This window comes from Urtica dioica, chromosome 11, assembly GCF_054948205.1.
Source record: "Urtica dioica subsp. dioica isolate 48M chromosome 11, U.dioica_male_clone48M_v1_H2, whole genome shotgun sequence".
In the NCBI taxonomy this organism is placed as follows: domain Eukaryota; kingdom Viridiplantae; phylum Streptophyta; class Magnoliopsida; order Rosales; family Urticaceae; genus Urtica; species Urtica dioica.
The window spans coordinates 9,259,782-9,329,427 of NC_142766.1; the positions used below are offsets into that span (position 1 = coordinate 9,259,782).

Consider the following 69,646-nt stretch of genomic DNA (forward strand, 5'->3'; position numbering starts at 1 on the left):
CTTAAAATGAGTAGAATAGCCAATCAGAAACATAGAATTGTCAAAATAGCCAATATTTGGTTTATTTTGTGGGATAGCCAATAAACCATATTAACCTACCTAATGAGACTCTTATACCCTCCATTAAATGGGTATAGCTGATTTTTTTTAAAAGGGGTATAGCTGACGAGATATTGAATTCAATATCTCAAATTAAAATCTTTCAAATTACGCGCGTTGAAATTATGCTCATGCACCTGCAATAAATGTGAAATAGGGAAATAAAATCATCATTACAAAACAGAATTCTCGAAAATAGAGCAAACTAAAATTCACAATTCAATTTGAAATCTCCTGAAAACTCATTTACGCGTAATTAACATAAATTTACCGACATTAACATAAAATATACACAAATATGTCGAAATTAATACAAATTTACACAAATAAACATACATAAACACAACAATAATAAAAAACAAATATGTTAAAAATTAACACAAATTTACACAAATAAATAGACATAAATACAACAATAATAAGAACAATAAGAAAAAAATCAAGCACACAAGATTCACCAGCTGAGGGGGTTTCTATGACGAAAGTTGAGGCCAGAGAGTTGTCATGGCCCACTTGCATTTCACCCTCGCCGCCGCGAACGAAGCCGATCAAACTCTGTTGTCGCAAACAATATTTTGCGACGGAGATCCGACCATGCCGTTAATTTCAATTGGGCTCGAACCATCGGATACACCCCACCAGGAGGATACGGTGGCGTTGTCACTATGGCAGTCGCCGGGCTCCGCATCAAGACTCTCCGACAACCTCAATGACCTCGGTGGGCTTGGTGCCTGTGTGTACATGAATCCTTCGACGGAGGCAGCGCCGAAGGGGACGGCGATCTTGGGAGGTGAAGCCGGCATACGTGTCGATGACGTTGACTGCGTGGCGAACGAAGGAAGCCTCGCGCGTGCAGCCGATATCGAAGACGGATGACAGTTAAAATCATTTTTGAACTGATGACAGAGAGAAAGAGAGTAAATGAGTTTAAATGTATAATATGAACACAATATTTCATTAATGATTTACTTCAAATAAACATTTAAACAAATGGGCGAAATTGGAAGAAAAAATTGGTTTGATTGTCACATCATCAAAATTGGTTATTTAAATAAAAATTTGAAACGTTGACTAATTTGCAATTCCAACGCTTGATGTTGGCTAGTCCGTGTAATTTTCCATCTTAAATAGTATTACTTAGATAGCACTTTAAAACTATCTAAATTCATATAGCAAAAAAAAAAAAAAAAAGACTTAACTATAAAATCAAATATAGAATCACGTAGATTTCATAATTGCAGAGCTAAAATTTTGACGAGATTTTTTACGTTAAAATTCTAGCTTAATTATATCATGACAAAAAAATAGCTAAAACAAAAACAAATTAATGCACCATATTATGTGATAATTGATATTTGAATAATTTGTTAAAACGTAGATTGAGGGTAACTATTAACTATAGGATATAATTTAAAAAAAAAAATCGAGCAGACAATTTTACAGAAAAACTAAACCGTATGTGAGAAAATTAAAAATTTGATATTTTACAACCGGCTTAGTTTGATATGGCTTATCTAGTGCGGATTCTCTTAAAAATGTGCATAAAATTGTATTTGATATTTACTAATCATTTTAAGAATAAACGGGATTTTGTATTCCTACATAAAGGAAAAATTATGCATAGCATTTAGTATTTACGATGTTATTGAGATTCTTCCAAGAAAATTGAAAATATATACTTAATACCAATTTTTTTTTAATATTTACGAATGATCTTTTTTTCTTATACGACATGTCATAAGCGTTGCTCAGTTTTTAATCCGGTCCATTTATATAAAAATAATCCATTTTTTTTTAATATTTCTGATTTTAAAAAGAGCTAGAGAGAAAAGGTTGAAAGAGTGTGCGAGAGAGCTCCACACGTTGGTCACTCTCTCTCCCTATCCATCCATGGCAGCTCTTTCTTGTTACTCTCCGCGACTTCAACCACTCTCTTCTTCGACATCGACATCGTCATCAACGCAGAGCTCTCTCATCACCACTCACTCACCACCAACGCTCTCTCGCTGCTCGCCGATTTCCCTCAGACCCAAACTCGGGCAACAAACTAATAAGCTGTTCGTCAGCCCAGCTCTGGTGTTTCTTAGTAGTAATGGCTTCGAAGCGTCGGTGGACACGCAGACTTTCATCGCCACAATCAGCGTCCTCGTCACCATTGCTCTCTCGCTCTTTCTCGGCCTCAAGGTTATCACGACCAAACACTTCCTCTTTTCTGTTTATTTCCTTTCTCGTTTCTCGGGAAGTTATCCTCTATTTTTTTTTCTTTTCCTCGTAGGGAGATCCAGTGCCTTGTGAACGCTGCGCTGGAAATGGTGAGTTTTTTTAGTATAAAATTATTTTTATATATTTGTCAAAGCAAAAGTAGAGAGTTGAGACGAAATGTCAGTTCTTGCCTTTTACATATTGAATTATGTATAGCTTTGCCTCTTTCGTTGTTCATTGTCGAAATCAGTTGGGGGTTTAGGGTTACTTTAAGTTAAATACCAGAGCTTTGACTGATCACTGTAGAATTTTGATCGTGAACTCAATAGCCAACCACATAGTTTGAAGAAGTGTGCGAACACAAAATACTTCTAAAAAAGATTTCATTGAAGAAAGATTCCGACTTGAAGCATTAGTGATCTTGCAAGCAAAATCCCAGGCTTTGCATTTAGGATTATCATGAAACTTCAAGGCTTCAAAATAAAACATTCGTCTTTCGTTCTGAAATCAGTCTTCGAAATGTAAGATAACCGGCTTCACTTGTCTTTTGAAATATAGTGGAAGTAGGCACACAAAACACTTTTGGGGAGAAAATGCTTCAAAGCCTGCAATGGAATTTTTCGCTGGTGTTCGTCTTAGTTAGCTATATAGTAGTGTGAAGTACGCTAACGTTGTATATATCTCGAGAGGTTTTCCAATCCTTTCCTTATAAGAAACACTCCAGATTTTAGCGTGAAGTCCGTTTCAAACTAATATACATGGTGGTTTAGAGCTTTCAAGGAAGTTGCTTGAGCTTCAAGGAAGTAAATGGACATTTTTGTTGTTGGCAAAAGCTGTTTAGTCTGTACTTTCAAGGAGTTAAATATTTTATTTTTAAGATTTTAATATGTTATCTCTGTTTTTCAGGCGGAACAAAGTGCGTGTTTTGCAACGATGGTAAGATGAAGAAAGAGACGGGTTTTGTCGACTGTAAGGTGTGCAAAGGCGCAGGTACTACCCGTTGTATCTATGTCGCATTTTCTTTTCCCATTACACTATTCGCTCTTTAGAACGGTTGTTTAGCCGTTAAGAGTATTATTTTAATTGCAGATTAATAATTTATAATCTCTTTACATCATTTTTTAGTTTACATTCTGTAGGATTGGTGTTCTGCAAGAAATGTGCGGGATCTGGGTATTCTCGTCGAATATGAACTTGTTGCTTGATCTGATCCCTCAGAAAATTGCAGTCTGTATGTATGATAACAAAAATTCTTTATTTGTTCTCAAGAAAAGGAAAATTACATATTTATTTTCTTTCTACTTGTAAAACTTTTTTTTTTTTTTTTTTGCATTTTAAAAACTATTTCATAATAGTATAATTAGATCATCAGTCTCATCTTTTTAATACATATATATACTTCTTGCCAACGTGGCTTTGAATTGATTGGCTAATTTTACTTGGACTCTTAATTATGTTTTTGACATTCGAGTATTCAACTTTTTTTTTTAGTTTGCATCAGAGAACTTTGATCAAGAAGGCTCTGAAGAACTATCAAACATAATAGGGAAACTTGGCTAAACATAAACCTGAGCTTCTAGTTCTCAGGGGCGACTTACACATTCTATCAACAAAATCGTTCAAATGCCTAGCGATCCAGCTACAGTTAAAAAGTCTACAAAAGCTGAAAAACTAGACAAAATATGAGTCCAGAAGTTTGAGTCCCTCTCCGGAATTTAGAGTTCCCACAACATCTTCCAAACCAGCTTTTTCCTTCAATTAGCCACTGCTCAATGGGGACCAGATCAGTTTATCTCTGAGTGGTGCTGAGCAAAGGTGAATACGAGATACGTCTCTGGTCCCATTTTCCTCGGAAAATAATTTTCCAGTCTCGACCCATGAGACTATTCCCCGCCTCTGGACGCAGATCGTGCCACTCATATTGTCCCCAACTGGTGTGCCGTCTCTTTGGATGGATCACTGATTGTCTTAAAGTTATTTATAATAAAAAACAAACTTATAGCTTTGGGATCTTGATATGTGCCCGGGCTTTGGAACGTGTAACAGGAGCCGTGTTGGAAACTCGCCGCTATCGAAGATCCTCCTTGGTATTGGCTCCGTCAAACCTGTGTGAGAGAGAGATAATCTTTCTTTAACTCTAATCTCTATTGAGATTTAAGTTAATTGGGCAAAAGATCCTTTCCTTGATAAAAACAGACCTATTCATAGGTAGGTCTAAAATATCCAAATAAGGGAAATTACATGAATTAAAAATCGCTGAAATTAAAAACTGCAACTTAATTTAAAAGCACATAAAAAACTTAGTTTGCAAAATACTAAAGCGATTAAAACTTTCTGTCGTTTATCCTCTTCTTGCGTCGTCGATACGTTTTGAGTGACGTATCAGACCGCTCTAAACCGCAATTTCAAATTGTGAAACTGGGTCAGACCGTTTAGGCCCACCGGTATACAAAGTAAGCCGGATCAGTCGTACGAAAAATCGTATGAAACTGGATTGACAGTTTAAAAAACTGATGGTCCCGGTCTAGTATGTGGATTTCTGATTTTTTTTTGCATACCTTAATATTTTAGTGACATTATAGAAACTTGACTATTATCGAGATAAGTGTCTTGTCTCAATAAAATTATAAAAGTTGTATCATCCATCTAGTCTCTATAAGGTGTCTCGTCAGTTCACACATTTAATTAACAATGCTAGCAAATTAGTTTGAGAAATTGGACAAAACTATGACTAATCTAAACTCACTTTGCTCAAATTATAAATTTCCCGATTCTATATGTTTGACTATTATTTTAAGCAGAGTAAAAACTTGAATATCTTTGCATAATAGCCATTTTCTTTCTCCCATTTATCTAATCTCTCGCTCAAACTTGGCTCAGAGTTAAAAAAAAAAAGGTAAAAAAATTAGCCATTTTAGTTGAAGAGGAGATAACCATAATCAAAGTATTAGAACCATAATAAAAGTAATGATCAATTCATTAACCTTACTGAACTGTTATAAGTTAGTGTTCGGTCTTGTAGTATGTGACCTTGGAGCACTTGTTAACTCTTTGTTCTTATTTGAAACAATACTGTTTTAACCATCTACCTTTCGAAAGCGAGTCTGTGTATATGTCTTCATTTGTGACATTCTCACACAAATTTGCCTCTAACCACCTTTTGATGTAGGACTCCGTCCTCCTTCAATTATCTTTGAAAATGGGCTTGCGATAAGGAAAAAAAACCCCAACATCGACAAGAACGGATTGACTCGAGAACAAGATTAATTGGGCCAGCCCAATTCAAGAATGTTAATGTTATCAAAATAAATGTTATCAATGTGAGATGAACGTCAAAATTATAAGCAATCACGACCAATTGTTGTATAAATACGTGCTGGTAAGACTGAAAAGGCCTTTAGATTATTTTTACGCCAACCACTTACACTTAAATACATTGTAAATGAGCTCGATCTATGAAACCAATATGCTTGTTGTTGCGTTCTTCTAATATCTTTTCGGTTCATTTTCCATCGGTTCATAAGTGTTGTTTTTCACTTCAAACTATCGGCATCTTCGGCTTTCCATTGGACAAGAAGCTCCCAGTTATCGCCGCCATCCGACAACGCAACGACTAGCCCAAGTTTTCGCTTCATGGGTATTCCCAACTCCTCGACGAAGCTCGTCTTTATAAAATTATGCATAATCCCCGTGTCAAGGAGCACCCACCATGTGCCTTTCGCGATAGAGGCGCGCACTTGGAAAGTCCTCGACGTTTGTTTCCCAGTACTGGCATTAAGGAGATCCCTGGAAGTTCGTTTTCGACGGGTAGGTCCTCATGGTCCTCGCCACCAAGACGAGCTTGGTGTAAAAGAGTATCGGTTTACATACGTGGCCTGGTGTAAACAAGTTTTCACAATTGAAACAAAGGCCCTTCGCACGCCGTTGCCCCATCTCCACGTTGATGAGCCATTTCCACACTTTCTTATCTTGTGCTAGTTTTTCGCTACCTTGGCTGCCCCGCTGTCCAGCCCCGTGATTCGCCGCTACCGGAGTAAACCCGTTCCTCGTCGATGCTGCGTTTCTCGACACAATGGGTGCTAAGAAGCCACCGAAGGTCTTCGGCCCTTTTTCGTCCGCCACCTTAAACTCATTGTTCCTCACTAGTCTCATGGCGATATACAAATCTCATGGCCGCTCGTACTCAACAGATCGCCAGATGGCATCGGATAACCCAACGCAAAATTGCCACAATTGTTGCTCTACCGTTATTTGGTGTTTCTTGCCAAGGAAATCTTCAAATCGCTTGCAATACTCACGTACGAAGCCCGTTTGCTTCAAATATGCAACTTCTCCAATTAGGTTCACAGTGTCTGGTTCTCCAAAATGATCGACGTAAATTATTAAACCACTTGTACGCAACTCCGGATAGTGCATCCCATTCTAATCGCACCCTCTCGTCATCATCGTCCACGCGGTTATCATAAAAATTATCCTCGCTTTTTTGGATCCTGTCATGCGGATCTGTCTCCCCATTAAACTCTGGAAGGTCATTGCAGACGGCCTTCCCGTGCCTCCATCGTCAGTCACCGCTATCCTGGTGGTTTGATCAAGTCCCGAGCACCCTGTTGAACGGGTGTTTGTCGTTCCTGCCTCATCGCTCGTTCCAATTGGGTGCGTCGGCCAATCACCCCCATTGTCTGCTCCAATGCAGCCCCGGCCCTTTATCTCTTCTAGTGGTGGCCAGAAAGCAGCGTCAGCCAAAATCGCCACTCTCTTCCCTCTTTCCGCTGCTACTAGGGGATCATAAGTACTTACATCCTCGATACTCATCTGGGTGACCCCCGAATTTTTTTACTTCCCCCTGCTCGCTTCCTGGTTTTCCTCCATCGCGCTCATCTTCGCTTCTCTATCGTTAGTCGCCCCGTTCGCTTTCTTCTTCGTCAAACTCGCGCTCCCCCTGCACGGGTTGTTGGGGCTCGATGAACGCGATTCCTGGCGCTCTTCAAGAGCCGCAATCGCTGTCTTCTGTCCTCGCAACTCCTCCATCATCACTTCATGCTGTGTGTTCGAAGCCACCATAAACTCTTGGAACTTCGCCATGAAATCCCCAGAAGGCTCCACCCATCCCGTTTGGCTCTGATACCAAATTGAGATGTGCTCGAACTTTGGAACGGGTAATGAGAGCCATGTTGGAAACTCGCTGCCATCGAAGATCCTCCTTGATATTGGCTCCGTCAAACCTGTGTGAAAGAGAGAAATAATTTTTCTCTAACCCTAATCTCTATCAAGATTTAAGTTAACTGGGCAAAAGATCATTTAAAAGCCCATAAAAATTGCTGAAATTAAAAACTACAACTTAAGTTAGAGATAATTGAGAATGGGCTTGCGTTAAGGAAAAAACCCCAACATGAATATCTTGGTTTATTGTTTAGACTCTTTGAATTGCTCTTTCAATGATCATTGAGAATGGGCTTGCGATAAGGAAAAAACCCAACATCGACAAGAACGGATTGACTCAAGAACAAGATTAATTGGGTCGGCCCAATTCAAGAATGTTAATGTTATCAAAATCAATGTTTTCAATGCGAGATGAACGTCAATATCCATATAAGCGATCACGACCAATTATTGTATAAATATGTGCCAATAAAACGGAAAAGGCCATTAGATTATTTTTACGCCAACCACTTGTACTCAAATACACTGCAATTGAGCTCGATCTATGAAATCAGTATGCTTGTTGTTGCGTTCTTCTTATTTCTTTTCAGTTCATTTTCCATTGGTTCATTAGTGTTGTTTTTCACTTCAAACTATATAATTGTTGTCTATGTATTAAATCGAGAACTCAAATACATGAATTTAGACCCCCAAACATAAATTAAACTATAATTTCTATTGTGATTGGTGGTCGTTGACCGAGAACAATCTCACGTTAACACTTACTTAAATATGTTTTATTCTATTTGCCAATACTATGAGAAATGACTTGTTCAAAGGGAAAAAAAAAACTTTAGAAATGACTTTGGTTGTGTTTGGTAGTTAACTCAAACTATTTTTTGTTTTCTGTTTTTAAATTTTTGTAGTTGTACTGAAAAACTGTTTTGTAGTTGTTTTCAAAAAGCTGTTTGATACAGTTTTCATTTTTGTTTTTGAGAAATTGAAAAAATTGGAAAAACCGTTTGGTACACTTTTCACTTTTTTTTTTTGAAAAAATGAAAAGTGAAAACTGTTTGGTACATGAAACAATTTCTCAACTCAAATTTTTTTTTAAACATAAATTCAACTACACAAAATATAAATATGACATTGTTGTTTAGATTGAATACAAATTTTTTTTTGTCATCATAAATATGAATCATGCATAATTATTCCACATAGCTTGAGCAATACATTCTCTAAACTCGAAATGTGCACGTCGAGCTTGTGTACGACGGTCCACCAACTTCTGACGCACCTTGACCTCCGACTCTTTCAGAACTTTCGCCTTCAATATCCTCCAGAGGAACATCTTGATTCCATGTTGTAAACTCAATCCGAAAAAAACTCAATCCAACTTAAAACTCAAATCCAAATAAAACTCAATCCGAAATAAAACTAAAAGCAAATAAAATCTCAATCCAAGCAAAAACTAAAAGCAAATAAAACTCAATCCACATAAAACTCAATCCGAAAAAAATTCAATCCGAAATAAAACTCGATCAAACTTAAAACTCAAATCCAAATAAAACACAAATCCGAAATAAAACTAAAAGCAAATAAAATCTCAATCCACCAAAGTTTCTAATCATCACTTAAGCCTTGGAGAAATGGTAACGTCACTGCGTCCGGGATTGTCATGAAAGCAATGCACCGGTGGCTGACTTACCAGCGAATATGTCCTTTAGTTTATCGTAGTGCGCCAATCCCTTTTCGACTCGGGATATTTCTGCACAAAACAGAGTATACAAAACTATGTTAATTAACCATTATACTGTTATTGTGTGATCACTTGCAAATTCAAAAATTTTTCTTTGATTTGTGTTTTTTTTCGTGTACCCCAAATTTGACCGTATAGTAAGTCAATGTACTACTGTCAAGATATAAATCAAATTGACATATGCTTAGTTTTCAAGAAATATTTTTCCTATGTGATATCGTATGATGTATTCTTTGGACAAAAATCTTGACAAATCTCAACCTTCGTCAAGATTTTGAACTGCGAATCAGAGGTTACGTATAATGGCCATAAACATTAAAAAAATAAACACAGTCACTCAATTAGGAACCGCTCTGTCACACTCCATAAACTAGTTGCCCTTTGCAGCTCAAGCCGACTAATCAGTATCCAAACTACTACTCGACCGACCTCCGAACCTAATGTATCACCGAAGGAATTTCCCACAAAACAAGAGCAGCCAAACCATGATAGCAAACATAAGACAACACACATTTTTTCTTCCCATAAATGGACATCAAATATATGCATACCGTGTGGACTGGAGTCCAACGCTCACTGGCAAGCTCGGATTTCTGGAATGTCACTGCTCTAAATTACCATTTTCAAAAATTCATATCTCCCTCAATTCTAACCCAATTTACACGTTCTTATACATTTTAGAAACCTCATGAAGTCTATTATCCAGGAAAAATGATAGAAAAAATAATATCAGACTGCCTAGAGCTGACGACGTCGGTTTTGTATGCCTGTGAAACTCAAAATCAAACCAAATATTGAGCAAGACCTTGAAATCAATTCTAGCACCCAAATTCAACCAAACTCAATCACAAACGAACCATAATCCATGGATATTCAGAGAATTCACAAACAAGAATAAAAGCCCCAAATGAAAACCCTGATTTTTGGGCTGAACAGAGAGAGAGAGAGAGAGAGAGAGAGAGAGATTTGTTGCCATTTACCTTGTTCAAACTCAGAGTAGCTTTCCCTTGTCCTCAAAACCACGGCCAGAACCCTTCACGAAAACCAAATCCAAATACGAGCTCAGACCGAGACCATGAAGAAAAAGAAAATAGGCGGACGAAGAAGAAGAGAAGAAAAGGAAAGACGACGGAGACTCACCGAACAACCACGAGCTTCCTTGCTCTTCACTCCAGCCGTCTCTCTCTCTCTGCTGGGAAGACGGTTGTTTGAGACCATTCTTTGTTTTGTTTTCTTTTTGTTGATGATGAGGAAGAAGAGAAATGTCGAGCAAAAGAGGGAGAGAGAAATAGAAAAGAGAGTTGAAAAGTAAAAAACAGCTTTAATCACTTTTTTGTTTTCTTTGTTACATTTAAAAAACAACTCCAAATTTTTTTAAAAAAACAAACGTCAAATACCTGACCAAACAGCTTTTGCCTTTATGTTTTCTAATTTTTTAATTTGGAAAGTCAAAAACTCTTTTCAAGAGGGTAACCAAACAGGGAATTTGTAAGCCACATTGGAGATGAATAATAGGGTGAAGTTTAAGTTGAGAGAGAGAGAGAGAGAGAGAGAGAGAGAGTACGCAATAAAATAAATAGGATATTCAAGTATATTTTGATAAAAATGTAACAAATTTTAAAAATTTAGACAGAAACATCAGCTGTCTAACAATTTCAAACTGTTAAGTTAATGTTTGATCAGATTATTATTTTTATTAAAAAAATCAGATTATTATTTAGAGCATTTATTTAATTAATCTAAACTTAAAAAAAAAAAATTACCTACAAGAGGCAGTTTCTACTATTTTACCTTGATTGGTAATGGGCTTAGTTAAATTTGGGCTTTTTTAAAAGTTTCAAACCCACAAACTCTGGAAGTTTAGAGAGAGAAGTGATGTACAAGAATCTTCTGGAACCAAAGGTGTTTGTCTCAACGCTCAACTTTAAAACTAATAGCATAAAAAAGCTAAACCCTAACAATACCCTTGTTTCTCTCTCATCGCTCTCTCTATACATCACGCTCTGCCTTATCTTCTTCACACAACACAAAGCTCATTTCTCTTACACTTCTCTTCTCACTTGCTTAGCTTCACATCTCTCCCCTCTCGCCTCTGCAATGGCGTCGACCAACGCCCTCACCTCGGCGTCCATCTTCTGCTCTCCCAAGAAGGTACGTCAGCTTATTATTTTTCTGCGAGCGTGTCGTTTTTATGATCTGACTGGTGTCGTTTCGTCGGCAGAGCTTGAGGAGGAGCGTCGAGCAACACCAGAGTAACAGGCTGAACTACAGGCAAGCTAGTCGTCGTTTTGTGGTGAGGGCAAACGCGAAGGAGATTGCTTTCGACCAGAAATCCAGGGCTGCTCTTCAGGCCGGTATCGACAAGCTCGCCGACGCAGTTGGCCTCACTCTCGGCCCTAGAGGTAAATTCACCATCTCAATTTTACTCGCAATCAACGTTTTTATTTATTTATTTATGCTGGATTGCGATTGATTCTGTTCGTTTTGGAGCTTTGAAGGAAGAAATGTTGTGTTGGACGAGTACGGTAGCCCTAAGGTCGTCAACGACGGAGTGACAATCGCCCGGGCGATTGAGCTTCCCGACGCCATGGAAAACGCCGGTGCAGCTCTCATCCGTGAGGTCGGTCTAGCTTTTCACGATACCCATTTTATTTTACTGGTTTATCTGAAATTTGGCATATTTTGATGATGATGTGTTTTGTTTTCATTTCTTAATTGTGGGATCAAGGTTGCTAGTAAGACAAACGACTCTGCCGGCGACGGAACTACGACCGCTTCGATTCTGGCTAGGGAAATTATCAAGTTGGGTCTCTTGAGTGTCACTTCCGGCGCGAATCCGGTGTCGCTCAAGAGAGGCATAGACAAGACCGTTGTTGGTTTGGTCGAGGAGTTGGAGAAGATGTCCAGGCCTGTCAAGGGTGGTGAAGACATCAGAGGTAGTGTTTAACTTCTATATGTGTATATATATATACTTACTTTTTGGGTTTAGAGTTTGGTTGATTAATTTTGAATCTTGATGTCGCAGCTGTTGCTTCCATTTCGGCTGGAAATGACGAACTCATCGGCACTATGATTGCCGATGCGATTGACAAGGTCGGTCCCGACGGTGTTTTGTCCATCGAGTCCTCGTCCTCTTTCGAGACCACCGTGGAGGTCGAAGAGGGAATGGAGGTGCGTTTTTTTTTTCTCCACCCGAGAATCACAGCAAATTCCTTTTCTTTTTTTAGTAATTTATAAATGTTTTTCTTTTGTTGTTTTTGCAGATTGACAGAGGTTACATCTCTCCGCAATTCGTCACCAACATGGAAAAAATGATAGTGGAGTTCGAGAACGCTCGAGTCCTGGTCACGGACCAGAAGATCTCGGCCATCAAGGACATAATCCCATTGCTCGAGAAGACCACCCAGCTGCGATCCCCATTGCTGATCGTGGCCGAGGACATCACCGGCGAGGCTTTGGCCACACTCGTCGTGAACAAGCTGCGAGGCATTCTCAACGTGGCTGCCATCAAGGCACCCGGCTTCGGCGAGAGGAGAAAGGCTCTTCTCCAAGATATCGCCATTATGACAGGTCCAATTTTTTTTCCCTTTTTTAATTCGAACAATGTACTATTTCATGTTTGAACAAGTTCATTAAAATAATATATATATATTTTTTGTGTGGGGTGCTCAGGAGCGGAGTTCCAAGCGAGCGATCTGGGTCTGCTTGTAGAGAACACCTCGGTGGAGCAGCTGGGTGTGGCTAGAAAGGTGACGATCAGCAAGGACTCGACCACGATGATCGCTGACGCGGCGTCCAAAGACGAGTTGCAGACTCGGATCGCCCAGCTGAAGAAGGAGCTGGCCGAGACCGACTCCGTCTACGACTCCGAGAAGTTGGCGGAGAGGATCGCCAAGCTGTCGGGCGGAGTCGCGGTCATCAAGGTCGGAGCCGCGACCGAGTCCGAGCTCGAGGACCGCAAGCTCCGCATCGAGGACGCCAAGAACGCAACTTTTGCCGCCATCGAGGAAGGGATCGTTCCCGGGGGCGGGGCTGCTTTGGTGCACCTATCCACCGTTGTCCCGGCAATCAAGGAAACCATCGAGGACCCCGATGAGCGCCTCGGTGCTGACATAGTGCAAAAGGTACGATTGCCTCTGCATTATCCGTTGATAATGCAATCCTTTTTAATCAAATAGTTATCAATTAGATACTGAGTTCTGGAAGGAAAAATTGACAGGCTCATTAGTAAAGACCCAGACGTTATGAACAAACTTCTGGTTTATTTTCTTAACCTGATAATTTCTTAGTTTTTAATCAAATTTGTTTATTAAAATTAAAATTTAGGGTAAATTGAGGTTAACTGAAAATAGTTCAATTTAAAATTCCACTTTTCTATGTAAATTTTGGGTTAATATATTAAAAATCAAAAGATTTAATGTGAACGTTAAGTAGTCAGTTTTCTTTTGTAAGAAATGACCAAAGCATTGGTTAAACAAGCAACTTTATTTAAACGAGCGACTGTGGGTACAGGCATTGGTGTCGCCAGCGGCGTTGATAGCACAAAACGCGGGGATCGAAGGGGAAGTAGTTGTGGAGAAGATAAAGTCTCGGGAATGGGAGTTTGGTTACAACGCGATGACAGACAAGTACGAGAACTTGGTCGAGGCGGGAGTGATCGACCCCGCGAAGGTCACCCGATGCGCTCTCCAGAACGCGGCCTCCGTGGCCGGGATGGTGTTGACCACTCAGGCCATTGTCGTCGAGAAGGCCAAGCCCAAGGCTCCGTCCGCCGCTGCCCCCCAGGGCCTCACCGTCTGAGCACCGTGTCGTCGCTTTTGTAGGCTTGTTAGACTCTCCCCAATTTTGTAGGCGCGTTTGGGTCTGCCTGTATGGACTTTTGATAAATGAGACGTCATAAATTAATCGATTGTTGTTTTTACATGATTATATGCATATATAAAAAAAAACCATTCGGTTTTGAGTTTGATTTTAAATGGCTTTGAATATGATTACATCACGCTGTTAAAATCTTGGGGTGAAAGAATGAGAAGATAAGAAATAAGTCGATTTGTGGGTCTGAACTCTGAAGTCTTAGCGTTGTTGTTCACCTAGATATGACGTCTTGGCTTGTTGTAGTGACGTCACAGCAAAATGCAAATACTTCATTCCTACTATTCCGGCTGTGTGCTACGTATGAAGTTTTTTTTTTTTTTTTTGGCTCACGCATATTCTGTTCTCCTCAATGGGTAACGCTTGCGTTTACTCATTAACTAAACACCCTTTTATTAATTTATTTTTGTGTTACAATCCCCACTTCATTTTGAATACAAAAAAAAAGAGCTGAAAAAAATGATCCCAGTGGTGGATCTGAGCGACCCGGATGAGCAAGCCCTAGTGAAGTCAATCTCGAAGGCGGGGCGGGAGTGGGGGATCTTCGAGGTGGTGAACCACGGGATCCCCGCGGCGGTCGTGTCGGAAATGCAGGCCGTGGGGTCCGCCTTCTTCCGTCTCCCAAAGGCACAAAAGGAGGCGTATTCCAACTCACCCGAGGGCTACGGGGCGGGCCTACGCGGGGGCTGGGCCGAGCACATCTTCCACCGGATCAGCCCGACCTGCCAACCCGACCCGACTCTCTGGCCCAGCGAACCGCCCGGATACCGGGCCGCGACCGAGGATTATGTCCGGCACGTGAGCGCGGCTGCGGATGAGATCCTTTGGCGGCTCTCGGCCGGGCTCGGGCTCGAGGGTCACGTGCTCAAGGAGGCTGCCGCGGGAGGTGACTCTGTCGAGTGCTTGTTCAAGGTCAATTATTACCCGCCTTGTCCCTCCACGGTGGTGGTAGAAAATGAGAATAGTCACGCGCCGAAATTCGGAGTTCAAGCTCATACCGATCTCAGCGCTCTTACCATTCTCGTCCCAAATCAAGTCCCCGGGCTTCAGGTTCTGACCCGCGACGATGGCCGTTGGATCGACGTGGACTACGTTCCCAACGCCCTCATTGTCCATATTGGTGATCAGATTGAGGTACGTGTACGTATACGTGTTCAATTCAAATTTGTAACTTCTGACGTTTTTATGCTGGTAATGGTGGTGAGAGTTTTTAATGCTGGTAATGGTGGTGAGAGTTTTTAATAAACTAAAAGCTTCATAATTGTAGTGTTAGTGTAACTTGAGTCTTGAACTATTTTGGCGACGATGTTGATATCTTTAGAGAAATTAATGTTTTTATTGGCATTTAGTTTTTTTTATTTATTTATTCAAAGATGTTTTTAATGTCGCATTTATTAAAACTCGTTAATAAGTTGACATTCGTATTTAATTAAAAAAAGAAAAGCTGGCAATTGATAGTTTCTTTTAGTTGTCTGATAATGAAAGTGGTTGTGATTTTGATTTTGTCTAGCGTTTTTACTTTCTTCTTATTATTATTCCTAGTACTACTATTATCGAGTAACATTTTTTTTTTCTTTATTATATGAAGAAAATGTTGTAGAGTAATGTTATTTGGAGGCAGCATGAGTTGTTTATTTTAGTTTTTGGTCGAGAAAATTTAACAAGTTATACGTATGTGTACACCAACGTATGAGTTCTTGTGAATTTTTTTGACTGATAATTTTATTTTGTGAAAGTCGTGGTAGATAAAGGAAATGTGAATAAAATTATTAGGAGCTAAATAAATTACTTGCTTTTCGTCCGGAGATATTAATGGGAAAGCTAAATTCTTTGCCCAAAATGCCAAGTTCAATCCTTAATCGATATACACCATGCTATTTCATAAGCATAATTTCTCGAGACTCAAGTATGCATTTTTTGGATATGACGTGGCAGGTAGCAAGTAATGGGTTCTACAAGAGCGTGGTGCACCGGAGTGTAGTGGATAAAGAGAGAACAAGGATGTCGTGGCCGGTATTCTTCGAACCCCCACCCGACTTCGTGGTGGGACCAATTCCCCAACTTCTAAACAAAGAAAATCCTCCGAAATACAGCTCCAACATGTTCAAAGACTATGCCCACAACAAATTCAGTCGCCGTGTTTCCTATTAGTGTCACCACGAGTCATCATATTATAATAAGTTTAATTCACATATGTATTATGATACGATACGGATTTATTAATCATATATTACGTAAAAATAAAACACAAACTTCATTCTCGCCTCAACTATTTTAGAACTGCTCGTACGAACAGTTTATTTTATTTGGTTTACAAAGAGAAATTTAAAAAAGATCACATTAACATACATAAATTAAATTACATGTAGAGATGAAGACCACCGGAGCAAATATCATTTGCCGAATATGGCTCTTTGAAGAACATTGCAAGATATTTCTCAATGTAACTCTTCGTTAATATTTGGAATGATTTTATGATGAAAGCTGAAGTTTAAAGGGAAATGAAAAGAGAAATTTCATTTTCTAGACCTAGTAGTTATGAAAATATCTCAATTAGACCCACTAGATTAAAAATATCCAAAATTGGACTTTTGTACGAATTTCGGACGGAAATACCTTGCAAGACCATATAACCTCTTTTGACAAAAGTTCATTCACTATGGAAATCCGACCAAATCTGATAAAATTCGATGAAATCCGACCGAATCCGATGATGTTCATAAAAAATTTCCAGAATTTTTAAGAACTCTAAAACCTATTTTTTTGGTCCAAATCTCATTCAAATCAACCTAAAATCACTAATAAGCACTAAATCATGTATCATATCAATCCTACACTAATCAAACCATGAAAAAAAAATCTAACATTTTTTTGTCATTTTCAGTTATGGCACTTTGAGAGCTTGACAACCACCAACGCCGGAAGGAGACGGTCGATTTGGAAGGTGGGTCGGTCGGATTTTGATGGAGAAGGTCGGATTTTTCTTGTCTCGGTCGGATTTGGGTTTGTCCGGTCGGATTTGGGGAGAGAAAGAGAGAAAAAGTGAGAAATTGACAGTGAAAGAGATGAAGTATGAGAGAGAGAGGTTATATTTGAACTGATAGTATTTTTGTCCGAAATTGGTACAAAAGTCCAATTTTTGATATTTCTTAACTGGTGGGTCTAATTGAGATATTTTTTATTACTTTAGGGTCTAGAAAATGAAATTTCTCAATGAAAATGTGATAGAAATATAAGAAAACAAATCAAATTTATCTATCGTACTATTGTATTTGGAAGTTAGGGAAAATTAAGAGAAATGATATAAATAAGAGAAAAACATGTGTTACATTTATACATGCATAATAAAAGAGACTAGTTTTTTCAAGAAAAATAAAATTCAAATACACTAGATTCTCAATTGTTTCTCCCTTAGATTTTTCAGATTGATAAACAAAAATGCTACATGAAGAGCCCACTGTACCGACCACAATATGTTAGTCAAAGTTCTAGGCAAGGTTGTCTCTTATTACAGACGAATATACTAAAAAGAGATAATGAAATATTGTTTGACGGTGCGCTATGTAATAAGGAAGAGTTTGGCGAGTTCAAGATTGTGATTGAGAGAGTCTTTTTCCCATTCAATACTTTTGCCTTTTATAGTCGATGTTTTCTAAGGTTTGCGGATTAACTAGTCCCTAAATTTCTAGTTATTTCTTAATATTTAGCACGAAGTACATGTTCTGTGACGGTTCCTAAGTTTCAACTGCCGAGTCTTATTACTATACCGAATTCTTCTTATTTTTAGGTTCTACTCACTGTGTTGCGTCCGTATCTTAGTAACTTATAGAACGAGCATTTCTCTCGAATATTTTAGTCATCGAGCCTATATTTGCTCAGACCTTTGTGGCTGCTGATCATTTCGATCATATATTATACAATATATAATAACCCTTCAATTTCTACCATAATTTAGAAATGGGGAACATAATATTTATGCCTTTAGTGTATCCAAGGTACCTTTTTTTTTTGCTATGTGTTTGGCTCATGGACTCACCCGGTATTCTTACGATAAAATGAATTGACATTTTCACTTAAATCTCTTGGTGATAAAATCCGAGTATATGTTCATAAGTCGCGTTTTAGATTTCTATTATTAATTATAGATGTTGACCGACACAGCTGATAAGCGCGTTATAAACGTGTTTGTTTGTACTTTCGCAACTGAAAAGAAGTTAGTTTGAGAGCATTTTCATGTTGGAGTGTTTTTCTTAATTTTCAGAGTTTGGAAGTTCAAAATGACAAATAGAGCATCCGAGGACGACGGGGCAATCTCAAGGAGTTCAGAACATCTTTCGGATCTCAATTCCGACACCCGGAGCTCAAGATAGGTGGTTCAAGGTGAACCAAGCAATGCACAAACTTCCAGAGTCCTGTGCGTTTGCCCTGTGCGTTGGGTGTGCGGTGCACAGGCTGTCTAGAAGACCTGTGCGGTGCACAGGAAGGGGTGTGCGGTACAGAGGCCCCGATTCCAACTTATTTGTCACGCGTTTTAAGTGTAATCCAAGCCGTTTGATGCGATCCGACGACCCATATGAGCTCCGAAAAACCTAGGAAACCTACAAAAACACTTTAGTTTATTTAGAAACATATCTTTGCTTTTTCTTTAAGTTTGTTTTCTCATTCGGTCGCAAAATTCCCGGGAGAGAAGAAGCGTTCAGAGAGGATCATCGTCGCCACAATCTCGTGTTAACCATTCACAGTTTTTATCTCTATTCTCTGAATCTTTGGAATTCCCGTTTTTATTGATATAATTAAGTTTTTAGTCATGATTGCTTTATATTCATCTCCGTTTATTTTCCGTTCAATCATGTACTAAATTCATTAAGGGCTATGGTGTAGCGAGTTAGGAATATGGTTATGGATTCAATCATGTCAAATTAATATTCATATGTTCTATCATGTTTGTTTATTTTAATTCTGTGTGTAATGCTTGAATTCGATTAGCTACCGTGTTCATCATATTAGGATTGCTTAGTGCTCGGAAGAGATTAGGTTAGTCGTGCACAAGGATTAATTTACCGGGATACATTCCTAGGCTAGACATAGCTAGGCTGTTTCGGAGTCGTGTGAACGTTCTTGTTTTTAATGCTAGCCGTTATTTTTAGGGGTTGAGATCGAGAGAAGATATCCCGACATAGGTTTAGATTCTTAGATGTTCGAGAGAAATCTTAGATTACCATTATCGTGAGCGTGATTATCAAACATAAGAATGTGTGTTTTGTGCTTAATTCCCGAATCCAAACCATAGGAATAACTTGTGAAGCCATAGTTCTTGCTTTCTCATCATCGTAATCTATCGTTTTTTTAATTGTTTTTAATTTTCATTCGTTTTGACAATCATCAAATCATTGGGTTCAATTCGTGCTAGTAATCTTGTCAATTTAATTAAACATTTTCCTCGTGGGATCGACTCGTACTTACGAACTTTACTACTTGAGCGACTACGTGCTACTTGAACCATTGCCGGGGAAATTTTGTTTTAATTAAGATTAGATCAACTAGTTTACTATTTGAACTTCTTTTATTTCTTTTGTATTCATCTAGTTTTGTGTTCTCTTTTGCTTTTGTGAAGGTGCATGCGAAAGGACAGTGAATCAAGTCTTCTTCCAATCGACCCTGAAATCGAGAAAACCTACAAAAAGAATCGACGAGAAAAGAAGACGCAATCAACGATGGCAGAACCTGGACCCGAACAACCACTCATGGAATATGTGCAACCCACGGTCCAAGGGTATCGTTCGGCGATCAAGAATCCATCGGTTGAAGGGAATCGAAGATTCGAGATCAAATTGGGGATGATTAACATGGTTCAACAGAATCAATTCTCGGGAGCCCCCAATGAAGATCCGAATGAGCACATCGCAAATTTCAATGAATTATGTGATACTTTCCAGATCCATAATATCAGTACTGATGTCATTCGTCTTCGATTATTCCCTTTCTCTCTACGCGATCGAGCAAAGTCTTGGCTCAAGTCGCTACCTGCCGACTCCATTGAATCATGGGAAGACCTCTGTAATGTCTTCTTCGCTAAGTTCTTCCCGTTCGAGAAGACATCCCGACTATGAAACGAGATCCATAGTTTCGGACAATGGGAATGCGAATCTCTACACGAAGCATGGGCTCGCTTCAAAGAGATGCTGAGAAAGTGCCCACATCACGGAGTCACCCTTCCGATCCAGCTTCAGATATTCTACTACGGGTTGCTCTCATCCACAAAAACTTTGGTGAACACCGCGGCAGGAGGCACGGTTCTAACTAAGACACCCACAGAGTTCCAGGAACTCCTGAACGAGCTGGCACGAGGCAATGACCAATGCCCGGTGGAGAAACGAATCATGAAGCCACCCCCAGCATCCGCGAATGCCACGACATCCACACTTGATGTGAAAGCAATTAGAGCAATGACGGCTGAATTGGCGGAACTAAAGAAGCAGTTGAAGAAGATGCAAGCCACATCCCATGTGATGCACTCAGCACCAGAGCCATGCTTCTGGTGTAACGGCCCTCACTTCACCGACGACTGCCCGAACGCAAACGAGTGTCAAGCCGTGAATGTAAATTTCGTGGGGAACTACAATCGTCCAACGTTCCAGAACTCCAACAACTACTATACCGGAGCACGGAACAACCACCCAAACATCAACATCAACAGGGGTTCCTGAATCAAGGATCGCCCCGGGGGTTCCAAAATCAACAACAAGGGCAGCGGCAACACCAATAAGGGTTCTAGCCACAACAACAAAATCAGCCCGCTCCTAAGGATGAAATGAAGGAGATGTTCACAGCATTCATGTCCCGAACGCAGACGTATATGCAGAATCAAGATGCGGTGATGCGCAACCTCGAAGCACATATGGGACATATGGCTGCTTCATTCAACACAAGGCCCCAAGGTACACTTCCAAGCACCTCCGAAGTAAATCCAAGGGAGCATTGCAACACCATCTCACATCAATGCGCTGCAATCATCAAGGGCCCAAAGAAAGAAGAAGAAGAGACTGCCTCTGTCATCGAAGCTCCTAAGCTGCCATCGTCGATCCATACTTATGAGCCGCCAATTCCATTCCCGCAAAGGCTCACAGTGGCGCTTTCAGCCAAAAGTAGCACGCTTCTACAACAAGAGCTCCCGCCAAAGTTGAAGGACCCATGCCAATTCACGCTGCCGTGCACCATAGGAGATGTCTTCATCGACAACGCCTTGTGCGATCTAGGTTCGGGCATCAACCTCATGCCCATGACCGTATTCAACAAACTCGGGATGGGTGAATTAAAGTCCACGCGTACCACTCTCAAACTGGCAGATCGGACCATAAGGCACCCGAGCGGCTTTGTGGAAGACCTCATCGTCAAAGTCAGAGAATTTACTTTTCCGGCCGATTTTTACATCATCGACATGGACGAAAACCGCGAGATTCCCATACTCTTGGGAAGGGCTTTCTTAGCCACATGTGGTGCTCGCATCGACGTGCAAAAAGGCGAGTTGACGACGCACATGAAGAACGAGGAAGAGACATTTAGGATCGACAAAGCCCAAAAGCGCGAAAAGGAGACAGAAGAAGTCTATGTCCTTAAGACTATTGAAGTCCAGCCTCTGATGCCTCCGGCGCCTCCGTCACCTCCACCACCAACACGTGCTCCTCCGGACAAATCAACAAAAGGTAGAACAAGGGTGCAAAGCCAAATTCTACATTCAAGACATGGCGATGACACTGGCCAAAACCGTTCAAAGAGGTTTGGAGAAAAAAAGAGCGCATAAAAGAAGATCCACCGCCGCCTGAGCGCGACCGCAACGAGTAGGGGAGTTCGACCACCCCCGCAAGATAAGTTTTCTTCCCATTTGTGCTCATTAAACTACATTGGGGACAATGTAGATTTTAAGTTTGGGGGGGTTCTTGTTTTGTGGATTTGTATAAATTAGGATAATTTATTTGTTTTTGAGGTTTTTAGGTAGAAATTAGTGTGAATTGTCTCGATTGATTGTTATATTGCTTGCCGATGATATTGTAATGCCTTAGCTTTAGAGGTGAGTTTTGTTCACGAACTACTAGGTGATAAAGAATTTGTCGAGCTCTAGAGTTTTGATGCATATCTCGTCCCTTTAGGTAACCTTGGATAGTAACTTGACCGATCACTTGATTGAAAACACCCACAACACACTAGAACCTTCTCTAATTCCTAATCGAGGCGAAATAAATTACACACTAATCTAAGTCGAAATGAAGTAATCATTAGGATGAGCCACGTGGACCTAAAAAGCCGACCCGATCATGGATATCCATTAGAACCTTTTTTAGAAAAAGCCAAACACGACCCATCTCGTTATAAGTCACTAAGAAGACATTCCCACAAAAACCCGTTAAGCTAACTAGGACTTCATCGCTTATTCACCTCTATATGACTTGTTCGTAGAACGATCTTCCGAGTCACAAAAAAAATGTCAAAAGCTCGTTAAATACCGTCGTTGTTTTTATTTACGCACTATGTAAAAAAAAAAGAGAGAAAAAAAATGCAATGAAGAACGCTCATCTTTAGCGTTTTGTATATTATGTTTATTTGTTTTGATTTTGTTGACGGTGTTTAACGGAGTAGTTTTGACTTGGAGGAGAGTTTGAGTGAGTCTAAGGAGGTGATTAGTGACCCTAGTTAGCTTAGCCATGAGCCGTGAAAATATCCATATCTACCCGTGACCTAAGCCTAACATTACAAGCCTTAAAGACTTACCGATTGACTAGAAATTATGTATCGATTGCGGTCGTAACGCTACGAGATATCCCATCTCTGTTACAATTTTTTTGGAATCATAGAAAATTCAACATTCGCAACCCAAGATCGATACACTTTACAAGTTTGACCGTCACTTGAATAAGATATATAATAGAATCATGTATCCTTCTCTTTCTAATACATTTCAATTCACGTAATGCATACTCCCTTTGTATGAGCTTTAATCTTTTCCACTAGTTTGTTCAACCAAATAATTATTATCTCCACCTTTGGCATTTTTTCTCAAGTTTTTGATAAGTTTTTGTCTTTGGAAATATTTTACATTTTTCAATGTTGTTTTCTTCGTATATTTTAAGTCTAGGAAGTTTAATTTAATTTATCTAGTTTCTCGCTTTGGATATTGTTCTATTGGATAATTATTGTAGAAGTGAGATTAAATCCCCAACTAAATTGGCTTTGTTGGGCGCGTAAAATAGCTATGAGCCTCTTTCGAAGTAAGGCTGGCGTGCTCGTTCCGGGTTGGTAGAAAAGCCTTATTTGGGCGAAAGCAGGCCCAACAAGAAAGGAAGAATAACAAGTCAAATCTAGCACAGAAGCTCGGTCAAATCCAAAGCCGTGATCACAACCGCGAGAAGAGAGGATTACATGGAGCGAATAGAAGAATGGATGCAATAATGGCTACGGACACATCATCATCCCCGTCTTTTCGGATCTAGAAATTTAAATCTTTTTTATTTGTTTATAAATAGTATGTATCAAGAGAGATTTGTACGTTTCTCATTTTTTTTTATCTACCTTCAACACATAATACAATCTTTTTATTCTTTTCGCAAATTGCTTCTTTTCAATTCTTGTGCTTTATTTTATTTTGGAAAAATGGTATGAAATAGCCAATTTAAATTATGACTTTTGCAAAATAGCTATAGTTTCATTAGGTATAGCAAAATAACCAATTGAGAGTACTACGACTTTTAATCCTGCCTCGATTAATTTTAATCCAGCCTTCATAAAGCTTACATTCTGTCTTTATAGTTCGTAGGATTAAATTTAATCCAACCTAGATTAATCTTACTTTGACTAATTTTCTTATAGTTTACAAACTATGGCTATTTTGCAAAAGTTTAAGTTCTATTTGGCTATATAGCCGCTTGACCTTTTTATTTTTAGTTTTCAGTTCTTGAATCCAAACATCATCAACGTGAATTTGAGGCTCATTAATTACAATAGATCGATCTTCTCGTGACTGTTTTGATCTTGGTTTTTACGACTTCAACAATTTGGTGCCGCCTCTGGGTTATATTTTTATAACATTATCATTATCTAGTTTTGCAAACAAAGATAAACCTAGTTTTGAAATTATAACATTATCTAGTATATTTTTATATTTTGATAAAACAACACGGGGACAAATACGCCGAGCGGGGACATAAGTGTAACTTCGTTTGAAAATGTTGGCTCTCCTATCAAAATTTTGAATTCCAGACCTCAAACGTTCGAAAAGCTTTTGAAACCCATCTGGACCGTCCATCCAGACCACTCTCTACCATCCGATCTGGAATCTTCTCTCCCTTAACAGTCTCCTAAAGTCTGAATCAAACGCGCAAATTCAAATTCATTTCTCTCTCTCTCTCTCTCTCCTTACACCAATGCCGTTCATATCAGACGCCGCGAGCGCGATCAAGAGCCGATTCGGTTTCCACGACCGCGCCTCCGGCTTTGGCGACGCGCTCCCGGCGGTCAGGAGCTCTCCGAATCTCTCGAAGTCGGCGTCAGCGGAGAATCTCGCTCAGGCATCGGCCGTCCGAAGCATCCGAGGCTGCTTCGACGATGGTGACTGTTCTGCAGAAGCTGCGACTCTGCCGGCCCAGAGCTTCGAGCTCTGCGAAGATCCCGCTTTCTGGAAGGATCACAACGTCCAGGTATGGTTCGTTGTTGTATTGTTCGTTGTAATGCTGATCAAACAATGATAATATCTCAGTGATCTGTTTTCGAGCCTTGAGATATGGCTAAGATTTGGTGTTGGCTAAAATTGACGACAAAATCTCGCTTGGAATTTCTGAATTAGTCACTACGGGATTCCTGGGGCTTTGCAGTGGTCACTCCTTAAAGTTCCAGTTCTTTGTGTGGTTAAGCTTATATAATATTTATATCAAGATGATAAGGAAGATATGTTATTTCAGATTTTCGGAGCATAATTTTTCCTTTCATTATCGAGTTTGGTTTGAACAATTTTTATTTAGTATTGAGTACTCTGATTGCTATTTTTTAAGGGGGTTAAATTAGCAGATATGATGATATGATAGGATAAACCACACTACTTCAATAAGGCCGAGAGAGATTCACGTTTTCTGATATCCTTGTGTGTGGGGGAGAAATTGTTTTGGTTGTTTAACCATTTGAGCTAATTGATATCTTGCACGAACTGGGATGTAGGTCATAATTAGGATTCGTCCACTTAATAGCTCCGAGTTGTCTCTCCAAGGCTATGGAAAATGTGTTCGTCAGGAAAGCTGCCAGACAGTCACTTGGTTAGGACCTCCCGAGTCGCGTTTTACGTTCGATCATGTTGCAGATGAGAATGTTACCCAGGTAAGGTTTCAGCTGTATACTTTTCCCTTTAGTGGCGGCCGTTTTGAATACATCAGCAATTACAATAAATGTGGTTGGCGTGAAATACAGGAGAAACTATTTAAAGTGGCCGGAGTTCCCATGGTAGACAACTGCATGGGTGGCTACAATAGTTGCATGTTTGCTTATGGTCAAGTGAGTTTTCAACATTATCCTCGGTATATTATGGCTAGTAATGTGGACATAGTAATCAGCAGAATCCAAGCAATTTACTCTTTTTCTTAAACTGAATTTAGACTGGAAGTGGAAAGACTCACACCATGCTTGGAGACATCGAAGGAGGTACTCGAAGACACAGTGTTAACTGTGGGATGACTCCTAGAGTCTTTGAATATTTATTCTCAAGAGTTCAAAAGGTTTGTGGCTTTCATTTCATAGATAGGTCTACTGCATTATGTTACTAGTATCATTTTGCCGAAACTTATTTCTAATAGGAACATTTAGGCTATAAGTGTTTTCTAAAATGCGTACAATTATTAAACAAGGTTTCTTTATTTGCCGAGTTATTTCCTATGAAGGAAAATCTCTGTTGAGCTGGAGTTCTGGATTTTATATTCTGTCAGAATGAATTCCAAGGGAAGACAACTGAATTGAAACTATATGCAATCTTTAGCACTTCTCAACTCTAAAAATTAGGTGCTGGTATCTTTTGACCTGTATCATTTTGGATACATTGCTTTGTGTTGTTGTTTATAGAAGTAGTAACTGCTCACAGCATGCGCTTATCTATAAAATTCTTGCATGATTTTTCCTTACTAGCATAAACGTAGGAGAGATAGTTTTGTTATTGTTTACTTGGGTACGTGGAAGCATTTAGTTTTTACTTCTAATTAGCTATGACATTGCAATTACAGGATATAGTTGACACTGCTGCTTATATTATATTCTTAGAATTTTTTGTGGAACCCTTATCTTATGAGCAGGAAAAAGAATTGCGAAGAGAAGAAAAGATAAAATTTACTTGTAGATGTTCATTCCTGGAGATATACAATGAACAAATTCTTGATCTACTGGACCCCTCAGCTATCAACTTACAGGTATAGACCTTGACTAAAGAAAAAAATTATTTTTTCGTTTCTATGGAATACTGTGATTTTTATTTTACTTGGATTAAACCCTGAATTTTTTCTGTTGTTTCTAAAAAAAAACCTGAAGAATTTTATGTAAATACTACAGCTGAGAGAAGATGTCAAGAAAGGAGTTTATGTTGAAGGTCTCAAGGAAATAGAGGTTTCAAGTGCACGAGATGTAATGCAACAACTTATTGAAGTATGTACCTACACATATGTCGATAAAACTATTGTTAAAATTTTAGTTCATACTGTGAAGTTCCTACATCAACCAACACATTTCTTTTTCTTTCTTCTTTTGTTGTTTAAATTGTATCCTCCAGGGGGCTGCAAATAGAAAGGTGGCTGCCACGAATATGAATCGAGCTAGTAGCAGGTCACACAGTGTGTTTACGTGTGTAATCGAAAGCAAGGTGGTAGACACTGCGGTTTTATGGAATAGTTTTCTTTTATTTGTCCTTAACTTACTTTTCTTAATGTTTTATGGAATATTCTTTTCAGTGGGAATCTCAAGGTGTGACTCACCATCGATTTTCACGTCTTAATCTTGTTGATTTGGCTGGGTCTGAAAGGTATATGATGTATATGACTAGTTACTTTGCTATATATGTTTAAGAGGATCCATTTGATTTAGAGGAACATATGTAAGTATTTTATGTATGTTTTTTTTAAACAAGAGGAGAGAGGTGTGCAAAGAGCAGTGGTTGTATAAAATTATCATGGTTTCACTTTTATCTAGATAGCTAAAAAGAACTGAAAATTTACTATATTGTGAATTATAAGGCTGAAGCTTGGTCATAGGAAAGGTCTGCCGTAACCATAAGTAAATTATTGTCCAAGTATTCTGAAAAACAAACTAGCTGCATCTCCATTGACCTTACATATAAGTTATATTATAGTTGTACATAACGACTGAGCTCTAATTTCGTGTTTGCTCGATATTTGTTGACCATAGGCAGAAGAGTTCTGGTGCTGAGGGTGAACGTCTGAAGGAAGCCACTAATATTAACAAGTCCCTTTCAACATTAGGGTACGTACTTTGTTTGATCTATATCTTTTTGAAATTTTTTAAGTGACCGTATCTCATTGTTGATAATCTCTCGCATTTGCAGGCTTGTGATTATGAACCTGATAAATGTATCAAATGGGAAATCACTCCATGTACCTTACCGTGACTCCAAACTCACATTTTTGCTTCAGGTAGTTCTCGACATTATTTGAAATAAGTAATGCCTATTTTTGTAATATATATGTGTTGTAAGTCGAAAGCGCAACTATGATTCATTATTTGCGTGTTGCAATGTAATTTGGAATTTCTAGATTGTAGCATTCCTAAACTCGCTGGGGGAATGATTAAACATATTTCTATTAATATTCTGGGTGTGGGATTTTTTTTTCCCTTCGAAAATGTATGATACATTCGATTGCTTTGCAGGATTCTTTAGGCGGAAATTCAAAAACAATTATAATTTCAAACATCAGTCCTTCTACCAGGTAATAAACTGTTATTTTTATAATATATTTCTTACTTTTATTATTATAAAAAAATTACTCTTACTTTCCATGTATCTGTTCTGAACTCTGCACTGAATAAGTTTGCAACATTAGAATAGTGAAGTTGTATTTTATAAATGTCCGATTGTATCTTGCCTCTGTATATCTCTTGTTCAATTTTAATCGAACTTAAGTTTTCCTTCTAATTTTTTTTTAATCTTTCTGGGTGTTTTGTTTATTTATTCCAGTTGTTCATTGGAGACGCTAAGCACTTTGAAGTTTGCTCAACGTGCAAAATTTATCAAGAATAATGTATGCTACTTATGCAGTCTGTTATTATTTTAAATTAAGTTTTCCTTTAAGGCTTCATGTCTTTTGTTATCATACGTCACTATGCCATTTGAACGCTAGCATCTTATCTTTCTGTAGGCAATGATAAATGAGGACGCGTCTGGAGATGTCATTGCCATGCGGATACAAATTCAACAGCTCAAGGTGTTTTGTCTATAATTTACATTTTCTTAAACCATCTCATAAATTCCAGTTTTGTGCTTATCTGCAAGGGTATGCACTCAATATGGCAGTTAAATATTAAATTAGAAAATATACATTTGGATTCATGTTTTGCTTCGTTGCTCGCCTGGTTAACCTCAAATTCTAAAATTATGATATCTCTATTCTACTACTCTCACATTCACTGGTATTTGCTACATATACAGTCCTTCTATTCACAGTATCTGACTAGAGACTGTCTAATGGATTTGGTCCCAAGTTTCTTGTTGATGAATCTTTACTGTTTGTTAATCGGTTTATTTTTTTCTTTGTACAGAGAGAAGTATCTCGCTTGCAAGGATTAGCCAGTGGACCACCTGAAAGCTCTGATAACGACGCATTGGCAGTAACGTTTCCAGGATCTCCTGGATCCTTCCAATGGGAAGGAGCCAATAATGGATTACTCAGTCCCCTTACTACTGGGAAAAGGATGCCCCAGGTACACCGCAATTTTACACGGGATTAGAACTGATTATGGTTCTATAGTTTTGATTAATAATTTGGTGTCATGTTTTCTCAGAAAAAAGGGTATGAAGTTGATCTTGTCGGGGCTTTTAGGAGGGAAAAGGATAAAGAGATTGCACTACAGGCATTAGCTGCTGAGAATCAAGCAGCTATGCAGCTGGTATGTGTTGGTTTTCGTAATTTCGGTCTCTCCTCTGTAATGTAGTTTACTTACTTGGTTTCTTAGCTGACTGTGTATAAATTTATCGAAAAAGCTATGGAGTAACTATACATTCTTCTTAATTTATTTCAAAATAAACTTCGCAGTGCTATTTTATAAGTTGATTTATAATTTTTGATTTATTTTTTTCTGAGCAGGGTAAGCAAAGAGAGGATGAAATACAGGGTCTTCGAATGAGGTTACGGTTTCGAGAAGCGGCAATAAAGAGGCTGGAAGCTGTTGTCTCTGGAAAGATCTCGGCAGAGACTCACTTGCTGAAAGAAAAGGAAGAGTACTTGAAGGAGATTGATGTCCTTCAGACACAGGTCAAACGGAACCAAGAAGTAACAAAATTTGCTATGGAAAATCTTAGGCTAAAGGAAGAAATCAGAAGGCAAGGCTTCTTTATCATACTTAGTTCTATTCGTGCATTAATTTAGTGGTTTTCTTTCTTTTTGGCCATTTCTGCATAACATTAATTAAAATATCCTCTTCATGATCTTAAAGAAATTCGAGTATGAAGATTTGCTAATCTGAGGTACAAATTTTAACCAATGTATATTTTCACATAGTGAGTCTTTTTCTGAAAAAACAAAACAAATGTGTACGTCTATGATCCTCATCGTGTGTGCACCCGCATAACCAATGTATATTTTCACATAGCGTGTCTTTTTCTATGATCTTCATCGTGTGTGCACCTGCATAATAGAATTACCAAAGTATATTTTCACATAGCGTGTGTGTCTTTTTCTATGATCTTCATCGTGTGTGCACCTGCATAATAGAATTTGATGTATTTTCGCAAATAATTAGATTCCTTTGTTTAACAAATTTTGTAATTAATGCTTGTTAATTCTCAACTTTTACGAGCAAATGACTTAAGAATTTTTAATATATGGGGAAGTCCAAATTGTTAGGTCTCCTTTTAGTCAGAGCGTGTCCTAAATTTGATTTTCAAATACAAAATAAGTGTGCTTCTACTCTGAAAAGCATAACAAATTTTTTGTATTAATAGAGGCCCAAAAGCTTAGGTTTCAGCAATGATTATCTGGCACTTAGTTTATTTTTACATGCGTAACATTATCTCTTTCTCCCCTTTTATAATCTTCTGCAATGTTTTTTTACAGAAATCCAAATTAGGTCTCCATTCAGTCAGAGCAATGATGTCTTAAATATGATTTTTCAAAAATAAAATAAGTGTCATTACAGTTTTTTTTTTTTTTTTTTTTTTTTTTTTTTTTTTTTTTTGTATTAATAGAGGCTCCAAAAGCTTAGGTTTCAGCAATGATCATCTGGCTCTCAGTTTATTTTTACTTGCGTAACATTATCTGTTTCTCCCATTTTATAATCTTCTGCAATGTTATTTACAGGCTAAAGTCATTTTATGAAGAAGGTGAACGTGAAATGATGAGTGAGCAGCTCACAGTTTTGCAGAACAAGGTAAAAAATTCATCAATATGGAATGAATTGTGCATAACCTTTATAATGTTCTTCTCGTTTAACGATTGTAATGGAGTGTTATTGTGCAGCTGCTAGAAGCTCTTGATTGGAAGCTTATGCATGAAGCCGAATCCAAGGTTCGCATTTGATGACAGCGGGTCAATTTTACGATAAATTTAATTGATTTTATTTTTGCTCTTATGTTTCAGAAAGTAAAATCACAGGCATCTCGCAACTTTCTTCTCAAGATTTACTCTCTGTTTTAAATTAGGGAATCTAAGAAGTTGCTTTGAAAATACTAGAGTAATGGCCTCGTGGATTTTAGTCGGGTCCAACCCGGACACCACGGTTATCCAAAAAATACTATCACTGTCATCTTTAGCAAATTTTTATTGCTGAAGGAGTTTGATTAGTATCGTTATGTTCATAAATCTACAGAGTTGTAGTAGTCTTAATGAAGTTATATATTTTTTTTTGGAGCAGAAGTCCCAATTTCCCTGGCAGATATCGAACAGTGAGGAAACGGAATTTTTTCGCGTGCAGGTAAGTTGATAAATAAGCTACTTTGTGATTCTTCTGTTTAACAAGTTACAAATAAAACATGACATTTTTTTTTCAGGCCATTCAGTACCAAGCAGAATTGGACACACTCAGAAATAAACTAGAAAACTGCCTTGAAGAGAAAAATAACTTGGAAAGGTTGAGTTACTTTATAGTATGGTTGTTCGTATACCCCAAACATGACCACTACAAATTATTTCAATTATCCTCTAGTCAAGAATAAATTCTGAATGATTCAATGCAATATTTCAGGTTTGCTAATGATCTAGTGACCAAACTTGAAGATGAGAGAACTTTGCTAGACAAGAAAGCGAGAACACAGCAAGTTGAGCTTCAGCCACTGTCAGCGGAAGCGCCCGTTTTGAACCTCAGTGACCAAATGGAGTTGAAAACAATGGTCGACACCATTGCCGCGGCAAGTCAAAGAGAAGCAGAGGCGCACGAGACAGCGATTGTGCTGTCTAGAGAGAACGATGAACTGCGCACGAAGCTCAAGGTATTGATAGAAGATAACAACAAACTCATCGAACTGTACGAGAGCGCTTCTGCAGAATGCAACAACAGAGTAGCCGAAGAACCCAAGAATTGCTGCGTTGTAGGATTCAGTGAAGAAAAAGAGCCCGAGGTGAATAAAGTTGAGAACTTGGAACACCAGCTTGCAGAAATGCACGAAGAGAATGAGAAACTTCTGGGTCTTTATGAAAGAGCAATGCAGGAGAGGGACGAGCTTAAGCGAATGCTTTCTTCGAGTGGAGAGAAGAAGGCATGTGATTCTAAGATAGGCTTTGACTGTGTGGAGAAAGTCGTTGAAGTCGATGGAAATGACGATTTGGCTTCGGAACATATCGTAATGCAAGGCTGCAAGGAAGTAGAAGATATGGCAGACGAAAATGATTCCTCCTTAGCTACCACAATGCAGGTTGAAAACACCATCGATTCCCATCGACAAGACTTGGGAAATGTGGCTGACATGGGAACTTTGTCCATGGAAATCGTAGAGATCGATGATTGTGGACAACAAGACTCGGGAAATCTGATTGATGTCGGAACTTCGCCGATGAAAGTTGAGTCACCCTATTGTATATCTGCTAAGGTCTCGGAGGATCTAAGTTCAGCTAGAATGAAGTTGGAGATGGCAGACAAGGGAATTGTGGACTCAGTCCAAGCCATTGCAGTGTTTAGTTCACTAGAAAGATTAGCTGTTGAGATGGGCAAACTGTTGAGAGAAACTGAAGTGACGGAAGGCGATCTTCAGAAGAAACAGAAACTTCATGACTGCCTCAAACTCCGCTCTTCAGAAATTCAGGAGAGACGGGTATTAGCTAAAAAGAAGATATCGGCTCTACAGTACTCTTTATCAAGCTTCTCCTCCTCGGTAGCTTACTTTGAGCAACGAGAATCTCGAGCAGCCTTGAGGGTGAACGCTTCGACAGTGTATCTGGGAGAAAAGAAAAAGGAGTTGGCCGGCCTAGAGGTGAAGAGTCAAGAAATCCAGGCTTCTCTTGCCAAGATTCTACAATCGGAATCTGAGTCGGCCGACAAACTCTCTCGCTTGGTTTCAAAGCTGGAAGAAGAAAACAGAAAACAAGAAAACGAGAAGGTCCTTTTCGCGATAGACAACATAGAGAAAACTGACCCGTCGCAGAAAAACTGGAGTCTCGGGGGAAGCAAAGCCACCGATCTTCTCAAGTCGGAGGAAGAAAAAACCCAGCTTCAGTTGGAGGTAAAGCAATCTCGTGAGAGGCTCGGTTTGGTGAGAAGAGAACACGAAGGGCTGAAAAGGAAGTCAGAAAAGCTAGATAACGCGATCAGAGCTGTCAAAACAGAGGTAGAGAAAGCTTCGAAGTCCTTTGAAGATCTAGAGCTCGCATTTAGGAGCGTACAACAAGAGAAGAGCACGCTTTTGGAGATGACGGACGACGGCTTTTCGGAGATTGAAAGTGCGATTGCTGACTATTATGAACATACGTTTGAAGCGGAATTCAAAGAGGCTGAGATGAGAGAATTGGAGGGAGATTTGCGAGCCGGGATAAGAGTACTAGAAGACGTGCAAAGAACCAAGGTCGTGGTAACGGGGAAGGCATTACAGATACTCGATTCATGCCCCGATCGTTCGGGTTTCGTGTCGGAAAAGATGGAAGAAGAGCTTCAGTGTGTGAGAGCGTCTCTCGTGGAAGCAAAGCTATTATTGCTTGTAGGAGGGGAGTGAATATTTTGAACCGTTGAATCATTTTGAAGTTTGTTTTCCACAAGTTGTAATTGTGTTGTTACATTTGTGTAATTAACAATTTATTTTTCTTTGCTGGTTTTTAAATGTGGAAATGCCAACCGTGCTAGTTGCGCATTTTCCACGGTGTAACATGGATTCGATAGAGTGGAGTCGTCATTGCTTATAAATGATTTTATCGACTTAAATCTCATTACGGTTATTTCCTCCGTACCAGAGGGAAATTCTATAGTGATATATAACATATATTATATGTATATAATTTTTTTTTTTTGACAAACATATACAATATTTAATAAGCGCAAATGTGCATTTTAGTCTAGGTCGTGACAGTCGTACTCTTAAAAGTAGGGGTGTAATCGGATTGGGTTAGTCGGTTTTTTCAGGTGTTATTAACCCGAACCGTTATAATTAATTTTTTAGTTTTAAAACCCAAATCAACCCAATTGAAAGGTAAAGTCAAACCAAACCAAGCCAAAAATAATCGAATCGGTTTGGATTGGTTTTTTCGGATTATAATTCTCGACAAATGACTTCATTATAACTTAAATGGAAATCATGTATGTATATTATATTTAATAAGTTATGTCGAATAAAATCAAAATTTTACTTATCTTTAAAAAATTTACATAATTAATACCATCGGGTTGGTTTGGTTCAACCCAATCTCACAACTATAAAAAAACCAAACCAACTTGAAACAATTGCGGTTTGGGTTGGTTACAACCCAAACTTCATCGGATTTTAATGGGGCGGTTTATAAAAGAGTGCGGTTTGGTTTGGATGATCGGGTTGTTCGGTTTGACGGTTTTCATGAACACCTCTACTTAAAAGACTAAACATCACAACAAAATTATGTTTTTTCTACATTTGAATTAATTGTGCGACAAATCACACTACGTACGGTTAAGTAGTAAATATTGGTTGAGTGTTGAATTTACATGGACTAGATTTGTTGCTCCTGAATTTGTTAAGAGAGAGATACGACTTCATCTCGCCTACGAAAACTAATCTTAATTAAATTATCCTTGTCTCCTCTTCCTCCGTTCCTAATCAAATACACAAAAAATAACCGTTAATGTCCCCGATATCAGTAGCGATTCTAATTCATTTTTTTTTTAAATTATTATCCCTTTTTCCCTTATCTTTTTTAACAATTAAAAGCACGAAGAATGCCCAAACTTGCTTGGGCCAAGTGGTAACACCACTTTAAAGCTGAAATTTTGGTTAATTTCGATTAACCATTAGCTGAAATCTACGGTCAATAATTAATTGTTAACCTAAATTTTTTTTTTGTCAAATTAATTGAAGTTAACGTATTTAACCGTGTAAAGTGGGAGACTCATATACGGTTGTTTTTTTGTTTTTCTTTTCCCCAAAACTTGTCAGTTATCATAAAGGTTTTGACTTTAAAATATCATATAAAATATCATAGCAATGAATGCTATTGTTGACTGAATAAGAATAAGATGAATGTATAATATGGCAAACAATAAACGTTTTTACACTGACACTAGAAAACAAAAACAAAAGTTGCACATGACCTTAAATTGACCAATTAAAAAAAAGCTTTAGATTTGTTAGACTCTGACTAAAGTTGCAAATGACTTTCAAATAGTGGTACATATTTGTTAAAAATTGCAAATGACTTCTTAAATTTATACTGAAATTTCACTTAAAAAAAGTTGCACACTAACACTTCAAAAAAAAAAAAATTAAACAATTAAAACATGGACATGAAAACATCAACATTTAGTATAGTTCTAGAAATCAAAATACAATTAAACACAATCACAATCTTCTTCAAAATTATTCGTTGAGACCCCAATCGTTGAATGCTTCAATAAAATCTTCGTGATCTTGCGATAGCTCAGACGACATCTTTAGCTTGACACGTTCCCAATCCTTGACGCACGTAAGAATCTTCACTAATTTTGGCCTAAGTTGCGCACGTCGGTCATCCATAATTCTTCCGGCGACGCTAAAAGCGGCTTCGGACGAGAAGCTAGACACCGGTACGGTGAGTACATCTCGGGCAAAGATGGATAAGATCGGAAATTGTGTTTGATGCGTCTTCCACCAATTGAGCAAGTCGAGGTTGGCTCGTTGAATGTCAATGAATTGCGCGTTGATGTACAGATTCAATTCGTTAGTATCGGTGGGAGTAGTTGGTGACGTAGAGGTTGTGGACGAAGATGCCTCAGCTCGGTAACGGTTGAAATCGGTCCAACTCTTCCCCGCCGGTGAATTTGAGAAGTTTGGTATCTTTTGTACCGGTCCTCCATACTTGTTTTCGTAATAACTGTAACATTGAACAATACTCTCCCAGACACCATCATAACTAGAATTATAATCAAATCCTATATTATTGCTAAGCATTTGAAACCATAATTTAAGACCTCTAAATCTAATGCGTGGATCTAAAATGAATGCATAACAATATAAGTTTGGCATGATATTTTTTCCATATCTCCTTCATTTTTGCGACGACGGGGCCTAACAGCTCATCTACTTCGTATTTTTTGAAAATGACACTCCTCTCGTACAGTTTGTGTATGGCGAAGGGAGACGTAGGGTGTTCGTAAGCGGAGAGGTAGTTTGTGGCATCAAAAAATCCTTTTAAAAATTCACAAATGGCCTTAGCCACATCCCAATCATCGTTTGTGATCACTTGAAGTCCGATCTCAGCATGATAAAACGAAGTGAAAAAATCTTTGTATGGAATGACTCTTTCCAACATCACATACGTCGAGTTCCATCAGACGGACATGTCTTGCGCAATGATGCGTGGCTTGACACCACAACCTCTGCAATATGCCTTCCATCGGTCACATCATGTGTTTGGGTTGTTCATTTCCGCCATGGCTTTTCGGATACGTGAAATGTGCGGCTTGAGAAGGGCAAGACCGGCTTGAACCATCAAGTTGATAATATGAGTCGCACATCTTTGGTGGAGAATTACTCCTCCGGCATGGTTCCCAAGATGATTCTTCAACTCCATTATTTCCGTGGTGTTGGCCGAGACATTGTCCGTCGTAATAGCAACAATACAGTTCACGAGACCCCACTCTTCCAATACCTCGTTGATGCGATCGCTAATATTTTTTTCCGGTATGGCGCATGTTCATATGCTCAAATCCTATAATTTTTTTTATGCAAATACCAATCTCTATCGACATAATGAATGACAACACTCAAATAATCATTTTGTTAGATGAGTTCCAAATATCACTAGTGCATGCAATGTTGTTTTCGGGCATACTAGCTAATGTTGCTATATATATTTTCCTATTATGTTCATATAAATTCATTAAATCTAAAGTAGCCGTAGGACGAGACACGGGTTTGTAATTAGCATTGAAACCGTCTCTAACCATTTGTACAAAGTGGGAGTTAGAGCTTATCCCTAGTGGTTGATCGGTAGATGCAATAAATTTAGCTATAGCTCGTCTACCCTTTGCTTCATCATATGAAATTGTACTTACTTGATCGATTGACTCTCCTCGCTTCTCATGTGAATTGATATGGTAGCGTAATGACGACGTGCCTCCACCGGAGTAAGCAAGGGTATGCGTACAAATTTTGCACTTCACTTCATGGACATACGAAGAACCATCGGGGTACGTCGTGATAACCTTCTCAAAGACTTCCCAAACATCGGACTGTTGGCTTCCGCTAATTTTACCCTTTTTACGGCGAGAACTTGTTGGAGCGATGGTGTCGATTTGATGAGATCCCGTTGAAGAGGGTGGTGTGGGTTGTTCTTGAAGTTGTTGTTGATCTCAATAGTCTATGAAAGCAGGACTTGAATTTGCATTAGAACACTCCTCATGGGATACACAATCTGACATGACATGCGCCATCGGATATGCCAAATATTCCATGGCTTCTTCTTTTCTCTTGTTGAAAATGGAATTGTATATCAAGAGGTAGGAAAGAGTTCCATTATCTATCATTAGCAACTAAAAGAAGAAGAGTTTTCTTTGCTAACTTAGGAGCCACTACATTACATTTAAGGTGAAACGTAATATCAAAGAGACAAGGGAAAATGACACATACACTTTGTGATTTAGTGAAATGTCGAGTTTAACTTTTGATTTTCAAAAAATGTCGAATTCATACACTCTGTTTAACTAAAACGATGAAATTATATCATGAAATAGACAACAGTTCCACAAATATTTTTTTTATTGACGTTGATTATAATATTTATACGTAAACACCAATTATCTTTATTCATTGGCGCCATATAACTAAAAACTAAACAACAGTCTCTTAATCGTGAATAACACATAAAGAAGCAAAGGGGTAGAAGTCAACAGTTGATAGTCATCAAATCACAGATTCGAATAGAGAATCCATGATTCAGAGTTGCAATTCGAACACGGAATGAAGTCATTTCTTGGGAGATATGAATTTTATTATTTAATTTCAATTTAAAGCTATTTTTATTTCAAAATTTGGAATTTTGAAGTTAGGGTACTAGTTTGGATTTGATTCGATTTTTCTTATATAAGAGTTAATATTAGTAAAATGGAGATTTGTGACACTGTTATCTATTTCAGGGTATAATTTTGTTATTTTAGTTAAACAAATGGTATGAACTCGACATTTCACTAAAACACATGATATATATGTGATATTTTCCCAAGAAACAAAGATCTTTCACAAGAGTTATAATTTTTTGCAAGGTCAATTTTTATATTTGGGATATTTTTCTTCTTGATGAGATTTACCGTCACCTTAAACTTTTCATAATAACTATGGCTTTCAACACTAAAGACAAAACTATTAGAATAACATATTTATATTAGGGTATTTTAGTCTTAGCCTATTATTTGTATTTGTCTATTTATTTTTCTCTCTTGTATCTTTTCATGATTACTTTTGCGTTTTGAAACCCTAGCCTCTTTTTGGCTATCTCCCTCTCCCAAATTTCTCTTCTTCTTCTCTTTGTAATTTTCACATGGTATCAGAGCACAGATTTGTCACCTTCGAATCGGTTGCTTTAGGATTAGAAGTTTCGGTCTTCAAGCCCTTTTTATTACGAATTTGACTTTGTGTTTCGGCTCCGATTTTGGGGGTTTTGCATTGTTTGGGGAGGATTTTTCACACTGAATTGATCATCACCGTGGTACATACTCTGGTTCACTATCTCTATCGAATTTTGCATCGTTTATGGATTTGGGGATCTGGTTGTTGATTTTCGCTTTGCTTCTTCCATATGGCTGGTGTTAAAGATAATTTGTGTCAGGCTATCACTGTGGAATTGACTAGACATAATTATTCTTATTGGAGTTATGTCATGCAAAATTTCTTGAAAGGAATTCGTATGTGCTATGATTCTGGAACCTACACAAAGTCGACGAATGAGAAGGACGAGGGCTTTGCTGAACAATTGGATATTTTGGATTCTTCTAATTCCAAAATTATTACTTGGTCAACAACTCGGTTCATCAATTGGTCGGTGTTCAATTGGCAAAATACGAGACGACTAAGGAGGTTTAGAGGCATTTGGAAAGGCTGTACACATAGTCTAACTTTGAAAAGCAATGTCAGTTGGAGATCAACATTCGGCTCTTAAACAAAACAATATGAGTGTTCGGGAGTTTAATTCTGCTATGTATAGCCTTTGTGATCAGCTTGCTTTGATCGAGACGACATTATTATGAGCATTTCAGCTTACATTGCTCGACGGGAGGTGCAACGTCTTGTTAAGCTTTTATGGCTCTTCGAGATGAGTTTGAAGGTCTTAGTGACACAATTCTACATCACACTCATCCTTAGTAAGGTCTCGGATCTATCTGCACCCTTAAAATTTCATTCTTTGATGTTTACCATATTCCAAATCTTACTTTGAATCTTGCCTCAGTTGATCAATTATGTGATTCTGGTTTCTTAGTTTTGTTTTCTCGTTCTGATTGTTATGTGTAGCATCCTCGATCCTAAAAGCTGATTGGGACAGGCCATAGGCAAGGGGATTTTACATCTTAGATGAGCTGAGAGTTCATGACGTTGCAACTTCTAGTGTTGACTTGTCTGTTGGAATAGATCTAGGATTAAGAATACTTTATCGCTTCTTGTAAGTGGCGGAAAATTAAAAAAATTCTTTAAAACATGTAAAACGATTCTACTACCTAGACAAAGTGCATGAACATGTAATCTAAAATAAAACTATAATGCGTTTTCACTCGGTACCAAACTCGCTTGAAGCTTGAGCGTTGAGCAGCTTGTGGATTGGTTGAATCGCTCGTCTCCCCACTTAGTTTGTCTCCTTCGTGTCTTCTTGAATCTGAGCAACCACAATAGTTTCTACCACTAGAGTCTTCGAGCTTGGAAATGATTTAGTGTGTGGGCACTATTAAACACAATGACCTAAGAACTAGTCTTAGAGCCAAACAACTAATACAAAATGCTAGGTCTAATGAGTACCTAGGTGCCAAAACAAAAGAGCGAGAAGAAAAGAGGGAGATAGGAGTACACGGCCAAAATAGAGAAACAAAGGCACACACAAACTTGTTTCAACATTGTGAATGTGGTGTGGTATTTATAGGAGAAGGTATTGCCTTGAATCAATTCAATCCAAAAGATACAATTATCTCTTTTCTATTACGACTGAATATCACATATTCATGAGCACAATATTGTTTCCCATTCCTATCATAGTAATACCAAGGCTGAAAATTACTTTCCCTTTCTTGTTTTGGGCGTGTAACATATAGCCATGTGCTATAAATTTGTTTTCTCTTTTCCTTTTTTGGCAAGTATCTTCATACATCAATGCATAAAATAACTTCCCTCTTTCTTTATTTGATGATGGCCACGAGATTTAACATCTAGAACATGCTTCTAAATGTTTCTTTACTTGTACAAGACAATACAAGAAAAACTCATGTAGAATTTTCACATAAAATTCCATAAAATGAAATTCAATCCAAAGGCCCAAAACTAATTCTTGGCCGTGTGAATTAATTCACATTTTCATCATATGATAATGTCCAAAATCCTATTTTGACATTTCTACCATCTTATGTCCGAATGGACAAAATTACCCTTTAGACAATCTTAGTAAAATTCGTATAGTTCAACACTTGAACTTGTTTTGACTTAGCTACTAGTTTAACAAATCTTACTCTAATGACTGGTAGTGACCTCATGGATCCAAATGAACAAAGCTTGAGCTAGCATACTTGGACACAAAAGTTCACAAACCTTTTCCAAGTTCTAGCTTAATGTCAACTGACTCCACTAAAGAGTTGACACTGAAAATCTCTCGGTTCAAATGAATATATTTTCTACTCAAAATTATACTTAATTGCGATGAGTGGATCCATTGAATGTTATCTATGTTTACCCTTCATGAATATCATCAACTAGATGAGATTTATAAAATTACCATTTTACCCTTCGAGTTATTATTTCCTCAACTCCTTTGTCACTTGTGAATAAGTTAGAAACAATGTATTGACGATGAGATAACAAGTCACATTGATTCATCCAAAAGAGTCATGACTCATTTTGGACACTGACCAGTTCATTTATTCACATTCCAAGGAACAAAGCATGATGTGATATACATTGTATTTCAACAATATTGTACATGAATTCCATATCTATAAGATCTTCACAAAGTTGTTCATGACATCTCCATAACTTAGTACTTAATCAACAGGTCTTGTCTATATCACATAGTGAATCTAGAACTCTGACTTTCTCAAATGAGAGTATGTTAGCTATGAAGTGACATGTCTCATTTCATGATTGAGGTAAGCATGATGCAATTCATACATAGTGACTTTGAGACAGAAGATGTTAAATGGTTTGTTCTTACACTGCCTCTAGAAGTGCACTGGTCAATTCAGTATCTTTAGAAGATACCGAGGAAGAACTATAGAGTCTCCAACTCTCTATGTCTCATAACCAGACATCATAGGTTCTCCTAACAATCATACTGAGATCAATAGCCCTTTGATCCTTAGATTGTGAATATACTGTTTCAAGCAAATCATGAAGAGTTTGTTCATGCAAATCTGTATTTGACTCTTCATTTGTTGTTAGGTTTGTTTAAGGACTAAAGACAAAGGTTTATCATAAAGCTTCAAGCAAACAAAGAAGAATGAATGAAAGTTTCAACTCTTTATTAATTATTCGGCAGTTACAAGTAAGAGTCTTTATGAGACTTTATTACATCAAATGCATATAAGCAACAACTACTACTCTTCTTATGGGCATCAATGTCAACATTGTCTTCTTTACTTCTAAGTCCCTCATATTTTAGTTTTTATTTATGGCACTCTCGTCTTGGACATGTTTCTGGTTCTCATTTAAAGTACTTAGCATCCACATGAGCATTAGGAAATTTGCAGACTCATGATATTTCGGATTGTTGTTATTGCAAATTATCAAAATTTTATGCTTTACATTTTCCTAAAAGTGTCTCTGTTTCTCCTGCGCCTTTTGACTTAGTACATTATGATGTTTGAGGACCTTCACATGTTCCTACAAACTCCTTTATTGATGATTCTACTCGGTTTTGTTAAGTTCATCTTATGAAATATCGTTATGAGTTTCATAACATAATGTTGTTGTTAAATGTTTTCGTTGTGACTTGGGTGGTAAATATACGTCTAGTCATTTATCCGATTTGCTTGCTTCTGATGGATCTTTCCATCAAACTTCTTGTACCGGCACATCATATTTCAGGTTTGTCTCTCTTCGAAAAAATTCATGGTCATGCTCCTGATTATACTTTCTTCAGGATTTTTGGTTTTGCTTGTTTTTTTTTCTGAACGCGTGTCGAACGTAGTAAACTCACCTCTCGTTCTGCTTTTTGTGTCATTATTGGTTATGATGAAGCTCAAAAGGGATATCTTTGTTATGATCCGGTTAGCCAAAAACTTTATGTCTCTCATATTTTGTTTTTTGAACATATCCCTTTTTACTCCATTCCCTCCAAATTTGCATGAATATGATCTCACTCGCATTGATTTGAGTCTTGTATGGTTGATACTTCTAACCCTGCAAATGAACAACCTCATCTTATCGATACTCCTTCTACTTCTACTGCCACCCAAGATGAAGCTTTGACGAGTGTGGATTCAGCGCCTCCTCATTCTCCTCCTTCTCCACCTCGTTACCCTCAGCAAACCCGTAAGTCCACTCAGTTACCTGATTATGTTTACTCCACATACTCCACCTCTTTTTTTTTTCTTTCTTGACTTCTATACATCAATTCTCTGAGCTGTTTTCCTATAAAGAGGCTATTCTTTATCCCATTGGCAGCTGGCAATGGCTGAAGAACTTTCTGCGTTGTACAAGACAAGGGAAATTACGTCATAAGGTAAACTCTCTCTTTTTTCTTCTCTATTCGAAGTCGTAAAAGAGAAAATAGTTAGAATTTTGGGTATATATTTTAGATTTTAAGCTTGATTTAGTCTTGTTCGAATTTCTAGGGTGATTTGTCAGTACTGGTAATGATACGGTATCGGAAAATCAGTAGAATTTGTCAACCGTTTTTTTTAATGTTTTTAGAATAACTAATTTTCAGTTTACATGCGTACCACCACTTGTGATCAGCGCTGCGCCGGCGTCCACTTGCACGGCAACGCGCTCCTCCATCTGACTTCATCGTCGCCGCAACAATAACTCGTCTTTCGTCATCAGAGATCGACTCTTGGCTCTGTCTTCGGAAATGTAGCTCTTTAACTTCTATTATTTGAAGTTGTTATTTCAGATTTAGTTAGGTTGTTTTTAATATCCAAGTGGTTAATTCTTTAACTTCTAAAGATGTATTTAGAAATATCAAATTGATTATTGAATAAGTGATGTTGAATTTAGTTTGGATATTTCAGATGACGAAAAGAACAATCGATGTGTTCTTCAAGAGACAAAGTATTCAAAGTACAACAAATGAAGTCCAAGTTGATGAAAGAAATTAGCAATCTTTCATAATTACAAAGAAATGATGATAAAGTTGAAGATGAAGTTGAGTTTGATATCAAGAAATTGGAATAAGATCCAGGAAAACGGTGACATATATGCACCTATCCAACTCATTTGCACGACGAGGTATGAAGAGCTTACATTAAATAAGGTCCATATCAGACAAAAGAAGGAGAATATCTCATTGTAGGGGAAACACATTTAAGAAGTTTTCAAGAACCTTGGTTAGAATATTCTAAAAAAGAAGATGTCGTGTTTTGTCTTCCTTGTTTCTTATTTAAAATGGATAGTGGGAATTTTGGAAGAAATGCTTTCACGGTTGAAGGATCTCCACTTAGAGGCCATGATGAATCTAACATCATTAAATCGATGAATGTTTTTAGAGTTGAGAAGCTTGATTCAAAGATATAATTCTCAAATAGATGCAGTTATAAAGAACGCGCCACGAAATGCCTTGTATACGGGACCGAAAATACAAAAACATATTTTACATGTCTTGGACAATAAAGTGAGAAATTACATACGCGAAGAGATAGGTGATGCAAAGTATTGTCTATTGGTTGGCGAAGCTAGAGAAGAATCTAAAAAAGAGAAGATGTCCATTGTTTTGAGATTCGTTGACAAACAAGAGCATTTTTTTTGGATTGGTTCACGTCAAAGACACAAAAGCATTGACTTTGAAAGAAGGCACTCTTCTTTTCTTTATCAATATAAACTCAATGTTTTACTTAGTATGTTCTTATATGAGTTTTTTTGTGTAGGTATTTTTTCCGTTTTAGCTCAATACAATCTCGATGTTAGAGGGCAAGGTAACATGGTGCGAGTAACATGCGTGGTGAGTTCAGCGGTTTGCAAGCGTTGGTTTCAAAGGCATGTCTACAAACTTACTATGTCCATTGTTTTGCTCGTCGCTTGTAATTGATATTAGTTGATGCAGCTAAGGATGTTAACCATGTCCACCACTTTTTTTTAACAAGATGAGTTTCATTATCAATGTTGTCGGTGCATCATGTAAGAGAAATGACCAAATAAAGGCGGCTCATGCATCGAATGTCAACTACTGGGTGATATCCATAGCATAGAAAGTGGAATTGACCTAAATCAGATCGGTTCTTTGTCACGACCAAGTGATGTCCGCTAGAGTTCTCATTTGAAGTCAAATTGCTCACGATGTATAGTGCCACTTGTGAAGTTTTATGCATTATTAATGGACAAAATCCTATTAATAAAAAAGTTGATGCAGAAACAGCGTATGAAGATTTGGCATCAATAGAATTTGTTTTCATCTTGCATATTATGAGAGCAATTTTGGAGATCTCGGATAGACTATCTCAAGCTTTGCAACTTCAAGCCCAGGATATTTTAAATGCAATGTCACTTATTTCCACTACGAAACCTACGATGCAGAAGTTAAGAGATGATGGATGGGAGCCGATAGTTAAAGATGTGCGTAATTTTTGCGAAAAAATTTCTCCAGAATTTTCTGACTTGACTGTCAAACATGTTCCTAGAAGGAGACAACCTCGCCGTAAAAAAATGATGATACTCTAGAGCATCATTACAAATTTGATATTTATTTTGTTGCGATAGATTGCCAACGGGATGAAATGAATTACAGATTCAGTGATAATACTATGGAATTGATTAGTCTGTGTACATCTTTAGATCCTAGAGAGATGCGTACGACATTCAGAATCGATGATATTTGCAAATGCAAAATTTTTACCCAGGAGACTTTGAAGCTTACGAAATGCTACAATTACGTTTAGACTTGATTATTATCAAGGGCTTCCAAATTTTTTGGAGTTGATTATACTTTCCGATCTATGTTGCCGGATGAAATTAACATGATCATATCCTCTTCTTTACAGAGTGATAACTCTTATCTTTACACTTTCCGTTTCTACTGCTATACCAGAACGTTCTTTTTCATCTATGCATATAATCAAGAATGTATGCGCAATAGGATGGAAGATGATTTCTTGTGTGATAATCTACTTGTGTATATTGAGAAAGAGATCGCTATGCAATTTAGTCTTGATGAACTTGCCGACGATTTTTGGGATATGACAGAAAGACGCACTCAATTTAGAATCTTTGTTGTTCATGTTTGTTTTCTAAATTACCTAGTTACTAACTTTTCTCTTTTGCTATATTAGTACTTGAATGTTATAAACTTCTAATATTTTGTTTTTATTGCCATGTTTACAGGAGAACTAATATATTGGGATTTTGTGAAAATCGAACGAACATATGGGTATTTCAATTTCGGCTAGACTTATTTTGTGGATTCGATAATGATATAAAAAAAATGTATATCTTTTGTGGATTTGATGACAAAAAAAAATGTATCTATCTATTTTGTAACGACAATGTATATTTTTTGTGGATTTGATTACCAAAAAAAAAAAAAACCGGCGACCCTTTTGTGAAATCCTGGGTCTGTCACTGCGCTCTACGTCTTCGATCGTAACTTTGTTAAAGCTTCTGAAGTACGTCGTTGCCGAGGTGGATCGTCAATTCACCTCGTCATTTATGATTGTCACTGCAAATCTACCGAGGTGGTCTTCTGGAGATGTCATTGATGTAAAAAAAACATTCAAGTGTCGTTTTCCGAGCCTTCAAGATCTAAAGCGTTTATCGTCGAGGTGGGTCCAAACTCCTTAGGCCTATACGTGTAAGACCTAGTCACGAAGTCCCATGCCAACAGTATAGCTCGTTTAAATGAGTTGGTCTCAATATATGCATGCCAACAAACAATAAGGAGACAGTATATTATGTTAGCAAGATATGGTAAAAAATAATATTTGAAAAACATGATTTATTTCAGAATAATGTGACTTTGACGTGGATTTTGCAAAAATGGAATATCAAAAGAGGTTTATTAGACTTTCTTTTAACTTATTGAGGCCTAAATTTTTATTTTTTTTGCCTAGTGCTCCAATATATCCTAGAGCCGACAGTGGCCGGCACTACGGTCCTAAGGCGTTTAATTGTTCCAATTTACATGAGAATAGAAGTACAACGACTCTATTCGACGACACTATTGACCGAACCTAAGAAAAGTAGAATTCGCTCACTGTTGGAGTCTTCCTATCGACTTCGTTATTTTTGTTTTTCCTCCATGAATAATTAAAAAATAATTATTATTTTTTATTTATATGGCGACTCAATCAAACAGGCACTATTAGGAGTCGGAGTTCAACTTCAACCAACGTAACCTCTCTTTGCAAAAATAAACAAATAAATAAACTATATATCTAGAATCTTCCATTCTTCGTGAAATTTTACAATTCGATCAATCCAGTCTTAAATTTTCGATTCGAAGAGAGAAACTCGAAGTCGGAGATTTAAAAAGATATAAAACCGATTGGATTATTTCGGTTTGGCTTTCGAGAAAGTGATTTGAGAATCTGGGAACATGAATATGATGGATCCAGAGTTGATGAGGCTCGCTCAGGAGCAGATGAGTCGAATGTCTCCCTCGGATTTCGCCAAGATCCAACAACAGGTCGATCGCGAATCTTAAATCTCTGCTCTTTTTATTGTTCTTAGCTTCAATTTTATTCCAGCGATTTCTTTTAAAATCCTCAACAAATTCATCCTACTTGTTTCCCTTTATATTGGAATATGATAGTAAGTGGCCTAAACTAGGAATTTGACGTATAAGAGAAGAAATCGCGATGTTATTGGTATATTTCTTCTGCGATATTCCTCAAATAAATGTCTCATGGTTTGTTGTTGTTTTGCTGGCCAAAACGGCTTTCTGGGCATAGCAGATGATGTCTAACCCGGATTTGATGAGGATGGCAACGGAAAGCATGAAGAACATGAGGCCAGATGACCTGAGGAACGCTGCGGAGCAGCTGAAGCAAACTCGCCCCGAAGAAATTGCCGAGATCGGAGAGAAGATGGCGAACTCGTCTCCGGAGGAGATAGCGTCCATGCGCACCCGAATCGACGCCAAGATCGCCTACGAACTCAGCGGGGCTCAGATTCTTAAGAAACAGGTCTGTGGACGCAAATTCGGAAAATAAAAAGCTAATCTTTTTGTTATTATTTCTGATTGATTTTTTTCTAGGGGAATGAGCTTCATAGCCAGGGAAAGTACAGTGATGCATCGCAGAAATACTTGCGTGTGAGTGTATATTGCTTGTCCCCTGTTTCTTTCTTTTTAAAAGTTAACTTTTTTATAGTAAGATTATATATCTTGATGTGTGATGTTGTAGGCGAAAACTAACCTGATAGCAACTCCATCATCGAAAGGCCGAGCACTACAGTTGGCGTGCTCACTGAACCTGATGTCTTGTTATTTGAAAACAAAGCAGTATGATGAATGCATAGCAGAAGGTTCAGAGGTTAGAAACTAATGGCTTTGTGTATTTATTTCTTTAAAGTGCTTGTTCCCTAAAGTTTTGATAGCAGGTAGCAATGCTACAATATCTTCCGAATGTGTATGCAAATTGATCAGCAAATTTATTCGTGGGAATCTGAAAACTGTTAGATCTTTAATGTCGTGCTTTTAATTGTTTCAGGTGTTGTCCTATGATACCAATAATGTCAAGGCACTCTACCGGAGAGGTCAAGCGTATAAAGAACTAGGTCAATTTAGAGTAAGTTTTATTCTGAAGGATGTATAAGCTATATTAGTAAGAGTTCTCCTGCTTAACAAACATTTATTCTATAAGGATGCTGTCCGTGATCTCGCCAAGGCCAATGAAGTTTCTCCTGATGATGAGACCATTGCTGATGTACTCAGGTAAGAGTTATGTTTTCAGTCTCATAAATAGTTGGATTGGATAGCCCTTTATGGAAAACATAAGCACTGTGCTAGAATGACTTTCATGGACTTGAAATGAGCAATGAAACCCTGTACGTCTTTTTTTTTTCTTCCTTAGTCCAGACCCAGAAGGGTTTACTGGTGCCTTATGTCACTTTCACTAGTGCAAGAAACTACAACATTGTGCTCCAGATTTGGTTGGTTAGAAAATGGTTCTGATCACTTTTGCTCTGTTAAAAATTTCTCTGTAAAAATATTATTTTCAATTTTGTGCACGGTCTTAAATTGCTACACATATGGCACTTTCTAACTAAATGGAAAAGGTCACTGTTTTCAACATTGTTGTATGTGACACGATATACGGAGTTGAAACTAATGATTCTGTTCAAGATTCACTACGAATAATTTGTATTAGTGGTGTACTTATTTGTCCTAATTAGCATTCATTTTTCCAATAGGGATACACAAGATAGATTAGCTGAACAAGGCGATGAACCTGCACCAAGAGGTATGTTTTTCTATTTTCTTTATGTCAAATTTTCACTTTGTATTGAGTGAACATGAATAGTGCCTTAGAATTAAATCATCATGATATTTTTTGGAAATTTAATTAGGTTTAGTAATTGAAGAAATTGATGAAGATGAAGCAACCGCACCTTCTTGCAATAGCACAAGCTCATCTTCTGTGACTCAATCACGGGAAAGTAAGGGCTTAACTAAGACTGAAACTGTGACAAGCAATGGTGGTGCATCAATCAATTCGGAACGATTGCAGGCTTTACAATCTGATCCTGAAGCTCTAAGGTGCGTAAGTTCTATTAGAAATTGTTGCTTGTACATTTTTAAGATTCAATTGTTGGATGAATTATAAAAATTTGGAGCTTGGGTATGGTCGTGGGTCATATGTTATCCCTTCGCTTTCTCCTGAATTGGAATGTATGATAATATGTTGTGATGTGAAATCTATTGAAAGTGAAATGGTTTGTGAATCTGGACCTTTTTTTTTTTTTTTTTTTTTTTTGGTAACGTTGTGCATATCTTTTATTTGTTTTATAACTTTATCTCCTTATACATGTGGCTTATTTACAGATCATTCCAGAATTTCATCGCAAATGCTAGTCCTGAAACCATAGCTGCTATGAATCCAAATAACACGACAGATATATCTCCCGACATGGTGAAAACAGCATCAAATATGATTGGAAAAATGTCACCTGACGAACTGCAAAGGATGTTTGAAATGGCTTCCTCTTTTGAGAGGGGTAACCCGAGTTCTACAGGAAGCTCGTTTAACAATATTAATAACAGTTTCAAAGCCAATTCGATTCCACCGAATGTGACACCTGATATGCTCAAAACAGCCACTGATATGATGGGTAAAATGTCACCTGAGGAACTTCAGAACATGTTTGAGATGGCGTCCAATTTGAGGGGCAACAATTCAACGCAAAGTGCTGGAATTTCAGCTAATGGGTCAAGATTTTCAAGTAGGGAGAGCTCTGTTACTGAAGCTAATACAGAGGGCGAAGCTAGTTCTCGTGGTTCCGTTTCAAATTCAAGCAGTACTGCGTTTCCGTCAAGCTTTCCCGCCACAACTGCTGATATGCAAGAACAGATGAGAAACCAAATGAAAGATCCTGCTACACGCCAGGTTTGTCATTGTATACACTATCGCAGCTCTCCATATATAAAATTGCTCTTTTAGCGTCATACACTATGCTATCCTTTTAGCCGATAACATTTAGTGTTTAAAGTGAAGAAAGTACTGCCCAATCGTGTGCATAATGGGAAACACTCAGCTTTTTTTCTTCGAATTTATCTGTACAAATCCCTGATTTCCGTTTAATGTGTTCCTCCAGATGTTTACATCAATGATAAAGAATATGAGCCCAGAGGTGATGGCAAACATGGGTGAGCAGTTTGGTTTTAAACTTTCTCGTGAAGACGCAGAGAAAGCTCAACAAGCAATGTCATCGCTTTCCCCTGAAGCCTTGGATAAAATGGTGCCCTTTTAAACTTCCCTCTTTCCTTTCTTTACTCTGAATTACTCCATTTTTTTACCAAATAATTTGTGTCTCCTTAATTGTTAGATTGTCAATATCTTCATTGAGAAACTGTTAATGCCAGTAGTAAGACAGATCCAACCTGACGAGACCTTTCTGAAAATATTTGTAAAAGTCTATCGCTGATAATTATAAGCCATAAGAATATAGAACATATTGCTAAACTCACCCACTATGTTAGACTTGAAGTTTTGTGGATGGCCTGTTGTATTTTTCATGGTTCTGTTAAAATAATGGACCTGGATGTTAGTAAATTGTTTGGAGTCATCAGATGTGGTAATGATCCCATATGTTTATTTGTGCGAGATAGATATTATTCCCTACTTGCAATCAGTGTTGGCATTAATATTTTTAAATTCGGAATACTAAACATTAATCATTGTTGCAGATGCGATGGGCAGATCGGTTTCAGAGGGGCGCGGAAGGTGTAAAGAAAACAAAGAATTGGCTCCTGGGAAAACCCGGTCTCATTTTGGCTATATGCATGCTTATATTAGCAATGATCCTTCACAGATTAGGCTACATTGGGGCCTAGAACCGCTCCGAATTTACAACTAGTTAACTTCCGCTTCTTTGTGCAAGCATCAATGGAGGCTTTAGGGTGTTACTGGGTCCTGAATTATGGGAGATAGTGAGCGATGAGTTTGTAGTTTTGACTGGTCAAGTTAGTGATGCCCGTAATTTCCATTTTGTCTGTTTTTAATGGTTTCATATTTAATGGTTTCATCACTTCGACCGTGTTAGAGATGATTTTCCAAATAGGGTAAATCTCATATGGAAGTTTTTTTTAATTATTTTTTGTTTGCTCTTTTATCTTTTATTTCTTACCATCTTTGTCTAATTTTTTTTCAGACTCGTGTATATAAATTATTTCAATAAGTTGACCTAAATACAAATAAGATTATGAAAATGTTTGTTTGTTTTGTGTTGGTATAATTTATGAACCTCTGAAAAAGTATTGAAATCGGGTAAGCGACGTGTTTTTCAGACAGCTTATACATTGAAATCTTGGTGCTACATGTGCATGGTAGCAAGAAACAGTTGATTACTAGATGAATCAAAATAATATTTGGTTTATCATTTTTTGTTTTGAATGATTCAAATAATCTTGGATGTTTAACAATTGAGCTAGTACATTTGTCTAATGACTCATTATAATAGGTATATATTGGTTGAAATTGAACCAAATTGTATCTTAAATTGGTGGAGAAATTATAAAAATAACACTTAAATAGAATTTAAAAAATACCTGTTATTTCAAATCAAATCATTTAAAAATAGCTATTTTTTTAAACGGTAAACAACTAGTTTCATCTTTCTAAATTAATACAATAATAAATGTTGTTACGTGTGTTGTTGACTTATTTTTTACTGTAAGTTTGTTTGGCAAGATGTCTGGTAATATGCTTCAAGATATGTTGAGACATATTTGTCGCTGTGTGCATAACTATATTTATGGCAAGTTTCCTGAAATGCCATAATTATTCGTAGAATACTTTATACATTGGTTCTCTTCGCGTGTATGAGTAACGAAACTTTAGATTGACTTCCACAGTTGTTGAGGCACTCATATACACTTTCAGGGCTTTGATATTGAGATCTACCAAATACACTGGAGAGTGTTTGAGAGTGGAAGTGAGGGGAGCTCAGATTCAGGGGCAGTCTGAGTTGAAATTCACGGGTAGTATTAGGAAAATGGCATTGAAACAGAGATTGTTCATATAAGTCCATTGTTGTACTTTAACAATTTTTCATATAGTTAATTTCGTTTCTACTGGGCACATCTAGAGTAGGTGACGTTGCACCGAAATGAGTTATCACACATTGTCATTTTTTTACGCATTGTTTATTTGTTTGTTCATCTTTTGCATCAGAACAAGTTGTCGCTTGCATTGACTCTACATCGTGTAAGACATTTTGACTCTGTCTAAGCAGAATTTTAATAAATAAAGTCAAATAGAGTATAAAACATTGAACTAGTTTATTTATTTATTTATTTATTATTAAATGCAAGTATCAAGAAAATCAAGAAACGTGGCTATCTATAACTTAAAAAATAAAATATTTAAAAATGCTATTTTTAACGATAAAGTATAAAATACAACTACTAGAAACAATTTTCATTAATTTGGTTGTGTTTTATTTAAAGGTATGGGCCGAACCAACTCTTGTTAAGCCATCTCTTGCCTATAACACTAAAATAGAGTTCAAAGTTACACTTTACACTAAAAATGCACTATGAAACACATGCGAGAGTACTTTCATATTTAACTCAATACTCTTTATTTTTAACACAATAATCTGACTCTTTACACATGAGAGTACTTACTCTTTTTTTTTTTAATTAATGATATGTAATTTGTCTATTAAACAATTAAGACTAAGGTCAATAAATAATAAAACTTATAGGATGATTTAAATTTTTTTAAAAGCTTAATACCAAATAATTTTGAGTGAATAGTGCAACAAATGATAGCAAATGATTAATAGTGAGTCTGATTACCAAACATTAAAAATAGGAATTATATGTATAAATTTATTTGAATGCCTTAAAAAACGTAGTTTTCAAATAAATAAAAAAATCTAACCTCAAAACTTTCGAATTGACCGCAATCAACTGTGGTAAAAAACATTGTAAACGATTTTTTTTTTTTGTCAACATGCACATGTTTTCATATTTGTGACAAATTCCCTTTAATTCATGCACTATAACACATAATTTTAAAAACTACCTTTACAAAAATAAACAAAGACTTATTTTTAATAAATCTTGATAATCATTTAAGAATCGACAATTTGATGCTAAAAGCAAAATGTCGCTTTTGTAGGCTTTCCGCTTCAGAAAGACCATTTTGTAGTAGCGTACGCGATTTTTTTTCGTGTTTCCATTTTCAGTGACATCAGTTGGTGCTGCGTCGAAGTCGTAATATCCTACATTTGTAATCATGAGCCCTAAGAAGAAGGTAACTATGCCTAGTCGCCCTGCATTGATGAACTCTAGAGATTAATCAGGTAAAGTGTAGAGGCATGCCGATGAAAATTAATGCCTTTAGGCCAAAAAGACCTCACCACTCGAGGTGAGAGATTTAACTTTTGACCGAAGTGGAGGGTTGGAGCCTGGCTAATGAAGCGAGAGTCTAAACCGTGGCTTGATTGACCTCCAGCTTGGGGAACCAAGTCCGATGTAGACATAAATGTGACCGCATATCTTCTCGCGTTGGAGTAGTTAGCGACTCATTGATACAGAGAATATGTGTCGCTACCTCAAAAGCACTCAAGAGGCGGCTCACACGTGGACCATCAACTTTGACCTCGATCAACGATTTATCTATTTGAAGTGTTTCATACAACGTATCCAATATCTCCAAATCTATTATTTTTCTAACACATTTCGCCACCTTTAAGCCCTCAAGTACTACTAAACATAACAATTACTCCATGAAAATGTGTACAAAAGTAACTGTTTCTTAGAAAAGTAACAAATGTCCACTTATATATGTAGACTTTCGCAAATGCATGTGTTCGAAGACGTTTGCAAACATATGTAGATGATCGCATACAGGGCCGGCCCGATCTCATCCGGGGCCCTAGGCGAATAAAATTTTTGGGGCCTTTTAATAATAATAAAAAATTAAATATAAAACAAAAAATTATAATCAAGTTTTTCATTAATCAAAACATAACACGCCTAGCACTTTTAGATGCAAAAGTACTAATCAAATTCGTATAATCAAGTTTCTCGACCATATCTTTTTCAATAGACAAAGTAGCTAAACCGCTCAATCTTTCTTGCGACATAGTTGAACGAAGATAAGACTTGATCAATTTTAACTTTGAGAAGCTTCTTTCTGCATGGGCAACCGTGACTGGTAAAGTTAACATAATTCTGTAAGCGATCCACGCATTTGGATAAATGCAATCCAAGTCCTTTATGTAATTCAAAACATCGATTGCTTTGTTTATATCTTCCGGGACACTACGGCTCAACATTTCCAGTTCCTTGAAGAGATCATTCTTGTCTAAATCTGAAATCTCATTATGCTCCATCGATGATGCAAGATTGTCGCAGAAACTCTTTAAAGTGTGTTTATCGACGACCTTTAATTTCTTCAAATCAAATAAAAGCCCGAACTGTTTTTCAAAATCCTGAAACTGTACAAACCTATTGACAAAGATAATTATGACAATAAATTATGAACAAAAATATTTCTTGATACAGTAAGTGTTGAATAATAAGATTAAATAATCTAACCTGCTATGGAATGACGATATAGCTTGATCAACAATGTAGAAAAAATAGTTAATTTTGAAGGACTCTTCCTCGGATTGTGAGAGCGCGTCACTAGCGTTGTCATCAAATTGTCTTTTCCTCTGTACTCTTCGTTTTTCAATGAACACAGGCTCTATATCCATCTCAATTGCTATCGTTGTAGCTTGCAATTTAGCTTGATCATATCCAATTTCCCTGTATTGCTTCAAAAAGCCAAGTAGACTTTCTAATTCTTTGATGGCAACATCCATTTGCATATCTTTAGTTTGGAGAAATTTGCTCACGTTGTTAACAACAAATAACAGATCATGCCAAATAATTAATGCCAACAAGAACTCATAATTCTGGATATTGTATACGGCTAAAGTCTCAGCATCACTTTTTGTCTTAGCATCTTCATTACTATTTGCCAAAAACATTAAAGCTTCTTTTATCTGCGGGGCTTGGTATCTTATTGCTTTAACGCTATCAATGCGACTTTCCCAACGTGTTTCCGACAATGGCTTGACAGTGAGACCTTTCACATGATCATTAAAGACTTTCCATCTCTTCGTAGAAGCTGAGAATAATGTGTATATTCGTTGTATGACACCGAAAAATGACACAGCTTTGGGACAACAATTAGCCATATCACAAAGCATAAGATTTAGAGAATGACAAGCACAAGGTGAATAAAATGCTCTAGGATTCTTTTCAAGCATTCTACTTTGTACACCTTTATTTTTACCTTTCATGTTAGCACCGTTATCATATCCCTGCCCTCTTATGTCATCAAAATTAAGATGAAGAGCCTCCAAAACATGAAGAAGTTCATTAAAGAGTCCAAGTCCTGAAGTGTCATCTACCTTTATGAACTCTATAAAAAACTCTTCAACCACAATTGGATTTTTGGAAATATTCACACACCTTACTACTAGAGACATCTGTTCTTCATTGCTAACATCCGGCGTACAATCAAGTATAACCGAAAAATATTTTGCTTCTTTGATTGTAGAAACAATTGAGAGTTTCACCTCGTTTGCCATCAATTGAATCAATTCATTTTGAATTTTGTGACTCAAATAATGATAATTAATTTCCTTTTTCGAGATACGGCGAACATGTTCTTGCATCGTGGGATCAAACTCTGCAAGCAATTCTATCATCTGTAGAAAAAGCCCATTCCTCTCGTCATATATTTTTTCATTATCCCCGCGAAATGCCAAATTATTTCTCCCAAGCCTTTTTACAACAGCTAGTATCCTTTGTAGAACCTGTTTCCAATGCTCCTTTTCTTTGTTGATATGTTCTTGTAAACTCGAATCAATGGTTGACACTTGTTTAAGTCTTTTTTCCAAATCCACCCAATTAGCAATAGCGTCAACGTGTAGCTTACTTCTCTCGTGGCTATAAAGTCGTGCAGAAATATTATGCCAATCATTTAAACCTCCATCACCTAAGAGGCCTACATTATGACGATTCGTTGCAAATAACTTACAGCAAAAGCAAAAAACTTTATCGACTGAAGCTGAATACACCAACCACCTCCTGTCTTGTCTCTCTCCATTCGGTAACACTCGCCAATAATGACTTGAAGAGAAACTTCTATCAGACTCATCTTTAGGAAATCTCACATCAATGTTTCTTTTAGGACCTTTTTCAACAAGAAAATCGATAAGACTTTGATTTATTTGCTTCCAATTTGCCGGATCATCCTCGTCCAAACAAATGGAACCTATTTCATTATCGTGTTCTTCATTCGGGGTCACGTTCTCGTTCTCGTTCTCGTTCTCGTTCTCGTTCTCGTTCTCGTTCTCGTTCTCGTTCTCGTTCTCGTTCTCGTTCTCGTTTTGACTAGTTTGTTCGTTCTCAATGCCGACTTCAGCTCTTGTTTTATCCGTAACCACATCTTTTTTAAAATACCGATCGAGAGAACCAATTTGACTCTTATGTAAAACTTCTTTTTTCTCCTTTTCTTTTCTTTTTTCGGCACCCGACTTGTATCTTCTAATTGAACTCATTAAATTAACTGCTGAAAACACGCAAAGAATGATCAAAATTATTCTCAATTGTAAACTGTAAACTGTTTTTTAAAACTTGTAAACTGTTTTTTAAATGGTCAAAATTATTTTCAATTAATTTTTAAATAAATTTTTTTCGAATCAACTAAATTAAAAAAAGAGAAACACAATATCATTCAGCTATATACCTATCGGCTATACCAAATATTACAAATAACCTTGATGTTCCAAGCAGCTCCGCAATCCGGTAAGCAAATCCTGTAAACTACAAGAAAACCTTTTATTTTTAACAGGATCACCTCCAAGAGACTAATAACAACAGTCAGATTTCCACAACACAAAGAACATAACTCCAAAAAAAAAAAAAAATTACTCGCTACTGAAGCAAATATATCACACAAAACAGGATTAGTAAAATTAATAAGAAATTTAGGGGAAAAACACCTCAAAACGCATGAGTAAAGCTGTATGAAAATTTGGGGATAATTTTCTAATTCCTCACATTGATTTAGCAGGGCTCGGTGGGTCGGACTTGACGCGAGATGGCGCGAAGGCTGGACTGCGCAGAGGAGATGGCGCGGAGGCAGGTCTGGGTCGCGACTCGCGCGGGGCGGAGATGGCGTTCGTCTGGGTCGCGCGGGGCGGAGATGCGTTCGTCTGGGTCGCGTGGGGCGGAGATGGCGTTCGTCTGGGACTGGGCGGGGCGGAGATGGCGTTCGTCTGGGTCGCGCGGGGCGGAGATGGCGTTCGTCTGGTCGCGCGGGGCGGAGATGGCGCGTTCGGCGTTCGACTGGGTCGCGCGGCGGGGAGGCAGGTCTGGGTCGCAGAGTCGCAGTCGTTCGTTCGTCTGGGGTCGATTGAGCCCTGCCCTGCATTATATACAGATTTTTTTTTTTTTTGGGGCCCATACAATTACGGGGCCCTAGGCCCATGCCTATCTCGCCTTAGCCCAAGGCCGGCATTGATCGCATATGTCAGTCTGCAGTGGGCAAAGAACGACGTAAAAAATAATTTTTTTTAAAAAAAAAAACAGTTCTAATCTAGTATGAGAATTTAACAAAATAATCGTGACACCGAACACTAAGAGAGAGAAACAAGATTTTAAAAAAACTAACTCATAACTTGTACTTGTTATGATGGGAATTTAACAGAATAATCGTGACACTGAACAACTATGAAACACCGAACAACATAAGTTTGAGGTGTAACAAGTGAGAAACGACCAAGAACATAAGTTAAGTTCTGATTACTGATGGATTGAACCGAAAATATCGAAGAAGTGCTTGATATAAAAAAGACTAGTCAAATAACACTTACAATTGTCACGTATGTACCAATAACCGTTCTGATAACCCACGAACGATTATCAAAGCAGTTACTTCACACACGATGTGAGCATATATTTAATAACCGTTTACGATGTGTAACTGATCAACCCACGTCCATGCATAACCCCCATTTATAAAAAGCACAAGATCCCCAACAAAAAATGTTGGACACTCATTCGCACAATGCACTTACGCTGCACAATTTTTAATCTTTAATTCACCTTTATATTAAAATTTCATGTAATTTGCACTTTTTATATTGAGATTCGTCTAATATAAGAAAAATTCAATATTCACATTTCATTTTAAAATCTAGTGGTGGAGTATGAAACGAATTTTGTGGTTTTTTAGGGGAGAGAAATAGGGTGTTGTGAGAATGAATAAGAGTTTATTGAGTCGAGGAGTATTGCCTAAAATGTAAGAAGTATAATAATTTTATTTATTGTTTTAAAAGAATAATTGATTTCATTTATATATGTCTCTTTTTTTTCTTTCATAATTCTATCAAATTTCTCCTTTCATATGCTTAGTGATGTAATCGATGCAATGCAACTATTTACAGCCTGAAACGGTTGACTTAGACCTCATTTCACGTGTTCCATACCGTGCAAATCAAAGGTTTTTCTTTTTCCAACTGATCGTCTGCCAAAATAGAAAATAGCAAAACTTTTAGTAGATAATTCGAGAATCAGCAGAAATAAAGTATAGCCATCAAATTCGAGTGAAGGAAAACTATCGTTAAAACAATTTTTCAATTTTTGAAGGGAAGCGAGAGAGAGAGAGAGAGATAGAGAGTCTTCCTCTGCTTTCTCGGCTATCAACGGAAATCTACGCGTTGGTTGTGATTTTTTTTTTCCGCTTCTTTCTCGTTTGGTTGTTTTCTTTCCGATTTAGAACCCAAATCTTGAGCACCTCAGTTTCTCGCGAGACTTTCCCTACCCCTCGGCCGCGGCGGCGATGGCGAGATCTTCCCCTCGTCGTCCTCGTTTCACATAAAAAAGAAGAAGAAAAACAAGTGCACGCAATGGCGGGGAAATCGGCGGTACGGCGGCGGAGAAGGATCGGCGAGGTGGCGGGAGGCACGGCGGCGGCGTGCGCGGCGGTGTGGTGCTGCTGCCCGTGCGCGGCGGTGAGCGTTCTGGTTCTGGCTCTGTACAAGGTGCCGGCCGGAGTGTGCCGCCGGGCCTGGGCTCACCGGAAGAGCAGCGGCAACGGCCGTCGGATGGGCCACGACGGCCTGCTCCTCGACCGCCGACCCATTGGGCCTTCGCTTGTGGGCTATGGGCCCACCATCGAGGTGTGGGAGCCCACGCTTGACGTGGCAGACGCCGAGCTTGATCATGAAATGTGGGGCAGGTTTTCTACCTCTGGATTCTGGAGAAGCCCCTCGCAGAGAGATCAGTAATATTTGCTTCTTCTTGTCTCGTCGTCCTCGTCGTCGTCGTAAATATATTGATTGGTTTCCAAATAAATAAATACTTGTCAAGGTAATATATTGCCTTACCTACACAATCGTAATTCCCATTTCTTAATTATTTCAGAGAAAATATCGTGTGAAAATGAATTCGACGTTCGAAATGGGAATCAGAGAAGAGCTTATATTTTGAATGACGATCAGAGACTTTTGGAAACAAAAGAGTAAATACAGAAGAATTCTTCTCTTTTTCAATGTAAATATATATATATATATATATATATATATATATATATATATATATATAAGAAGTATTTTTTTACATTACAATATATAGATTGAGGTATCTTTTCCAATAGGTATTCTTTCTGTAGCCGTTATAAGCTCCTAATAAGCCTTCACCTTTTACATTTTTTTAACTCTCGTAACAATAAATGGATAGTTTTGGATTTTGATTTTGTAGTTTTTCATGCGATTCCACGACAAAGTTACAACCTTTTAGATATGTATTGTTTCCATACATGAAACTGAAAGCAGCTCAAGATCATGATTAATACTAGTTCATGAAGGGACTAGAATTGCAAATGATTTTAAAACAATGAATGTCAGGGATACAACACAGAAGATTTTAACAATTAGGCTTGTCAAGAAAAATACTCAGTCAAAGCAAAAAACCTCCGATCACATGAATGGACCACTTCAAAGACGGTGGTTGTGGCGAACCTCGAAGGGTCTTGACAGATTCCTAAAGGAGCTCTGACAAGTAGTTTGAGCAATATATAGAGGAAAACAGGATGAAATGCGCAATGGTTAAACCCTAAACTCTTTTATTCTCTTTGCACTCCAAAAATATTGTGAAGCAGTTATGTGTGGGCTTCCCTGGAATGTTAATGGCACTCGCCTTATTCTGAAGGAGTGGCTCGCAGATGAACCCTGATGAAAATAATGGCATTCAAAATTTGACTCCACTTAACTATATCAGTTAGTCGGTAGAGGCATATATAAATATACCACACCAAAGCATTTTATGATAGCAACAATTTACAAACGCACCTCTACTTTTAAAACCAATATATTTTTCCTTCAGCAAAATCTATAACACTTTTTTAAAAACACAACAATTTCACATTTTAAACGGATAATGATTTAAAAAAAAAAAAATCAAAGTTAGGGTGTGCGTCTACATTGAATGGTGGATCCACGTTAGAAACCAAATTGATATAGTTTAAGCTAAAAATATATTTTGGTTAATCGAATTAATCCGAAATAATTGTTCAGCCTGTCCCTTGTTCAAATCTCAGCAGCTTATATAAAAAAATTGGCTACATAAGTCACCTAAACTATATGAATTGTAAATTAGTCAACATTTGGTAAATACTTTGTAAATAGCCAACTTGCATATGTGGCAGCCTATTAACTACCTAAAATATATGTTTGACTGTGTTAAATAAGTCTTTTATTAATCTGTTAATAAGTTTACTTGGCTATTTACAAGAAATTAACTAAAGATGAGCTATATCTCAATCCACTATATCCGTGTGGCTATATAGCTTAATAAGGTTAATTTGATACCAAAATAAACATTGAAACCAAGGATCGAACACGCGAAAGTGACTTAGACGGGAAAAGGTATCACCAATCAAGCTATTCTTGAAATTTGTTCATTAAACTAGTTTCGCTATTAACTTAGTTCTAGTACTATTAAAATCGAATGTAATATTTTTAAAACGGATAACCAGGCCAGTTGAGCGAAATGAATTTCCAGTTGCTAACTTGGCACCAAAAATTTGGTTTTGGTTCAATTTGGTTTAGTTTAGTTTGGCTCATCACTTGATTTTTTGTACAACTAAAGTGGAAATACCACCTCATCATAGCCTATGATTCATTGGTATGGTTTAGAAAGGAAAAATTGAAGTAAAGAAGATATTGCTGATGTTAGAACTATAGCCCATAGAATATTATTATAATAAGAAAGATGTTCATACGTACCGCATTAGGTCTTGCCCGGGGTGGGCGGAGGGCTTGGTGGTGGCGGCAGTTCACGTCCGAGAGGGAGTGAGACAGCGAGAACGAGGTGGTAGTTTGGAGAGAAGGAGTGAGGTGGCTTGATGGTGGTCGGAGAGAGGTGACAGAGAGTGGGGGCGAATATTGGAGAGAAAACAAATAGAAGAGGCGGTTTCTGTGTCTTGGGTTAGATATGAGCGAGGCGGAGAAGACGAGCTTTTGAACTAGTTTGAACTAGCTTTTAGATGCGACAAGCCGCATCTAAGGCTCGGTCAAACTAAAACAGTGAAAAATTTGGCCACGTCATTTAATTGACGAAATAAAGGGGGAATTAAATCTCGCAGTTTTTTTTTTTTTTTTTAATTTTGGATATGCATCCAAAATCTGGTGATACCTTTGGATGCAACAAGTCACATCCAAAGGTTAAAAATCAACTTAAAATGTCCGCTTTTTTATGTTACTCGATGATACCTTTGGATGCGACTTGTCGCATTCAAAAGTCATCCTCATCCGAAGACCTTTCTTGTCCTAATGTGACGCCGAACAACATTGCATACAATGAATAATAAAAGATATATATGAAATTATTGTTTTTATCGCTTACATATAATTGTACTTGATACATTTCTTTCTTTTTCTGAACTTTTAGAGATATATATAAGCTAATTGTACAACCAACCACGCGTTAAACGTGTTTTGTTGTTTGATCATGGGAACTATGATGCTATAATGTTTTTTTGTATACCACAACATAAACGTTATACGTCCTTATATTTTTAAATTTGAAAAAGTCGTTCCAACAACTCATACCCTTGAGCAGTGTGCATCCGAAATTCCTCTTCGTACTCCAGTCACAACTCATTTTGGCCTCTTTGAGCCTCTCATCCTCTACATAAGTAATGCCCCTCTTCTAATGCAAATTAATTGATCTATTAATGTATCTCTCCAATGCTCTCTCTCTCTCTCTCTATATGTATGCGTGCATATAGATATATCTTCATTTAGAGGCAAGCCCTAGAGACCATATCGACCAATTTGAGCGTTCAGGCTCCCCCAATTTGAGCGTTCGAGTGCAGGGACATCGACTAATTGAGCGTTCGGATGGCCTTTACAGAACAACTCTAGCCCCTTAAAGGTCTATTTTGTTCTCTTAACAAGGTCACATAAAATTGGACACCCGTTTATTGACGTTGAGGAGGACGACCTCAAGAATAGATCTCTCAATGTGTGTGATTCGTAAAGGGTATCTTTAAGAACCACATATGCATTGATTAAACCAGAAAGTTGATTAAGAAAGGCACTATGCACCACTCAAAATTAAAATATAATAATTTAAAATTTATTATATTATTAAAATTAATATATAATAATTTAAATTAATTTATGTATTCATTTTGAATAAGTTAATTTATGTTTTCATATATTAATATGATTCTGTTAGATACGAAGTTAAAGAGTGGAGAATTATACTTCCTTATGTAGATATCTAAGATGTCATAACTAAATGAATGAGTTTCACTACAATCATATATATACAATTGAAAATTTTCAAACACAAAAAGTCGAATAAGTGATAGATTGGCATTTATTAAAATTTAAAGTAAATATTAATGCCTGAAAATGGATCAACACGAAAACCGGTCTGCGGTTCGGTCTAGGGCCGGACTCTATGACCGCGCGGTGGTCGAATGGAGAAGTTGTCCCAACACCTGTACCTCCGCCGTGCCGGAAAAGGATTTCCGACGACTCGTCACCTGAGAAAAGAGAAGAGAGTAAGCTAAAGGACCGCGGAGGGGTTTCCTCCGGCGGGCACTCCAACGCTCAACATTAGTCTAGGTGTCGTGCTTCGAGTTCTAGAGAGAGAAGTTCTGATGAGAGAGAAGCAGAGGTTTTGTAAGTGTGAGCAAACTTACCTCAAAATGGGAAAAATGGAGGTATTTATAGAGATGTGATGATGGGTTGGGGTAAAAATATCATCTACTCGGGCTCCCCCCCCCCCCCCCCTCGCTGGAGGTCAAGCCTGGCTGGAGGTCGGGCCTGACCCGGAGGTCAACCCTGCCTGGCTGGAAGTCGGGCCTGGCCCGGTGGTCGACCCTGCCTGGAGGTTGAGCCTGGCTGGAGGTCGAGCCTGGCTGGAGGTCGGGCCTGGCCCGGAGGTCGACCCTGCCTGGAGGTTGAGCCTGGCTGGAGGTCGAGCCTGGATGGAGGTCGGGCCTGGCCCGGAGGTCGACCCTGCCTGGAGGTTGAGCCTGGCTGGAGGTCGAGCCTGGCTGGAGGTCGACCCTACCTGGAGGTCGAGCCTGGCTGGAGGTCGAGCCTGGCTGGAGGTCGACCCTGCCTGTAGGTCGACTCTGCCTGGAGGTTGAGCCTGGCTGGAGGTCGAGCCTGGCTAGAGGTCGAGCCTGGCTGGAGGTCGAGCCTGGCTGGAGGTCGGGCCTGGCCTGGAGGTCGACCCTGCCTAGAGGTTGGGCCTGGCTGGAAGTCGAGCCCGGCCTGGAGGTCGACCCTGCCTGGAAGTCGAGCCTGGCCTGGAGGTCGACCCTGCCTGGAGGTCGGGTTGGAGTTTTCCTTACCCTTGGACGGTTTGGGATGTCGCCCCCCTTGCCCCTAGTAAGGCCGAGACATTTTTTCCTTGCCCTCGGCGGGGCTGGGACTTTCTTTCCTTGCCCATGGTAGGGCCGGGACTTTCTTTGCCCTTGGCAGGGTTGGGATTTTTCCTTCCTGGCCCTTGGCATGGTTGGGATTTTCCTTCTGGCTCTTGGCAAGGCTTAGATTTTTCCTTCCTGGTCCTTGGCAGGGCTGAGACTTTTCCTTCCTGGCCCTTGGCAGGGCTTAGATTTTTCCTTCCTGGTCCTTGGCAGGGCTGAGACTTTTCCTTCCTGGCCCTTGGCAGGGCTGGGACTTTTCTTTCCTGGCCCTTGGCAGGGCTGGGATTGCCTTCACAATTTTTGGGTTGGACTTCCTCCTGGAGGTCGAGCCTGCCTGGAGGTCGAGCTCGCCTGGAGGTCGAGCCTGGCCTGGAGGTCGACCCTGCCTGGAGGTCGAGCCTGCTTGGAGGTCGAGCTCGCCTGGGGGTCGAGATCGCCTGGAGGCCGAGCTCGCCTGGAGGTCGACCCTGGCTGGAGGTCGACCCTGCCTGGAGGTCGAGCTCGCCTGGGGGTCGAGCTCGCCTGGAGGTCGACCCTGCCTGGAGGTCGAGCTCGCCTGGGGGTCGAGCTCGCCTGGAGGTCGAGCCTGGCCTGGAGGTCGACCCTGGCTGGAGGTCGAGCTCGCCTGGAGGTCGAGCCTGCCTGGAGGTCGAGCTCGCCTTGTCTTAATCCCGGGCTCTACTCTTTGGGCCGGGGTTGCCATGCATCCTTGCTTGAGTTGCGCCTTGATGTTTTTTGGATGGGGAAAAATTTCACATAACATTAACCCCCCAGTTTTTTGGAGGACTTTGTCGTTCAAGAAACTTCGTGTCTTCGGGGTGGATCGTTGCCTGTCTGGACGTTACCTCGACCGTCTTTGGTTTCCTAGCTTGAGCATGTTTACGGTGAGCGCTCTCCACATGCCTTCGCTTGTTGTCGGGCTGGGCATCGTTGATGCCTCGAGTCCCTGTTCGCGTGAGTGGCTCGTGGGCGCCTCATCGCCTTCCTTGCTATTGGGTTGGATGTACTTGACGTTTCTGACTCACGTGAGTGCCCCGAAGGGCGCCTCGCCGCCTTCCTCGCTGTCGGGTTGGACGTACTTGACGTCTCTGACCCGCGTGAGTGCCCCGGAGGGCGACTCGCCGCCTTCCGCGCTGTCGGGTTGGACGTACTTGATATCTCTGACCCGCGTGAGTGCTCCGGAGGGCGCCTCGCCGCCTTCCGCGCTGTCGGGTTGGACGTACTTGACGTCTCTGACCCGCGTGAGTGCCCCGGAGGGCGCCTCGCCGCCTTCCGCACTGTCGGGTTGGACGTACTTAACGTCTCTGACCCGCGTGAGTGCCCCGGAGGGAGCCTCCTCGCCTTCCGCGCTGTCGGGTTGGACGTACTTGACGTCTCTGACCCGCGTGAGTGCCTCGGAGGGCGCCTCGCCGCCTTCTTCGCTGTCGGGTTGGACGTACTTGACGTCTCTGACCCGCGTGAGTTCCCCGGAGGGCACCTCACCACCTTCCTCGCTGTTGGGTTGGACGCACTTGACGTCTCTGACCCGCGTGAGTGCCCCGGAGGACGCCTCGCCGCCTTCTTAGCTGTTGGGCTGGACGTTTTTTTACGTCTTTAGTCCCTGTTCATCATCAACCCTCCAGTTTCTTGTGGAATCTTACAGAGATTGCGGTACAAACTCTATGAGGCTGACTTCACCATCGTTCACGTGGTTAACTATAACGACACTTCCGCTTTGCGTTTTGCTGCAAGTTATTGAGTGGGGTCGTTGCCGCCTTCCCTCGGTCGTCCTTGCGGATAGTGGTGATCTTCATGCTTTCAAGTTGTCGTCGTTCGACGGTCTGGGGTCGCCAACTAGCTGGGCTCCCTTGGAAGTTACCATCTGTAAGATGAATTCTTGAAGCTGACCTCCTTGTATGAGGTACTCGATTTATCTTCTCAGTCGGAGGCATTCGATTTGTCGCTCGGAGCTCCCGCGTCTCCCTCTGTAACTATGCACAAAATTCATTAGCTTGTCGTCAGGGGTAAGCGGTATCGCCGCGGGGGGTGGCATGACCTCCCGCCCAGTGCCCTCGGCTGCCTGGTTTGCCTGCATGTCCCAGTAAGGGAGCGGGTTTTCCGGGGGGACTCCTACGGTGTTGGTAGACTCTGCCCTCATCGGGGGAGATTGACGTCGTGGGATCTCCCATCAGTGGTTGAGGTGTTGCCTGAGATCTACGTTCCTACCTGCCTGCCCTGCAGTGTTGACGCGGCGGGGCGGGTGGAACCTGCGCGAGTCTCCGCTGTCCGCCACTTCTTCCCTGCTACCGAGACGAGCGAAGGCCGACCGTTGGGACGCGTCGGTGTGTGCGACAGAGTGTGCGCGAGAGTCTTGGGGAAGCGAGTTTTCGTCAAGGCGCCTCGTCGGTACCTCGGGGCGATGCGGCGCGCACTGGGCGCGCCCGCGGTCGGCACCTCGGGAGCTCGGGTCCGGGGCGTCCTCGCTCTTGTCTGACTGGGGTCGCGCCCTTCACGTTCAGGCGGGGTCTCCAACTGCTCCCCTCCCCCGAAGATTCCTTCCAGGGCGGGCTCGTACCCCCCGATTCTGGCCAGCGCGCCAGTCAACCTGAAAAGATTATCTTCCAGGCGCGTCATCCGCGCGTCCCTCTCATCTTGGACGGGGTCGGATGTCACGCTCGCCTGGGGTGCATTTTGAGCCTGATTTTGGCAGGCGTGGACTTGAGCCCGAATGTTCATCGCGACGTTCCCCGCGGGGGGCTGCGTTTTCGGAGACGGTCATGCGGTTGGCCATCTCGTGGGAAGAGTTCCTAATCACGTTATTCGGTACCTAAGGTGGCGAACCTTCAAGGTCGTGGAGGAAAGATTTGCCGGGATCCGATAAGGGTCGCGAGACCTTAGAGGAGTCATGGGATCTGATGAGTGGCAATGGGACCTGAAGGGTGGTCGTGAGAAGTACCCATGAGTCACGGGACCTGATGGAGGGTCATGGGACCCGATGACGCGGCGATAGCATGCCCTTCAGCCCCCTTGGCCTTATGACTTGTTTGATGGGGTCACGGAACCTAACGGTTGGTCATGCGACCTGGATGGTGGTCGTGGGGCGTACCCATGAGTCGCGAGACCTGAGGGGTGGTCATGGGACTTGGCGACGTGGTATTTTGTCTTAATGGTTTATCATGAGACCTGAGGGCTGACCATGGGACCTGACGACGTGGCATTTTATCTTGATGGCTTGTCATGAGACATGAGGGGTGGTCATGGGACCCGACGACGTAGCATGTTGCCTCGCCGAGTACGTCTATCGTCGGGTACCTATCCTGTTTATATTTTACGTGTTAAGCTTGTCCATTTCGCCGAGCAATGCGTCGGGGCCGCCATCTCGTGGCTCGTGGCCTCGCTGAGTGGTCTGTCGGAGACCCCCGCGTCTCGTGGCTTAGCGCTTCGTCGAGTACGTCTTTCATGTCCGTCTCGTGGCATGTCACCCCGCCGAATACGTCTTTCCTGTCCGTCTCGTGGCGTGTTGCCTCGCCGAGTACGTCTATCTTGTCCGTCTCGTGGCATGTTGCCCCGCCGAGTACGTCTTTCCTGTCCGTCTCATGGCGTGTCGCCTCGCCGAGTATGTCTGTCGGGGATGCTATTTCGGGGCTCGTCGCCTCGTCGAGTGGTCAGTCGGGGACGCTATATCGGGGCTCGTCGCCTCGCCGAGTATGTCTGTCGGGGACGCTATCTCGAGGCTCGTTGCCTCGCCGAGTGGTCCGTCGGGTACGCTATCTCGGGGCTCGTCGCCTCGCCGAGTGGTCCGCCGGGGACGCTATCTCGTGGCTCGTCGCCTCGCCGAGTGGTCCGCTGGGGACGCTATCTCGTGGCTCGTCGCCTCGTCGAGTGGTCCGTCGGGGACGCTACCTCGTGGCTTGTCGCCTCGCCGAGTGGTCCGTCGGGGACGCTATCTCGGGGCTCGTCGCCTCGCCGAGTGGTCCGTCGGGGACGCTATCTCGGGGCTCGTCGCCTCGCCGAGTGGTCCGTCGGGGACGCTATCTCGGGGCTCGTCGCTTCGCCGAGATCCTGTCCGTCTTGTGGCGTGTCGCTTCACCAAGCTCATCTCTCCTGCCCGTTGTCCACCTCAGCCCAAGGGACGTTTCCTTCTTGCGCATTTGTACCAGATCTGTGCACCGTAGTTGGGTTCTGTTCTCCCTCCACGACGTTGGGGCCTTCGAGTGCGACAGCTGGAGGTCCAGCGGGCATTGGAGCTTCTTGGCGGGTGTCGGGTTTGCCAGGTCGCGAGCCAAGGAGCTCTCATCTGCGCTGCTCGAGTCAGATCTGCTACAAGGGACCGAGCATGGCGGCGTCGGAGCTGTCGCGTGCGCTGACGGGGGTCCATTTCGGATCTCCACTAACGTCGGCTCAGGTCCCTCTTCCTTCGTCCTCGGCTGTCGACCTGGCAGGAGATCTTTCCGCCGGCGTTCGTGGTGGGCCAATTAGGGGTGAGGTCTTGGCGAGCGTCCAGGCTGGCTCGCGAGCGCCGGGGTCGGTTGGATCTGCAGCGTCGATTGGGATGGAAGCTTCAGCGAGCACCGGAGTCGGTTTGCGCGCGCTGGGGTCGAACAGATCCGCAGCGCCGGCGGGAGTCGAGACTTCGGCGGGTGTCGGAGCTGGTTCGCGCGCAGAGGGATCGCACGGATCTGCAGCGCTCGATGACCAGCTGGCCCGAGGAGACCGGCTCGCTTGCGTTCATGGATTCGGACCCGCTCCTCTTCTTCGCGTGGCTGAAAGCTCATTCACCGGTCCCAGATCTCCGTCGACGCAAGCTCCGGACCCTTCTTCCCCGTCGCCACGATCGTCGCTGGAGAGGTAAGGTGAGCGCGGACCAGACCTCGTTGCCGGAGCGACGAGGTGGGTGGAGGAGCTGTGACCGTTGTCCTGCGGGGGCGCCGGAGTCACAAGAGTCACGGTCGTCGCCGAGAGCGCTGATATGGCCGCCGTCTCCTTCTCTTTCCTTTCTTTTATTTCTTCTCTTTTTTTTCTTTTCTCTGATTTTTATTCTCGCTGGAGAGTCTGAGATGAAGACAAGAGAGGAATCCCTTTTTTTTTCAGTGGCTGCGTTTTCCTTTTTTTTTGTTTGGTGTGACTGAAGAAGAAAAATGGGAGAGAGAATATGTTTGGAGAAGAAATTGTTGCTTTTCATTTTTTTGTGGCCGTGTCCCTGCCTTGCCTGTGTCTACGCTCGCGTGTGGAGCGTCACGTTCTCTGTTCGCCGGGGAGCGCCACTCTCGGAGACGGTTGCGCGGTTCGACATGGTGACCTCTTGAGGTAGCGGGAGTTACTTGGTACCTAAGAGAGAAATGTTTTGCTGATGGAGAGCCCGTACGTGGTTGTTCTCGGGATCCCCTCCTTCTAGCGCCAAAATGTTAATGCCTGAAAATGGATCAACACGAAAACCGGTCCGCGGTTTGGTCTAGGGCCGGACCCTATGACCGCGCGGTGGTCGAACGGAGAAGTTGTCCCAACACCTGTACCTCCGCCGTGCCGGAAAAGGATTTCCGACGACTCGTCACCTAAGAAAAGAGAAGATAGTGAGCTAAAGGACCGCGGAGGGGTTTCCTAAAGCGGGCACTCCGACGCTCAACATTAGTCTAGGTGTCGTGCTTCGAGTTCTAGAGAGAGAAGCTCTGATGAGAGAGAAGCAGAGGTTTTGTAAGTGTGAGCAAACTTACCTCCAAATGGGAAAAATTGAGGTATTTATAG

General features: G+C 39.7%; 7 protein-coding genes and 1 non-coding gene across 9 annotated transcripts; 6 read left to right on the forward strand and 2 right to left on the reverse strand.

Annotated features, from left to right (window-relative positions):
• Window positions 1-1,917: 1,917 nt before the first annotated feature.
• Window positions 1,918-3,630, forward strand: LOC149381063 (thylakoid lumenal P17.1 protein). 2 transcript variants are annotated; one of them, XM_089600911.1, is made up of 4 exons: window positions 1,918-2,283; window positions 2,375-2,411; window positions 3,208-3,291; window positions 3,427-3,630. In XM_089600911.1, the coding sequence occupies exons 1-4, from the start codon at window positions 1,990-1,992 to the stop codon at window positions 3,438-3,440; spliced, it is 429 nt and encodes a 142-aa protein (XP_089457037.1). In that variant the 5' UTR covers window positions 1,918-1,989; the 3' UTR covers window positions 3,441-3,630. The 2 variants fall into 2 exon arrangements, with proteins under 2 accessions (XP_089457037.1, XP_089457036.1); XM_089600910.1 differs by having other exon boundaries at window positions 3,441-3,630.
• A 7,467-nt stretch (window positions 3,631-11,097) lies between these two features.
• CPN60A (chaperonin-60alpha) lies at window positions 11,098-14,175 on the forward strand. The gene is made up of 8 exons (XM_089630145.1): window positions 11,098-11,350; window positions 11,421-11,601; window positions 11,698-11,819; window positions 11,928-12,135; window positions 12,225-12,370; window positions 12,463-12,769; window positions 12,872-13,323; window positions 13,712-14,175. The coding sequence occupies exons 1-8, from the start codon at window positions 11,297-11,299 to the stop codon at window positions 13,997-13,999; spliced, it is 1,758 nt and encodes a 585-aa protein (XP_089486271.1). The 5' UTR covers window positions 11,098-11,296; the 3' UTR covers window positions 14,000-14,175.
• Window positions 14,176-14,530: 355 nt separating this feature from the next.
• Window positions 14,531-16,248, forward strand: FLS1 (flavonol synthase 1). Its single transcript, XM_089630146.1, has 2 exons — window positions 14,531-15,205; window positions 16,007-16,248. The coding sequence occupies exons 1-2, from the start codon at window positions 14,531-14,533 to the stop codon at window positions 16,220-16,222; spliced, it is 891 nt and encodes a 296-aa protein (XP_089486272.1). The 3' UTR covers window positions 16,223-16,248.
• A 3,926-nt stretch (window positions 16,249-20,174) lies between these two features.
• On the reverse strand, window positions 20,175-20,279 carry LOC149381066 (small nucleolar RNA R71). The gene has a single exon (XR_016294004.1). It is a non-coding gene; the product is annotated as a small nucleolar RNA R71 (small nucleolar RNA).
• A 4,176-nt stretch (window positions 20,280-24,455) lies between these two features.
• Window positions 24,456-33,658, forward strand: LOC149381067 (P-loop containing nucleoside triphosphate hydrolases superfamily protein). Its single transcript, XM_089630266.1, has 21 exons — window positions 24,456-24,759; window positions 25,274-25,429; window positions 25,520-25,603; window positions 25,705-25,824; window positions 26,392-26,505; window positions 26,645-26,737; window positions 26,862-26,951; window positions 27,040-27,110; window positions 27,494-27,568; window positions 27,651-27,738; window positions 27,974-28,032; window positions 28,281-28,344; window positions 28,462-28,527; window positions 28,862-29,023; window positions 29,105-29,209; window positions 29,407-29,642; window positions 30,619-30,688; window positions 30,778-30,825; window positions 31,172-31,231; window positions 31,308-31,387; window positions 31,502-33,658. The coding sequence occupies exons 1-21, from the start codon at window positions 24,487-24,489 to the stop codon at window positions 33,456-33,458; spliced, it is 4,071 nt and encodes a 1,356-aa protein (XP_089486392.1). The 5' UTR covers window positions 24,456-24,486; the 3' UTR covers window positions 33,459-33,658.
• Window positions 33,659-46,610: 12,952 nt separating this feature from the next.
• TPR7 (Tetratricopeptide repeat (TPR)-like superfamily protein) lies at window positions 46,611-51,184 on the forward strand. The gene is made up of 11 exons (XM_089601033.1): window positions 46,611-46,929; window positions 47,198-47,428; window positions 47,500-47,556; window positions 47,648-47,776; window positions 47,954-48,031; window positions 48,107-48,177; window positions 48,657-48,706; window positions 48,813-49,002; window positions 49,288-49,849; window positions 50,058-50,201; window positions 50,650-51,184. The coding sequence occupies exons 1-11, from the start codon at window positions 46,840-46,842 to the stop codon at window positions 50,794-50,796; spliced, it is 1,749 nt and encodes a 582-aa protein (XP_089457159.1). The 5' UTR covers window positions 46,611-46,839; the 3' UTR covers window positions 50,797-51,184.
• A 2,749-nt stretch (window positions 51,185-53,933) lies between these two features.
• Window positions 53,934-56,128, reverse strand: LOC149381069 (uncharacterized). The gene is made up of 4 exons (XM_089601275.1): window positions 56,025-56,128; window positions 55,259-55,917; window positions 54,514-55,090; window positions 53,934-54,423 (listed from the first exon to the last, which is right to left on the reverse strand). The coding sequence occupies exons 1-4, from the start codon at window positions 56,126-56,128 to the stop codon at window positions 53,934-53,936; spliced, it is 1,830 nt and encodes a 609-aa protein (XP_089457401.1).
• A 2,373-nt stretch (window positions 56,129-58,501) lies between these two features.
• On the forward strand, window positions 58,502-59,504 carry LOC149381070 (uncharacterized). The gene is made up of 2 exons (XM_089601729.1): window positions 58,502-59,260; window positions 59,401-59,504. Exons 1-2 carry the CDS (start codon window positions 58,884-58,886, stop codon window positions 59,414-59,416), a joined length of 393 nt encoding a protein of 130 aa, XP_089457855.1. The 5' UTR covers window positions 58,502-58,883; the 3' UTR covers window positions 59,417-59,504.
• The last annotated feature ends 10,142 nt before the right edge of the window (window positions 59,505-69,646 follow it).

Coding starts and splice junctions, on each gene's coding strand:
- LOC149381063 (XM_089600910.1), top strand. CDS start 1,990: ATGGCAGCTCTTTCTTGTTACTCTCCGCGACTTCAACCACTCTCTTCT. Junction 2,284..2,374: donor CGCTCTTTCTCGGCCTCAAG/GTTATCACGACC, acceptor TTTTCCTCGTAG/GGAGATCCAGTGCCTTGTGA. Junction 3,292..3,440: donor TAAGGTGTGCAAAGGCGCAG/GTACTACCCGTT, acceptor TACATTCTGTAG/GATTGGTGTTCTGCAAGAAA.
- CPN60A (XM_089630145.1), top strand. CDS start 11,297: ATGGCGTCGACCAACGCCCTCACCTCGGCGTCCATCTTCTGCTCTCCC. Junction 11,351..11,420: donor TCTTCTGCTCTCCCAAGAAG/GTACGTCAGCTT, acceptor TTTCGTCGGCAG/AGCTTGAGGAGGAGCGTCGA. Junction 13,324..13,711: donor GTGCTGACATAGTGCAAAAG/GTACGATTGCCT, acceptor CTGTGGGTACAG/GCATTGGTGTCGCCAGCGGC.
- FLS1 (XM_089630146.1), top strand. CDS start 14,531: ATGATCCCAGTGGTGGATCTGAGCGACCCGGATGAGCAAGCCCTAGTG. Junction 15,206..16,006: donor ATATTGGTGATCAGATTGAG/GTACGTGTACGT, acceptor ATGACGTGGCAG/GTAGCAAGTAATGGGTTCTA.
- LOC149381067 (XM_089630266.1), top strand. CDS start 24,487: ATGCCGTTCATATCAGACGCCGCGAGCGCGATCAAGAGCCGATTCGGT. Junction 28,345..28,461: donor CAAAATTTATCAAGAATAAT/GTATGCTACTTA, acceptor ATCTTTCTGTAG/GCAATGATAAATGAGGACGC. Junction 30,826..31,171: donor TGCATGAAGCCGAATCCAAG/GTTCGCATTTGA, acceptor TTTTTGGAGCAG/AAGTCCCAATTTCCCTGGCA.
- TPR7 (XM_089601033.1), top strand. CDS start 46,840: ATGAATATGATGGATCCAGAGTTGATGAGGCTCGCTCAGGAGCAGATG. Junction 46,930..47,197: donor TCGCCAAGATCCAACAACAG/GTCGATCGCGAA, acceptor TGGGCATAGCAG/ATGATGTCTAACCCGGATTT. Junction 49,003..49,287: donor TCTGATCCTGAAGCTCTAAG/GTGCGTAAGTTC, acceptor GCTTATTTACAG/ATCATTCCAGAATTTCATCG.
- LOC149381069 (XM_089601275.1), bottom strand. CDS start 56,128: ATGAGTCTGATAGAAGTTTCTCTTCAAGTCATTATTGGCGAGTGTTAC. Junction 55,918..56,024: donor ATTCAGCTTCAGTCGATAAA/GTTTTTTGCTTT, acceptor ACGACTTTATAG/CCACGAGAGAAGTAAGCTAC. Junction 54,424..54,513: donor ATATCGTCATTCCATAGCAG/GTTAGATTATTT, acceptor CTTTGTCAATAG/GTTTGTACAGTTTCAGGATT.
- LOC149381070 (XM_089601729.1), top strand. CDS start 58,884: ATGGCGGGGAAATCGGCGGTACGGCGGCGGAGAAGGATCGGCGAGGTG.